Raw genomic sequence first — 72089 nt, forward strand, 5'->3', positions numbered from 1 at the left:
GACCCTGCAACACTTTTTTAAACTTTTTTTGAAATTCTAAATGCTTGCAGAGCGTAGTCACCCAACACACCCAGTACTTAGATGAGGGGATCGCAAAGAATTTCAGCCAAAAATTACTGCTCTATGCTCATCAGGTAACCTAAAAACTCGCTTAAAAGATTTTTCTCTTTCCCGGTCCTGACATTATTCGATGGCTCGAATTACGTCACTGAGGCCATGTAGCCGCTTTTGGCCGGTTTTCTTTCAGTTGCAGCAATGAACGGTTTTCGATAGCAATTTTAAAAATAAAGCCCCAAAAAGAAAGCAAAAACGGAAAGCGTATCAGGTGCGACGTGCAAATCACGCAGAGCCGCTCCGTGCTGGCGATAACTGTAGCTTTAGCAGTGCTTCGAGACGCGATTGAAAGAGTGAAAGCGTTTATCAAAAGTTTTGCAGCATACTGCAAGATGCGACGGAGTCTGAGACATGTGAATCCGCACAGCTGAAGCACCTGCTGCCCGCACTATTAACCCTTTCTATACGTATCCACGCACTCTCTTCCTTGACTTTGCGAGCAGCATTTCCGTCTTTTCCGCATAGAGGCGCCGAAGCCACAGAAGCACCGATGAAAAACGGGGCACTGGAAAGGCCCGGGCTCATCAAGCCCAGGGCCTCCGTGCCCAGGGCCCACCATGGTCGGCTCATGACCCGTTGCCCGAAGGGTGCGAATCGGGGATCAACAGGGTCAATCTGAGACCCCAGCTGGACGCTCATTCGAAAGGCTACACAGCGGGGACGGAATTCAGCCGCTAGGGGTTTTCTCGCCGTGCGCTTTTTTTCTCTGTGTGCACAACCATTTCGGGAGGGAGTCGGTCTGCTTCCTTCCATCTTTCCCTATGTCTTCTCCGGTCTTCCTGTCCTTTTTCTTTGAACGCGCTCGGAAAGCGGTGCGCGCCCTACTTGAGTGTAGCCCCTGCAGAAAGTAGGCCACTCGCAAAGGACGGTAATAAACAACGATGCCGACCCAGAGGAAGCGGAAAGAATGCAGAAAGTGGACGGTTTTCAAGGATAAATGGGGATGGCACGAGCGCGGGGGGAGACTGGAGCAGAAAATGGGAAGGGCGCGAGGATGCACGCGAAGGATTTCAGAGATAAGACGTAAAGACACAAAATGGCGCGAAAACAAATTCATTGGCTGGACGATATGCCACTCAGGGACGGCCAGCTCGCGGCGGGGCCGTCCCTCAGAAGGTGAAGAGGGTGATGGAAGGCGGAGTAGGGCGGGAGGCCAAAAGTAGCCGGGTTTCGACAGCGCAGAAGCGAGCCAGGGCAGCTACAAGGAAGAGGAAGAACGAACGACCAGATTCTTATGCGACTCTCAAATTCGGACTGTCGCGGTGTAATGGTGAGCCCTTCATGTAACGAAAGTCGTGTAGTCGAGCCATTATCTGGCCTGACACCGACGGCCGCGAGCGAAAGAAGAGGAACGGAGAAGGGCGGTCGAGTTCTGAAGCGAAGATCCGCACGACCGCGGAGTATGCACGACAGCGGGGGCAAGGAGATTTCACCGCGAACAAAAAAAAAATATATCTGAGCGGAAACAAACAGAGGTCGAGAGAGGAAGAGGTAAGAAACGTGCCAAGGAGGCCGAAATGGGGAACAAAACGGAGGCCGGAGAATAATAGCGGGGCTTGGTTGGCAGAGTCGATAACTACTCTTCTCAGTTATGGGGCCGATGAGATGAGGCGCTGTAGTGCCACTTAGGTTACGGCATATAAATCGACTCAATTCTGGTAGCGTGCTCTCGCATCTCATTATGCAACGAATGTTAATTAAAAGCAATATACTCGTCCCCGCTGGTTAAATTACGCCTGCGGTTCCAGTTTGACGACCTTCTAAAGTCTTTGTGTGTTGATTCCAACTGGCTGGAGAGAAGAAAGCTTTAGATTTCTATGCTGGTGAACGCCATGGGTCTATTCCACTACGCTCATGTGTCCTTAAGAACCAGCAGATGTGAAGGTCCTTGCAACATTGATCAGGTGTGCTTTATAAGAAGTCTGGAAGTAGTCAAGACGGTAGTAGAACAGCTCCCTCGCCGAATACGAGACATGAATCAATAAAACGAGGGCTCAGCGGACACACGCTCAGTGAAATGCAGTTCACTGGACACGAACTCTGAAGGACACGCTTCTCCGTGCAACCAGTGGTTCGGTAAACTCTGATTTACACCAGGACTGGTCACCTGCGCCGTACGGAACCTGTATATGTAAGTTATTTGAGCACACCATCACCACCACCACCATTACGACAACCACCGCCACTACGACCACCCCAACCACCACCTCCACCATCATCATCTTCATCATCATCATCATCGTCGTCGTCGTCGTCGTCGTCGTCATCGTCGTCATCGTCTTTTGTGGATTTTTTCTATTTCAATCCAAACTTTCGCGTTCATCAGGCGACCAAGCTAGGCGTATTTGCTCACCTAACACCGCTAGCCTTGCCAAAAATCATTCTCTCATCTGTATAACTGATCGAATCATTTGCCAGCTAGGCTTTCATTAAAAACCCAGAAACCTAGCTTCCGTGGAGCACCCGTGCATGCCTTCAGTTGAATAAAGCACACAGCCGTCCAATGCGTGATCAGGTTGCGGAACCACCTAAGACCCAATTACTCTTACACATCACACCTACCGGTTTTCGGGAGTCCCTTTGCGAGGAAGAATTCCAACCCAGTTTTCTGTTATCTCAGAATGGTATCTATGCCGTTACATGTCAAGCGCACGCTGGCCCACCGGCTTCTGCGCAGGCGGCATGCTGGTAAACGCGCTTGGGAAACAGGGATCCCCGTGTTTGCAGTTGTCTCTAAAACCAGCCTGCTTCATATCTGCGTTGAGTGATACACCTAGCTGGTGGGCGCGCAGAATGCAGCCCAGCGCTTGTACGCCCTTCTCACATAGGAATTATGCCTCTGCAAAAAATGCACCTCTTCTCGACCCACACAATGTGCGAGTTTATTCATGAAAAAAAAAACACACGTAAAAACACGTACACGATGGTTTACAAACAGCTCCAAAAGGATTCGAGGTGCGGCAGTTAGAGACGAAAAAAATGCTGAGATGGAGCACATGCGCCGTAAATGTGTCCGCACCCTCCTCCCCCTTTTTTTTCTTTTTAACTACCAAGGGTCGGCTGAGAACATTCACAGCGAAATTCGAAAAGAAATACCCTTTGACCGCCACACACACAGCTCTCCTCGTGAATTCCGATCAAAAAGGCACAATGTACATTTCGATATTTCTGAAACATTCACAGCATATCCACGGGGTGAATGATGATGAGTGGGCGAAGTTCCTGAGGGGAAATCATCGGTAAAACCGTGACTCTTCAGTGAAAGTTCGCCCACTACATCTGTGTCCAAACGTAACGTCTAGAAAGTCTCGCTTAAACCGCGCGTCGGCACCTTGGGGCTGAGCTCGCCTGATGCGTTTTGCAGACGCCTCATGAGCTCTCACTGCATCGGGGTCTGCCTGCCGATACGCGCGCTTTCTCGCCGCTTCCCGTTCTCTGACGTTTTGGAGATCCTCTTCGCGCCGCAGCCGTGCCGCTTCGCGTACGGCAGGGTCCTCGCGCCGTTGCCGTGACGCTTGGGCCTCTCGTTCTCGAACGCTGGGATCTTGGCGGCGTCGTCGCGCAGCCAGACGACACGCTTCGGCCTCCCGCTCTCGTACGGCAGGATCTTGGCGGCGGCGTCGCGCAGCTTCACGGAGCGCTTCTGCCTCGCGGGCTCGCACATCTGCAGCCTTATCCATCGGGCGACTCCGAGCGCGCGCCAACAGCGAACGGATTTTATTACAACGCTCCCCGCCATCTAGTAAACAATCCAAGAACTAAACTAGAGGTAGCCACGCCATGTAGTAAACAATCCAAGCGCATCTTTTCATCATATACAAGTACCGCCATCTAGTAAACAATCCAAGAACTAAACTAGAGGTAGCCACGCCATCTAGTAAACAATCCAAGAACTAAACTAGAGGCGGCTACAAACATACGTCGAGGATGGACAGACCCACGCCCTAAGGAGCTTCGCCCCTAAAACGAGGCCAGCCAAGTCAAGTGAGAAAAAAGGTCCTGCATTGACATCCTTCAATTAGTGGACACGAAGTTGACTAAGTGGAGACGTTTTTCACAATAGCAACGCGCTGGTAGTCATGGCACGCCGCCATTATCGCTTTTTACAAAAACAGGGAGGAGACACGGGCTTTTTTGTGTTCCGCGGCAGACACCGGCTTCAGTGGTCGAACTATCTATCCGATTCGGTGGCCATGCTTTTGAGATAGGGCATCCAGTGTTCGTTAGCCATTAAAGTAGGCTCTCTCGTTACGCGAACTTTCCGTATTTTGAGTTACGGCACCTGTTTCAAAATAATGTAAAATAGAGAACGTGCGCCTTAAGGGGTATTCACATGACGGAGCGTTTCAGCGGAGAAATCCGAGGGAGGTCGTGACGTCACCGCAGGCGGAGTTCCGCTCGGCCAGCTCCTTCGCTCACACGGAGGATGCGACTTTCGGACGGACATCACTGTTTGCAGTCGCCTATCTCAAAAGCAGAGCTGCCGTAGCACCGCCGATTCCGCGACGGCGGCAATATCTGTTAAGCTCATACGTACTGATCTTGTCAACCGACCAAAAATTGGTCGTCGACGCGATGCAGGTGCTGCCGCGCGCAGAGAACGGCGCGCGACGTGGTAGCAGCCGGCCGGCCCACCTACAGGCCCGCATACTGATGTTAGGCTTAACACTGCGGCGAATATTCGATCGCCGCTCTGGCAAGCGGCTCAGGTGACGATTTTTAAAGCAACTTTCCATCACATCATTACCCCATTTCTCGTATACGCAGCTTTGTTTGCGCCTTGGGGAGCAATAACAAGCTGTCGCTCGAGCTACCGGCGCCGGCCTGCGCCACTTCGCGGCCGCGGCCGCGGCCGCCGCTCGCCAAGCGCCCGTGCTGGTAGTATACGCGGCTCCCTCAGTGCGCCTGTCATGTGCGCCACGCATTTTCGCGTCCAATGTATTAAGAAGCGATAAAAATAGAGTGCCTGCAACCGCTCTAGAACTTCAGTCGCGGCCAGCTGCCCGACGAGCAGACGAAGTCCCGCCGCCTCCGCCGCCGAGCGTCGGAGGGTTTGTAGCTCGCGAGCAGAAGCTCCGATCTCCCATCGGAGGCGGTGCGCCGGAGAGAAACCGTGACGTAGGGGTCACGTGATGCGCACTCCTAGGAGCGAAACGGCGGATTTCTCTCTCGTGTGAATACCCCTTTAGCAGCCGCAGCTCTTATTTTCTGTTTTTCAACGAGCTTAAAATAATGGGGTGGTAGCTAGGCTTCGCCATTCTCTTCTGACTTGCAAAAAAATTGATTCCCATATATTGCGCCATTCAGACTCACCATACCTTTTTATAGAGTACGAATGAAGTTCGTGGGTCTTTGTCAAGATAATGACTTCTTCCGCTAGAGACGGACGCTTCGCCTTTCTGCCGAGCGTCGTCCATCACCGTCAGAGTATTCGGGTTTACTTTATTGCGTTTCCGGCCGTTTAAGTCTCCTAGATTTGCCATCTCTACAATCACAATAAACAAAATTAAAAATACCGCGGGTATTGAGTCAGGTTTAAACTAGGCGCAGTATTATTGCGGATGAGATATAAACGTTTCTCTTCCATTCCTTTGTAGGAGGGAGCCGTGGACTCGTGAGCCGTGAGGGTGCGTAAGGTCCGGCCGCAACTGGGGAGAGCGGCGTAGACAAGCGACAGGCCAGGCACCCGGCGGTGTCTGATCGCTCGCCTGGCACTCCTGACGCGCCAGTGCACGACCGCTGATGATGATGGTAGGATGCCGGTCATGATGATAGTGGCGCTGATGGCAGATGCGTTTGCCGTCACTACAGCTCCCCCCCCCCCCCCCCCCTCCTAACCCATGACGCGCTAAAATAGAAAAATAACATGTGCAATGCAGAATGGGCGGAAGAACTGTGTATGGGTGTGTACAACACAGATATGTGGCAAGGTTTGTCCGCGTTCCATGTCCTTAGGCTGTCCTGGTCAGTCAGTAGGAGCATCCGGTTTGTTGCGCCTCCCTGGGGGCCGAGGACGAGTGCTTGGCGAGGGACGATGCGTGGTGGCTGCGTCGGGTCCCAGGTAAGGTCAACAAAGGCTTTTTCATGCCGCAGAAACAGCGACAGCGTAGCCGTAAAGCACACTTATGTCGGTGCTGGGACTGAAATCACTACAGTTCGATGCGATGACGCCGTAGGTGAGCCTGACGGTGGGGCGAAAACGTAAGGCAAGTCAAGCGTTCGCGTGGATCGTTATGCCAAGGTCGGCGCTCACGGATGGATGCTCGACGTCGTTGGAGTGCTGATTTGGCAAGACGACCGGCCGAAGATTGATTGATTGTAGGGTTTAACGCGCCGACGCAACGCAGGCGATGAGGCGCGCCGTAGTGGAGGGCTCCGGATTAATTTTGACCACCTGGGGATCTTTATCGTGCGCCGAAATCTCGTACACACGGGCGTTTTTGCTTTTCGCCTCCATCAGAAAAGCGGCCGCCGCGGCCGGGAATCGAACCCGCGACCTCGTGCTCAGCAGCGCAACGCCTTAGCCACTGAGCCACCGCGGCGGGTACCGGCCGAAGAGCGCTTGCGACATCGCCTACGAAGTCGCCCGTGACGTCGACGCTGGAGAGCAGGGATGTGCGTCAAGTTAAAGCTAGTTGTCAGAAATTATGTCTTGTGCACATGGGTTAATATGCTGAGATGGCTCGGCGTGGCAACGCCCGCTGCTTGCGTCACGCCATACTGCAGTCGATTCAGCTGGAATGGCCGTCCCCACGGTTCACCCGAGTGGGCTGAGGATGGGAGTGGACGTAGGGACTAAAGGGGTGCCGATGACGTCGTCTTGATGAAAGCGTCAGGGCCACCGCCAGCGGGGCCACGTGGCGTGCGCCTGTCGCAACATGTTCGAGAAAGGCAGGCTTTTCCGTAGCACACAATAACTTCCCCGCACTACATTAAATTTGCAGCCCGCGCGCACAGCGCCGGTGCGCGGAATCGTAACGAAGACTTAAGGCACGAAACTCCAGGGAAGCATTGCTTCATAGGGGAGCTCTGTTTTGAGTGGAAAGCGTCTTGAGAAATACTACCTGAAAATTTGAAGCAATGGCGCAAGCACTGACAGACGGAAAGAAAAGAAAAGAAACGAATAGAGTGTAATAAATTGAACGTGAATTCCGGAGTTCGAAAGCAAACGAAAAACTCATCTATACGTTTCGCTTTCACTAAATACGTTTTCACTAAATTTCGCTCATTTAGAGCAGTGAGATTAGCGGAGACAGTCGTCATTTGTGAAGACGTACCGACGAGCGCAATACGAGAGGGGAAGTGCAAGCAGGGTCTTCGTCTAAATAAATGAACTCCGAGAGATTGAGTGGGTTGAGACTTATTTAAGCAGAACGAAGCAAAAGAAAAGAATTCCTAGTGCAGGGAAACTCACAGCATTTGGCGCGCGAAGAAAGAATTGGGCGCCCTATATTGGAACCGTGACGAGGGGAAAGCCAATAAGCGGCGGCCCGATCTGGTTTTAAATAACCCTGTTTTGCCGCATTCGGACTAACTACAAGTTTGTTATTTGAGAAAAGCTCTATCGATGAATCATGGCCATTAATTTCTTCCATGCCTCGGATCAGGATGACCAGCCGAGGTGATATACAATTTCGGTCCACAGCAATCGCAGGGTCATCCTCTCATTTATATATAAAACGCGCTAGCTGTCGCGAAAAATTTTGGAGGAAGAATGCCTCGCACTGGGTGGAGTGCTTAAGCACATCCTATTTATGTCGAAGCTTTTAAATCATTTCCGTCCCTCTGAGAGAGAGAGAGAGAGAGAGAGAGAGAGAGAGAGAGAGAGAGAGAGAGAGAGAGAGAGAGAAAGGAAGAGAGAGAGGAAGAGAAAAGCGTTGGAGAGAGAGCGGAAGAGAGATCTTTGTCGCGTCGCATGAGCTAACGTGGCTAAATATTTAGCTGTTCTTACGGAGGCCTCTATGTTAATTTCAACATATTTACCCGCATGTCGCTGCTTGCTGATGAGTAGTTCGATTGTGCTGCTCCACCCACTTCCTATGTTAGCTTTGCGCCACAGTGCCTGCTTTCAAAAGAGATCCGGGTGGGTGATTCTCGTCTAAAAGGATTGTCTAAGCCACTTCACCAGATAATCAGGGATTCTGCGTGGTGCATGGACCCCTTCGGGAAGCGTGAAGCATATTTTTTAAGAAGTGGAGTGAATGGGCTACTACTACCGCCAATGTTGCGTTGCATTTAAGACTCAGCCTCAGCCAGTTTGGTAATACTACAAAACAGTGCGAAACATGTCGTCATCGCGAAACGCAAGTGGATAAATATCCGGGAAAACACTGGATGAGAGGCGTCCGTCGCTCGCCCTGGGTTCTTCCAGGTATTCGTCCAGGTGTGTTTTGCCATTCCAACATGCTTCATATTGAGTTTGAATAGAAGAGACATGAAAAAGAAAAATGGAGTGAGACAGCAAATTCTCAGTCGTGTTGCCTTGAAACCAGCGTTCCTTTCACCACGCATTTGTCCAGGGGTGGCCGCTCTAAAGAGACGACCCAAATGCGGAAAAAAATGCAGGTATGGCGCAAAAGGAAAGTCTGATTGATTGATTGATTGATTGATTGATTGATTGATTGATTGATTGATTGATTGATTGATTGATTGATTGATTGATTGATTGATTGATTGATTGATTGATTGATTGATTGATTGATTGATTGATTGATTGATTGATTGATTGATTGTGGTGTTTAACGCGCCGACTTGCCTGTTTTATTCCACTTAATTGTCCTACTCTTAGCTAGCGTAATATATTTGCCTCCCCCGAGCTCCCTCTCTCTTTTAAACTCCCATCGCTCCCTCCCTCTTTTTCCTCCCACCGCTGTTCTAAATTCTCATCCCTATGATTACTCCCATGCATACCCATCTCTTCCCTACTTTTGCTCCACCACCATTCCAACCGCCTCTCCGTCACCTATACGGCCCTGAAGTTGAGGCTCAATTCATTCCAAACAAAGCCTCGGGCAACGTCGTTTCCCCATCGCCCCGCGGTGGTCGTATCTCTGTGCAGTCCCTAACAATATGTTTATGGTTACTCGATCTCTGCTACAGCATACACATACATGTTTCATCCTGCTGTCTTTAGATACCCGTGTATGCCAAGGTTCTCAGAGACCTTGCCCGTGCTTCAAAGAGCAATGCACTGCTTCTCGTATTGCCGTAGAAACATTCTTTCCTGATTTCTAATTTATCCGCCTTATAAGTCTCCAGGGCTTTTTTCGCTTCATTCACTGGGCCCAATTCGTCGTCTCTGCTGCTTTGACCAGCTTTTTAACGGTTGTGTATATTCCCCTACGACTTTGCCATGCCACTTGGTCCGCTGTCTGGTCCTCCGTCTCCAGAGCGTGTCCATGTTCCTCATATACAGGTACTTAAACACCCTCGCGGCCCATTTTTCGTCTCCACGTCACGAAGTCGCTCCTCAAAGTTTATCTTGCTTTGGGCTCGAAGGACGACCAGCCCGTATCCCCCTGTACCGCTTCGTTCCTAGTTTTCTTGGGGGCCCCCAAGGCCTGTCTGCCTACCGCCCTCTGATTTAACTTCAGGCCCGCTTTAGTCTCTCGTTTCATGCAGAGAATCAAATTTCCGAAAGTCAATCCTGGTAGCAAGACCCCTTTCCAGACTCCCTCGTACTTGTTGTAGCCCCACAGTGCTCCGCGGCTTCATTATAGCCGAGTTCCGTCTTCCTTTCGTCTTAACGGGGGCCTCATGCGCATGCGTTGAGTCTCCGCCGTCGTTCCTTCGCCAAGACAAACTATCTCAGCGATAACTAAACCTAAATAACGCCTTCCGCCTAAGGAAGTGAGCCTTTGTGTCTGAAATAAACTTATGTTCAAATAATCGTAATGGGCTCACGGAGAGACAGACTGGAAGGCGCCTACGTATCTCAAGTGCGATAATTCGAAGCATGCCTTCCCGTCCGAATCGTGTAATTGTTTCCCCAAGCATCACAAGCTCGTCGGAGACATCCTACATTCGCGAAACCTGAGAGTGCTCAGCAGGGTGGGCTTATTGCAGGAGTAAGTAACATCGGTGTTACACCACAAGGAAAGACAAACAAAAAAAGAAACAGAAAAAAGCCGCTAAAAAATAAGAAGACCTGACGTGTACATTTCAGTGAAGTCCAGTACGGCCAAGTCAAGGAGAACTGAAAGCCTCGGAGTTCATTATCAGCACCCTCAAGCCTGGTGCGTGAGGGCGGCTGTGGTTCTTCGCTCGTGAACGAAGTGAGCGTCCCTGTCGAATACCGTTGAGCGCCGGAGAAACGAAGTGTTCCGAAGAAACCCCACCTAGCGGAGAGAGTTTGCGAATAATATTATTGTCGGGAATGCCAATAACCGTATGCCGTTGTGTTCTGACCTCTACTCCACTGTACTGGAAACATTATGCACTAGGTTTTCTTCGAGTAACGCCATTGCTATTTTTAAAAATCTTGGTTCATGATAGCTGGGGCACCCTGTATATCGCCCTTGATCGGGTTCCAAAATGGGATGTTGCTTTCGCTTGTGAAAACGGCCATTACGCCCTGACATACACAATCAGAAAGATCATTTGCAAGAAAATTCCGGGACGGCTAAGACTAAGTGGCGACTTCTGGGCTGTGCAAGTCATCAGAAAACATGAAGTAAAAGCGCATAACTAGAAGCTGATTTCAGCCTTATAGTGAAGCATGCACACCGGTACGCTTATGTTGTGTACCGAAAAAAATTATTCGCTACATTCTTGCACCCATCAAATTGCTAACAAGTAGCCGTCAATTTTACCACGTAGAAACGTTGATGAAGGTTTGTCCTCTATATACCACGGCGTATCACAGACCACTGTGCAAGCACGTCACATGTAGAGATACTTTTTCAGAATGCGTATGTGATGTTATAAGGTTTCGAGGGCTCGAGACGAGGTACTCGGAGGTACAGATTAGAGACTGCAGCACGGGGTTTCGTAACTATGCGAGGAAGAACATTTATGACTGACAATAAAGATGCCGGGAGGCGCAACACAAACGGATACAGAGTACGGTTGAAATGTTCAGGTGGCGGAAATGATGCGGACAACGGAACAGTCCAATTCGTAACCGATAAACAAAGTGGAATGGGTGCAGTCTCACGATTCAACAAGTCTCGCTGTGGTTGCAGAGGCGAAGTGTCGACATCTGTGTTGTCAGGTGAAGCAGCGGATGCAGAGAGCTGCGGCACGATGCTTCCTCGGCCTCTTGTGGAGGGTGCGGACGTGGTGCCTGACTGTCCGGTCGACAGACGCAGGACACCGTGGTTCTGGCCGTCCGGTCGACAGGCCGCAGAACCTTACGACTTCATCACTAACAGCGAGTGCGCTGCGCTGCCCTCCGATTCTCAACGTCTTCTTTCTCCTCCTCTGCTTTCCTCTTCGTCATCTCGATACCATTCAACCATCATTGTCTTTGTTGCGCCGCACACCTCTAGTGGATTGTCCATAGTCTTTTGATTTTTACACCCTATCACATCACAGCGTACACTACAATACACCTACGAGCATAACGCAGTGCGCGAATTCTGGACTGGATGCCCAACTATATAGACAAAGGTTTTCTACTGATTAATTTACCCGTACCAGTGGTACAGCAGCATCAGCTTTCGGCGGGGGCAATTTTTTTCTTCCACCTCTTTGATTACGGGCTGAATATTTTCCCCGACCCACTGTCTAGGCCATCGAACTCACGACTTTTCGATTGATGGTCGAGCTGGATATTGAGCTCTCTAGAGTAGCCGACATAAGTGTCAATACTTCTCAGCAAGAACGTTAGCAATGGCTTTGTAAATTCGAATCTTGCTCCGGTCCTCTCCCCGTAATTGGTGCAGGAGCATGACCGAAGTTATGAATCCCGACGAAGGCTGGCCTGGCTTTGAGAACCGCGTACTGGAGCTGCAACTTAACTCCACGCTTCGAAGAGGCTGCTCTCAGTATTGAGAAGTCTGAATTAATTCTTGCCCCCTGAACGTATGCGACAAAATGGGATTACTTAGATTCTAATCCCAAGTTCCGCAATGTCTTCATTCTGTAGCAAAGGTCACACTTTCTAACACAGATTGTTGCATGATATCCCTCTTCTTAGCAAAGATCCCCACTGATGCCGGTAACTTCACTTTGCGGTGCTTTGGTGCTCGTTATATTTGGCCGCACTAGAAAGCAGGTATTCTCAAATTTACCTCTCGCTTAAGTTTGATCGGGTTCATTGTAGTTTCTCTCTCCGATTACACTCCACCACCGTTTATAACAAAGAGAGATTTCAAAATATATTTCCGGCATCCTGGGCTGTACACAACTACGCCCGTTCCGCATTTTGCAACTTCGTGATCTTTCATGATACACATATGCGTCCTAAACCTTGACGCAGCTGCTTTATTTATTTATTTTTTGTTTATTTAGTTTTTATTTATTTATTTATTTATTTATTTATTTATTTATTTATTTATTTATTTATTTATTTATTTATTTATTTATTTATTTCACATACCCTCAAGCGCTTACGCATTGTAAAGGGGAGTGGGGTACATAAAAAAACAGAAAATGTAGGTTAACATAACTGCGGCAAAAAAAAAAAAAAACCCTCACACACAAATCACGTGGACTGACATGTTGCACTCGTAATACAAAAATTGGCAAAATAGCAGCACTGCAATAACAACGCAACAATAATAGCATAAGCAACGCGAAACCGCACACGTACTATAACAATATGAAAATTAGTCATGCCGCATCGTCGCGCTAGAAAAAGGCACACAAAGTCTGACGACAAAGCGAAAAGTCCGCTATCTGCGCAATTTCGCCGGGTAGACCATTCCAGTCATTGGCCGTATTTGGAAGAAATAAATAAAAGAAGGTATTCGGGCGACATTGTGTTATCGCGACTTTATGTTGATGATCTATACGAGCAGAGCGGTGCGCAGGCAGCGAAATTGGATTGTTTTTAAGTGAGGCATGACTATATATCTTGAAAAAGAGACTAAGGATAAAAACTTTCCGACAAAGCGATAGACAACGTGAAGACAGTGTAGATTTCATGGATATGACACTGGCCGTGCGGTTACAATTTGATAGGGTAAAATGACCTGCGTTGTTTTGTACAAGTTCAATGGCTTGATCAAGATTAGCGTGACAGGGGTCCCATACGGTAGCAGCATACTCAAGTTTGGGTCGAACTAAAGTTTTATACAAAAGTAGTTTTAATGAAATAGGGGCTGTGCTGAAATTCCTGCTGCATAGGTCTGCGGAACTTCAAGAGGGGTCGACGCTCGTCTCTGCCAGGCAGGGGAACGATAGCGCGATGGACGGATTGACGCTTAAGACCTCCATTTGAAAGGATTCAGAGACGTGTTCCACTGTTAAACCCGAAAAAAAGAAAATCGGATAATAAACAAATACGAGCAAGGAACACCGAAAAAATTGGCCGCGTATCTGCTCCTCTCGTTGCAAATGTCGTCAAAAGACATAGTCTTTATCGGCTACTGCGAAGTAAATGCCTCCCTTCGCTTTGCCGCTCACCTCTCATGTTGTTCCTCTTGCGTCGCGCTACTCCCAAGGTAAAGACGCCAAAGGTTTGCTTAAATCATTTCAAATTTCCCGCGTTCCACTGTTCCAAACCGGGTGTCTCGATGCGAACGCTGCCGTACGGCGAAGACGCGCGTTAATTGAGGCGCCCTACTTCAACGTTTATAGAACCGCGTTTCCCTACTCCACGTGCGTTGCAAGCAGAACGTGGAACCTATCTAGTGGAACCTTGCATAACTGTTGCGGGTTGATATCTTAAAATGGCCCCAGAAGCTATAGTGGCGCGGGCGACAGCAGGCGACGGTGGAGTGAATTCTTTTCTGCAGTTGATGAAGTATTTAATTTCGCAAAAGCAAGTATGTTTGATTTTTTTATAAAGGAACACTGCAAATATCACTTCTGTATTGATTTGCTGTCTCATATTTGCGTAATGTATTGTTCTTCTTCAACAATATTGACAAGTATGAACCTTACACCGGACATAGACGGGTAGATTTAGCTGTGACTATATAAGACTAATGGGCAGGCATTGTTTTGCTTTGGCCGGGTGGCTGAATCGAGTCACAGACAGACAGACGGACAGACATACAGACATACAGACAGACCAAAATTTCTGCGTTTAAAGAGCCCAAGAAAGACTATCGTCTTTAAAAAAGAAATGCGGCTTACCAATGGCATACCAAACTGCGACCAAGGTACGCACGTGGAGCACGCCATCTTCCGTTTGCCACGTTCCGTTCGTCCCCCACGGGGGGAGATGAAGGGCGTGAAAGACGGGGTCTAAGGTGCGTGAGAGAAAAAAGGGCGGAGCTCTCTCGGAACAGGAGCATCAGCCAACGTCTTTATCTTCCGGTTGCTTTCCTCCTATTTTGATGTTCCTCTTAAAGCTTCCCTTACTTCAACAGAGTGCGAAGTGCAGAAACATAACTAAAGCAGCGTATTTCGCCCGCACTTGTAACCGTTGAGGTTTATGCTTTAAAACATAAGCGCGTTTCTTACATTTTAAAGCATAAATTGGTAGTACCCCGTGCGCTCCAGATAAGTCCCGTATTACCCTTAAGGGACATTCAAAAAATACGTATGCATGGGAGCTAAGGCGCAGAACTATCATTGCGGAACCATGAGGGCGTCACATCTGCGTGCTAAACATGGCAGATACAACATTTAACAACCCCCACGATTACGTCGAGTCCCGCCAGTGTTTTCAAATGACGGAGACTTGACACAAAGGCCGGTGTCCCAAAAGCGTCGATGTAGGCCACGTGTAGGGAGTTGAGAACGAAGGGGTGAGGACATCGATGACCGGAAGAGGTGGACGGGGAAGAGGAGGGGGAAATGCGGGGGCGATCTGTAGAGGGCTCCGACGCTTTACTTTCCCTAAAAGCATTTCTGTGTCGGGTATTGATTGCGACGGCAAGCAGACGCTGCAAGCCACGCTTAGCCTGCAGCGATTCCCATCCCCGCCTATAACCGTTTGGAAAGGCTTCTAAAAAATCAGAGCCGGCCGCTCGTGTGGCGCCTGGCCTACCGCGGCTGCCTTATCGACACTCTACCCGGAAGCATTAGGCGGTTCTCAGGATTTGTCTAAACAAACAACGAACCGAATCACGAATGTTTCTTCGTACACGTCGCCGCTAAGCCGTGCGGCAGGAGCTGCGTTTACTGTCTACGCGCACGCTAGCACCATTTGCCCGCAATCGAATTTTAAATACTGGCTGCATTATGCGCTCGGGCAGCAAGTCTGTAATCAAATAGAATGGTATTTTTTTGCAAAAACGGCCCCTGTGGCTACGATGCACGTCTAAGTGGAAGGCTGTGTTTAAGAGAAAAGCCTGAATTAGGCTTCACCACAGGGTTATCTTGAAAGGGACAATGAAGTGAATTTGCCAAGCGTCTGATCTCGTTTTTATAGCATAGACGGGCTCGAAGAAACATACTTTTCGTATTTTACCCGGCCTCTTACGCAGTATTTAATTTAAGAAAATAAGAAAGAGAAAATATCATGCGACCATTGCGACGTCTCTCGCTCGGGAATGTACCGCGGAATGTTTGTGGCATAAATTCAGGCACAGCGGCTGCATGACTCCTTAACACTGTTTCGAAAACAGAATGATGTTACACGAGGCACTCTCTGCCTTGCACCAATAACTTGAAACCAAAGATGCACACAGAGGCTCAATGGCTATTTTTTTACCGAACGATCACACTAGTCAAAGCCGCTTCCGCAGTTGCTCGACGACAAGCAATGGCTTCTATTTTTATGTATAAATAGTTAAGGCCGTCATTTTTTCCTTCTTTTGTCTGTTTCTATATCTGCGTGACGCAAATGATCACGCCACACATGGTAAGTAAAAGGAGGAGGAAAACTCTTATTGCGACAACATAAGAGCGCTGGGAGTGGAGTTATCAGTCTAGGCCCTCAGACGAGCTTGCTGCCGATCAGGGTCACACCTGGCCGCCAGCTCTCGCTCCCACTACTTTGAAGTGGAATTTAGTATGGTTTCGATGTGCTTATTCCTTTGGCAAGCCCAGGCCTTAAACATAAAGTCGAGGGCGCTCGACACTGTGTGCAAGCGGGTGTATACATTGTGGGGAATCTAGCGTAAATTCTTGTAAAGTGAGGAAAAGTATTGATCTGTTGCTGCTTAAGTGTTATTTCTTGTTTTTTTGGGAGTGACTTATGCCATGCGAGTACATCTGTCGGGAAAGCCTGTAGCACTGAGTGATGCATATGCACGTGACCTACGGCTGGTTAACCCTCTGTGGTTTTCCTGAGGAGTCGTCACCGCCTACAGTCATTCAAGGCATTTCCAACAAAGGATGGGCTGCCGCCTACTAGAAGCAGCAGAAACTATTTGCGTGATTTCCCACACGGCGGCTGCCGGACATGTCGTTTAGCCGAGTTAAGCTTGTAGGTTTGCCGCTGATTGTCATATATAAACACAGACAGTGAACAGGGGCAATATAACTATCGAGTTCAGTCTCATAAGCCCTCTGACGGTACCTTGGAATTTGCGAATTATTGGACTGAAATCGATGTTGAAACAAATATTACCAGTAGTTGTAGTAAAAGACCCTTCTTAATAAGTTTAAGAGCTAAAGCTCGTGCCTTCTTAAAAGTAGAGGGGGTAAGCAAAACTTACCGCATATGTTTATTTCACGTTTGCATGAACCCGTTTTTCTGTTTGCTTCATGCAACTGTTTGTGGAAGCTGCCGGAATTCTCTTTTACTCATTCGCGATTTGTAATGTCATGAATAGTATTGCGGGAAAGTGTATAGGGTGTAGATACCTGTTTTACCATTTTTGACAATAATCTTCGTGTTGTGTATATTATAAAACAACAGGAGGTGACCACTGGGAGACGCCTCGTACTATCATCATTAGCATTTTCATATAGCGGTTTCACCTCAACGTTAAGGAAGAACGCACGCCGCGTGACCAATACTTCGGTTTTTTCGCTGCGTCAGTATCGAACTACCCTGGTTTAGGTTGCTATATTTAAACACGCACGATTGCAGAGCCTTTAGTTTCAATGCAGTGCTCAGTCGTAGAAATCTCAGAGAGAGAAAGGGAGAGCACAAATCGAAAGAAGCGTGGTACCTCGAAAGTAAGGCTAAAAAAGATTTTATTTCTTGTGGAGCAAGGTCGGGGCTGATAGCTGCAGCAAGGGAGGTGGGGGGGGGGGGGGGGGGGGGGGGGGTTCAGGAGTCGGAAGCCGAATGTTCAGAATGTTACAAAAGAACCAATCGTGCAGCCTTGGTGGAGTAGAATTGGCTGGGCGTTGCATTCTGCGCTGTGATGAGTGCAAAGCGCACAATGCTCGCAGCGATTGAAATACCCCGCAAGAGCAGACGAGCAAAAGGCGCAATGAAGACATCTCCCTCTGTAATGGCTTCAGCGAAAATGGACAGAACGTGCTCGTGACAGGGAAGCATAAGACAGTCAAGAGCGGCTATACGGTGATGGAGACGGGCGTCGTCACTCTCGAGAGTCGCCGACAACGGTTGGTTGGAGAGTCGCAGACAACGGTGAGGTGGCAAGTGGCTGATAGGGGGCGTAAAGGATCCAGTGTGACAGCCATAACCAGGACGAATGTCATCCCGCTCGTAGGTGTCGTAGCCACGTCTTTCATCTCGCTGGCGCCGCCTGCAGTTACAGTTGATGTCGTCATGAATTTCCGAGTAATAGCATGCAGGTCTACCTGTGCGAAGATCTTGCCTGGGATGTCGCCACATTGGAGTGTACGACTGCGTGCTGAGAGTCGGAGGAACAGCTGCCACAAAGCAAGAGTAAGGCAGAGTCGTACCCGGGGCCAACTACAAGGGTGGGCGGCCTGCTACCTCAGAATAGGACGGGGATGGCATAGGTGTTGGCGGTTCCGGCGGCGAAACACCGGACATAGAGGCCAACTCCTACTTCCTGAACCATTTCGCGAAGCCCAGGTGCAGGGCTTGGCGACTAACACTGGCACTGCATAGTGAGGGCTGGTTGCCGAGCTGTTCTCGAATTATGGCCCGTCTCATCATACGGAGCTCTTCATTGCCGAGATACGGAGGGACGAGCGTGTCATTCTGGAGGGGGATGGATTGAAGCTCGTCCAGACGTTGACACGTCGCGACGACATCGGCGACTGTAGCTGGGTTCTGCACAGCAAGGGCTGAAAATGCAAACTGGCCGATCCCTTTCATAATGTAGCGCACCCAATCTCCCTCCTGCATGTCCTTGTTGACACGACGGCACAGCGCAAGAACATCCTCTATATACGACGTATACGTCTCCTGGGCATGTTTCATGCGACCGTCGAGCTTTTTCTTCGCGCCGTCAGAACGAGCAGCGGATGAGCCAAATATCTGGCGTATCTGCGTGGTGAAATCGGACCAGTCAGTGATGCGGTGCTCGTTGTTGAGAAACCACGTCTTGGCTACTTCGTTTAGGGAGCACGAGACGTTTTGAACCTTAGCGTGGTCGTCTCACCTGTTAAAGGCGCTGACGCCTGTGTAGGTATCAAGTCATTCCTCAACGTCCTCACCTCAAAGGCCAGCGAACGACGGCGGATGTCGCTGGCGGGTCGTAACGATACACTGTGGCCGTACCTGGGTGGCCGCAGCGTTAGCCGGTTCTTGCGTCATGGGCATGCTTTCGCCAGGCAGCTCGGTCCAGAAAGCAGCTCCAGGAGTGGGACCGAAGAGGCACGAAGCGGGACCAAGACGCACCCTCCACCGCTACCAATAGCGTCAACTTGATTGGAGTGCTTTTATCTGTCTCATTGAGCAAGAAACGGCCGCTGTCTCCCAATAATGACCCCGCCGTCCCCTATGTAAGACTTAGGTTTCCATTGGCTGCAGCGCGTTTCACAGCGCGACTGAAAAAAAAAAAGGGGGGGGGGGGAGGGACAGAGCGTATCTTGGCAACGCTTGGACGCTATTGAGGGCGTGCACAGCCCAATGGCGCTTACCCTAGAAATAAAACAATGTGCGCATGCGTGGTGGCTGCGTAGCATGTGCCTCAGAAATAAAACACAATCCGCTGCCTCAACCAGCGGCGCTGTAGTTACGGCGATCCAGGGTGCTCTGCGCGGATAGCTCCCGCACGCCTGCTATCGCTGCAGCCGATTCTGCTTTGTAGGTGGTAATAATTGAAGCGCTTCGCGGGCGATTTCTTCACTTGGCACACTGAAAACCCCCATGTCCGTGGCCACCATTCCAGCGCACGCGCTTTGCGGCCGCATTTCGCAGAAAGAAAAAAAAAAACACACCAGCGTCCATCGTCTGCTGCGTTTCAACCCGATTATCGGTGGTGGCGTCAACAGATGTATTATTAATCGAACTCGCATTATGTGGTGGCGCTCTACCTGCCCTCGAGGACTTCGCATGACCGGATGATGAAACCGCGGCTGCGAACGGCGGTCATAAGTCCGACGCTGCAGCTGGGTGCCGCCACCGATGTCGACGCAAGTGCACCTGCACCGAATCCCCGACTTTATGTCTTGTAAGTACCCTCTAATACGTGGTTGTGTACAAAAACCGAATAATTTATTTGGAGAAATGTTTCACGCGTACGCCGATTTAGCCAGGGCTTTCTCGTTCGTTAAATGTTTCACGCTACTAAACAACTCACCTTTGACATTAGAGCGCGGCGGCTGGCAATAAGCTGATCTGCTTCGGCGACTTCATACGCGTCTGGCGATAGGTAAATCGTACTCCGCTGCACTCAGCAGCACTTGGCGTCAAGGTATTACTTTGTGTTCAGTCGGCAACGGTTAGGAAATGATGCAATTCCTGCTGTCAAATGGACCACTCCGCTCACGTTGCAACCTTTGTGCCCCGAACCACTCTCACTCGCTTGTAGGTGTGTGCAGAGACTGCGGTTTAATTGCAGGTAAGGTTGTCACACTCGTGAGCGGAACCATGACTTTTCGAGCAACCAACGCTATCGCGGTACAACTCACTATCCAATCACTCGTACATGCCTTGCCCTGAAACACAAGGTCACGTCGCGGCGCGCGGCCTTCCTGGCCGCCATGAAGGCATGGAGGAGTAGAGGGGTGCCTCATTTTAGGGCCGTGCGCACAACGTCGCCTTAGCAACCGACGCTTGGCGACGGATATGGCGGAGCACACACCTGGTTGCCTGCATGCATTCCACGCCAATGAAAACCTCCTATAGGCGCAGAACGCGCAGGCGCACACTGTTACACTGCAGTGCTGTCGCGTTCACTGCGCTATAAAAATTCGTGAGCCACATTTGTCCTTTTATCGTTGCAATTTACAGCTGTTAGCGCAATTTCTTACGATGTCTGTAATTAAAACGTCTTCGTTTCAACTCCAGTATGGTAGTCTTGGTGCTTTTTCATCAGCTTGCTTGACATTTCACGTAGCAGTAATTTTGAACGTTGACCAAAGCGGCGGTTTTAACCTGGGTGCGATTTACTTTTTGTTGGTCGCTGACCAGAGTGTACATGATGTAGCTGTAGCTCCGGGCTTTTAATCTAAATTAGCACATACGATTCAAGATAAAGTTCAGTCAACTAACACTCAATCAACGTCAGGATAAGAAAAAAAGATGGGAGTGCTTACGCAACTCGGCTTCAAAAAAATGTGTTTTAGCAAGCACACATCTGGTTTTCGTTCTGTTGTGCAGCCCTTAAGTGGAAGCATTGTCTTTGCTAGCACAGTCATCATGTTGTAAAAGTCCGCCCCCTCCGAAGAAAAGCCCTCGGTAAAGATTGTTGAACAAACATTTCTATGCCGACTCGAAGGCACGCAATTTTTGTTTTTCAAACAAGGAATTCCGAAGAAGCGTCTCTAGAGGCGAATGCAAAATGTTTATTCTCAGCCGAAAAAAAGAAAAGAAAGAAGAAAGCGTTCGCATTTCGTTCATGTCTTTCTTTTTACTCCAGTGGAGCGTAAGAATGCTTCTAACGGAGCAATATAAACACGTCCTCACAAGGCAGAAAGAATTTCCGCACAATGCCCGTAGTCATCGATTTTTCGCGGGGGGAATATCCTGTCACGTGCTTACGCTGGCCACGTAAATGCCGTCAATGTTGACTTGCCGTAAACGGCAGCGCTGCGCAACAAAACCGAACAAAAAGATACAACAAAGATTACAGAACAAGCATGGCAACAAAAGCGCGAGGTACTTGGAGATATGTAAACAACCCGCCGACTAGCATAAAAAAAGAAAGATTACAATAGTGATACTAATATATATACCATATTAGCAAACACACCAAATGTATTAATAAGATAATAGTAAGCACTCGTTGCCATAAGAAGCGCGACGCATGACCGGAATGGTTGTAAGCACGGGCAGGGCCGGTCGGTCGTACTCTTTCTCGGTGCACCGATCGAAGAAACCTGTTTCAAAACATTCAAATATAAAACATGACATGAAACGGAATTATGAGACAATAACAATGTTTTCCACTGAATAGAAACTACAACTGCAACTCCTGAACAGAGATGCGAAAACGACACGCAACGATTCAGAAGCAACGACTCAAGAAGAAAATATGGCTTCAGGTGGATTATAAAAGCCAACGTTAGTTTGCAATAAAAGCTTCATGTCAAAGGAATGAAGAAAGAGCTTAGGTGACGGAGCGGGATAAAAAAGAAGAACGTTGGAGCGGAGACAGCCGGCAAAAAGAAATGAAAAGGCATTTATGTATCCCTGCCAATAGTCAAACGGTATATAAGCGAGTAGAAATAGTTTCAAAGATACGGAAGTGGCTCTGGAACCGCTAGAGGGCGTATACATGACAAGGATGTGTCAATTCTAATCACAAATCATGTAGATATTGTCACCGAACCTTTCACAGCGGTTTCGTACCCTTGTTAGGTGAAGTCTATAAACGCCCCACCCCTAAAGTTCCACGTTATAGCTCATTAAACCGCGTGGCCTGTTAGTCGGTAGCCGTGTATGCGCGATTGTGCACAATGCTTCTCGCGCTTCCTGCTACAATTTAGACAACTCAATTAGTTTTGCTTGCTTTGCAGGAGGCACAAGCCCCGTGCAATACAAACACACAATTTGTCCTTTCTCTGTGCTATAAAACAAAAGAATAAATGGGGGCAAGGAGCTGTCGCCGCACACTTTAGGCACTGCGGCCAACTTACGCTTTCGATACTTCAACCTGTCGCCAGAGGCTGGGCCTCTCATCCAGTGGTCGGAACAGCTATACGCAGTTGACAGGCGGCGCCGACAACCCGGATCACCTGCGCGCCTAGACGCGCCTGCCTCTCATCCTCTCCTCCCTGCTCCGCTTTTTTATGTCCTTGGGGACACGTAGGATCGCTCGGGTTTTCTTTTGACGCAACTGCACCGCACAACCCCGCAGCCTTTGCGGAATAGCCGCGCCCAAATGTAAACACACACAGCCATCAACGAGCCATTCGACACCAAAGGGAGCTTTAGATGTCGTCCCCACGGCTAGGCTGTCAAGGAAGATGTGGTAACATAAAAAAAAGAACGTTATGCGGCAATACTACGGTTGCTCCCTGGAACATTGGGTGACAGTCGGCGACAGTTATTTCCCTCTAACACTCTCTCCAACTTTCGGCACCCGGACGCTTTGCCGGTCGACCTCCCTCTGCCCTCCCCGCGCTATTTTTTCCTCCGTCCTTCCTCCTTCATCTCACTTCAGCGACGAATTTTATGCACAGCCCTTTCTTTTTTATGCTTCTACACGAGTATTTCACTGCGTACTCCCCAGATTAACCGCATCTGCGGCAATTCCTGACTTTTGGCATCTGTGGCTTCGTACGGATTTTACTTTCTGCCAACCCGCTTTTTGGGTGTTATTTGATGATGTACTCCCGCTTTTTGAGACTTAATTCGTCAACTCATTTACACGCCTGTGAACTCGTAATTACGAATCTTATCGGGACACGCAACTAGTGCTATCGCGAAAAAGAAAGAACTATTATAATAAAAATTAACACCGCACTTAGGATTCACTGCTAATCATGTAAAAATCGAAATCCATTGGTTGGCCAATGGGACGTAACTTTATACTAATAAATTCATTAATTTTTACTCCGAAGCTATCGCAAAATAAGAAAGACAACTGCACAAACTACATTTTAACAAGACCGACACTATCGTGAATTAGATGTGAGATATCACTTAATGAACTTTGCTGCAATCCCGCGCCAAACATCCGGATTAGATATATGCGAAGGTCCTTTTTATTTTAATGTGTGGCATGACCGTGTCGTGAGCTATTCACACTTGCCTTGTCCTCTACAAACGCTGTGGAAGAAGTTGATGTATTTTAATTGGTTAGAAATTGTGAGTAAATGGCTTAGAAAAATCCAGAGAGTTCTTGGAGGAGAAGGGAACGACCGCCATCTTATCCCTTTACCCCGCCTCGAATTCTGAGGATCGTCTTTGGTGGGTGGAACATAGGACCCATGGAACGAACTTCTACGACACGCATGCCCACTACGTCTAAATTTCTGAACATGCAAAAACATTTATTTCTCGTTCAAGCGAGAGGATACTGGGACCAAAGGCACTGACGGCCTAACAGAGCTCCTGGGCCCCCTCTACGGCGCGCTGTGCCAACAGGATTGTATCCTCAGTACATGGTTTCATCGAAAATAAATCACATTACGTCTGTCAATGTATACAATCTAAACAAAGCAATCGCTATAACAATTGGCGGAACAGGAGAGAGAGAGAGAGAGAGAGAGAGAGAGAGAGAGAGAGAGAGAGAGAGAGAGAGAGAGAGAGAGAGAGAGAGAGAGAGAGAGAGAGAGAGAGAGAGAGAGAGAGAGAGAGAGAGAGAGAAAGAAACATAAACGTTTCTTTTCTGAAAAGACTAGCTAGGGCTCTGTCCTTGCCCGACCGAGGTCGTAGGTCTCCTCATTCCAGGAAACCTCTGGCGGTGGCTGCCGTCTTCTCCCAGTTCACGAGATTCTTCTGGTTCTCCGGATCCTCGGCGGAGATGAGTGCCTCCCACCTTTCAGAAATGTCGTGTTAACCAGTTGTAATAGCGCTTGCATTATCTTGTGGTGGGATAGTCAATGTTGTTGAGGAGGCTTGGCTATGCATATGTGGGTCTGGGTGGTCGCCCTCGCAAGGGCACTTCAGGATCATGTGTAGCAAGGTGTCGGGGATACCGCAGTAATGGCAGAAAGCAAAGGTTGCAGCAAAAATATTTACGAAGTACTTGGACTCATCGATATAAACATTATTAAAAATAAATATTAGTCTGCATACACATATACTTATACATATACGCAAACTAATACACGGATGATTTGGCACAAGAAAAAAAATTACACTATCTTCCCGTGGGGAACCATGAGGAGGATGCGAAGCATCATGGGGTTCCGTGTAGGTTCCATTGTGTTGCAGTTAGGTTGTTTCATTTATCGGAGCATGAATGGGAACGTAGTGTGAACCCCCATGTAGAGACAGAGAAATGTCGAGAAATGTAGAGACAGCGAAGAGACCCACACCCGCGTTACCTGATCGAAGACCTCCTGGTTCTAGTTTTTCTTTATTGCGGGCTCACGCTCCTACCCCGCTGCCCGCCCTCTTCGTCCTCTTCTCTGGTTGAGCTGCAAGGCGCGTGTCGCTTCCCGCCACAGCTTTCCCACGGGAAATTCAACATCCTCCTCTAAAGTTTTCAGTTCGTCGTTTCCGTTGACGTTCAGCTTCGCGCGCCTTCATTGTATCAGTAGCTTCTTGACGTTGTTTGAATGAGTGAAGGACATAAGGCGTGCTCGTATCACAAGCTCCCATCACGGTTTGTAGCGCAGTGGGAAGAGCGCCACGTACCTCCTGTTGCGGCCAGAGAGTCGTGGAATCGAAACCAGGCGCCGCCTAACTATTTCTTTTTATAGTGTACTGCACTGATGTCAGGCCAAACGCTAACGGGGCTGAAGAGACGCGCATGCGCAGTAGAGTGCGGACGGCGGACAACAACGACAACAAGGGAGGGAGGGACACAGCCCCGAGCATGAGATGCTTCGCATCGAGAAAAGATGGTTGCCATCCCGCTCCGCGAAAGGGGATGTCCTGCGAAGCTGTTGTAAACCACTGCAACTGTTGATAGGTGAGGGTATGAAATGTTTCTCGTCGTCTTAGCGGGCTTGTCGCCTGCGCTAGGCTTCCCGGTGTCTCACCAATAGAGTATCTCTCTCTCTCTCTCCCTCTCTCTCTCTGGCAGCAAATGCTGGATCCTGCCTAGCCTGATTGCACGCGCTCAGAGTCTAGGGCAAGAAGTGCTCTATGTAGTGACACTAGTCCTGCCTAGCCTTCAAACATAATCTGCAAACATATTAGCTTTACCAGGAACACATTGTGCGGGGGGGGGGGGGGGGGGGTAATTTTTCACAAGCGCTTTATCCATAATGCAATTCTGATAGTTGTTTTGTGGTTTCCTTAAACGATTTCTGAGCTCTATGCTGTCAGCCTGATTAGCCTTACGCATGCGGGCAGCGTCTTAGGCGAGAACTGCTGGGTCCTGGCGGGGTTTTTTGCTTGCGACACTAAATTTTCCGACCAACTATAGGCTAATATCTTAGCTGTAAAAACGCTCTCAAGTATTAGCATAAAACGGAGAACGGAAGTATGAAAAATTTACAGCCATCTCGAACATAACCACCTTACTATTAGAAACAAGAAGCAACATATCTCCCACTTGGAAATGTACTGTACTAAAAAAAAGCCTCGGAATAGCCCCATCAATCGGTCCACGGAAATATACAATAAAATCATGCACACAGAAAAAAGTATGATCTATTCGAAAAACCACACATTGTCAATTGTAGTATTTGCTTAACTTGGGTCATAATTATTCGCAGACACGTTTACACTTAAACTTCCCCAATTTGGTTTATTGTTTCTGCCGACTGAATTAATTTTTTTTCGAAATTTTTCGTTCGTTTTGGTGTGTGTCACATGTTATGTCTAGAGAATAGTAGAAAATATTGCTGACTGTTGTATCACTGCTGTCTGCATAAAAATTCGCTTGTGAGGCAGCACAGCAGCGCTACGAAGTGAATAATAGCGGAACGAGAAGCATAACGTTGTCCGTGATTGCGGTTTTCTGATGCCTGTCCTTATGAACCCATTCTGCCGATCACACACGCGATGTGTCAAGGCCGCCGCTGACGCGTCTTGGGCGCTGCATAGAGGCGCTTTGCGGCCGACATGCCATGACGCAAGTTCCGTGCACATATCAAGTGGTACAGCGGCCATCGTAACAGTCTGCAGGGCAATCCCCAGCTGAATCCGCAATCAATTTGGCATCGGATCAGTCAATCGTACCCCCCACCCTTCCCCCTTGCTGGGGTCCAGCGGATCCGGGACTCGGGATCGCGGTCGGGGATCGAAATAATAGCGAAGCACAGCGGCAGTGTAGAAGACGAGGGCCAAAAGCGAATAGGAATTTTCTGCGGCACAGCGATCCGGAGGAGGCTGCCTGGCACAGCCCAAAGGATTCAGCTGCGACGGGGTTTCGGACCGAAGCACGGAATCGCTGCCGGGAGCGCGCTTGCGCACAGGCGCACAGTGGAGGAGGCTGGCTGGAGGAACCTATCCGTGGTTTGCGCAGGCTTCGCATCGTCCATATACGTTTGCGACAAAAGGGGCTGGGCGCACCGCGAGCGAGGAGAAAAAACGATTTGTCCGCCCTGGAAATTGCCTCTTTTATGAGGGATGCCGTTCCCCTTCGAGATGCAGCTCTCCGATACGAGCAGCCCCGTCGTGGCACCGGCGTTGAGTTCCGCGTCTTTTTCCTGCAACGGGCTTCTCTACGCCTTTCTAACCGTTCTAAACGGCGACCGGGCAAGAACGGGCTTCCCCAGGCGAAGACGGCGGCCACCTCTCCGAAACTCGCTGTGTCGTCCGGGCTGTTCCGAGCGACTACATCGCTCCGCCTGAAGCTGAGTTAGAGGGTGGCATAGCAGAGAGGTAAAAAATGGTACGAGAGGTGTGACACTGCGCGGAAGGCTGGGTGGAGCACTTGTAAACTAAGGGTAAACGCGGACACTTATGTAGGGGTTGGCTCATAGGACGAGTTTGTTGTTGTCCACGCGCATAATTTTGCGGGAGTCCTGTTTGCGACAAATTAGCGCGAGGGAGCTGCAGGAATTCATGGTCAAACGCTCGTGCCCGTTAGAATTCATGCGCTGAAGGAGTCAACGAACTCTGCAAGAATTAGCGCTCCAGTGAGCCAACCCGAGGCCATGTGCCCCTTGCCCCTTCCCCCTGAACCACCCTCATTCTCTCACATCTTTTCATAGGTAACTTGGCTAGCAACCCTCAGCACCCCCCCCCCCCTTCCCCCCCACTCCTCCTCATCTAACTTTCAGTTCACCCAGAAGGTTCTGTGCCTTCATTTCTTCAACATTTCCGAGGATATCTTGATTTATAATACAGACAGCCTCCACGTTTTTCCTGACCGAGGAACTGGTCCATTCATTTTTTTCTCTATATATATCTCTCCCGTGCCTTCGTACTCACTAATTAAAGGGGGATGGAGACAAAGTAGAGGTTTACTTCTCAAAAAAGGCTGCTATGTTTCCATAACAATCCATGTGTACATCATTGGGGGTGCGCTCTTTGTGGGCATGTAGGACTTTGCTACACTAACAGCAGCAACTATCGGATGTGAACCGCAATTTACGAGCACGTTTTAAGGTAGTACGCCGTCTGCTAGCGCCTGCAGCTTGAAGCACAATGAGTACTATGAGTTCTTTTCCCAATGAGCGAATACGATTGCCTGTGCGGTGCGGGTGCAGCCCGAACTGATTTTGCGGTCGCTCCGCCTTTTTTCAAAGGCCTCCTGACACAACTGCGGCTGAACTGCCTCGAAATACTCAACCCCACCCCACTCTTAGCAGTGAGCAAGCTGTTCTGCTCCGCCAGGCGCAGACAAATCCTTTGCTCACCGTGGCGGCCGCTTTTCTGATGGATGCAAAAAGCAAAAACGCCTGTGTGTACGGGATTCCGGCGCACGTTAAAGCTCCCCAGGTGGTCAAAATTAATCCGGAGCCCTCCACCACGGCGCGCCTCATCGCCAGCGTTGCTTCGGTGCGTTAAACTCTACAATCAATGAAATACATTGCTCAAAGGAGTCGAGAACTGGGCCGGTTGGTGAAACAGCGCGAAATACCAGAACACAGGATAAGAAGACAACAACGCGAGCGCTTACTATCAACTGAAATGTTTATTACACAGTGAAAAATGTATAAGAGCGCGTGCGACCATAAAACATATGACATATACATCACGTGTGCACAGAAGAGCCACAGACTCAGGACTTGTCCAGATAAGCCACTTCGCAGACCAGTAAAGATATGGACGGGCAGCTAATACAGCCTTCTCAATTCTCTTCGATAAAGATGCCTTCAGCTATCTTCCTTGTCCTCCTGTCTTTGTGGGCCATGAGACGATAAATGTGACGTGGAAGTGCCCAGCGTATTTCGATGCTCGCGCAGGCGATCATTGACACATATTCCGCTTGCCCGATGTTACATTATTTCACATTGCAAAGCAAGGCAGTAGACGACGTTGCATCGGAAATAGACAAAATGAGTCTGGTTCTCACACCAACTACAACCCTTTCTTTGAGAAACACCATTTCTGGACAACTCATTATCAATTCTGGGTATGAGCCTCTCTAATTTATGGTTCGCCGAGAATACCACATCAACATCAAACTTGCCTGCTATCTTTTCATTCTGTGCGAAATGGCACGAAGATATGGAATAACAGCACACTGTTTGCGCGATTCCTTCACATTTCCAGACCTTTCCTGATACTTCAACTTCGTTAGAACGTTTTTGGCAGCAAGAACAAGGGAATGAGCAGAAAAACTAGCTTCTTTCAATCTATCTATCTGGCGCACAAAGCTAGTACCCATGGTGTGGACGCAACACTTTGTAAGAGACGAGTTCAGTCTATGGGCAAAAATACCTGTTTTTACGTCTTTGGAGTGGAAAGACGAATAACTCAACAGGGGCTTGTATGACGTAGGGGCGCACATCCAGCAGAATTGCCCGATAGATATATTGAAACAAGTTGGTTTTTATGATCATATCCTTGTGTTTGCTGCCAAAAGAGTTTTAGCAGCAGAAGTGTTTCCAAAGATGCGGCAAATGTTGGGTATTGCCTAGTCTGACCCATGCACACGGCGTCTCGGGCAAGAAAAGCTCTGTTTAAAGAAATTAGTTCTGCCTAGCCTTCAAAGATAATTCGCAAACAATCTTTGCAAAGAACACATGGTGGGCGGTCCCATTGTTTACAGGCGTCTTATCATCCATAATGCGGTTCCGATGCTTGTTAGTGATTTCCGCAAACGAATTCTGAGCTCTATGCCGTATGCCTAGTTGGCCGGACACATGCGCGCGGCGTCTGAAGCCTTGGCGCCTTGGCGGTTTTCCCACGGAGATTGTGTTTTCCACGACGACGAAGCCGTTTGTGGGCGGGAGGAGAAGTATACACTTGTGCTGTAAAAATTGACACATTTATTTTTACTTTTCATGACACAATAGCTTTTACGTCATGATGGGCTTCCATTCCAATAGTATACTAAATCTGTTCACTTTTTGAAAAGTGAGTTTCTCCTCGCCCTTTTGAATTGTTGCGAATCTCTTCACCGAACCGGGTCATTGAGATTTATGAAAGCAGGATCATATTCCACACCTTGATTATTTAAATCTTGATGGAGTATCATTCAATAGTTTCCGAGAATTTTCTAGGATATAAAAGTGTCAGTACAAAAAAAAACGTGATTGAATGAAAATAAACCAAGGAGAATTAATAGCGAAAAATGAAATGAACAAGCACAAGAAACTCTGGAAGCCGGGTGCCAACGCGGCAGGTGGTGGCACTACCGATTCGTCAATTAACTTGAACAGTTATAACGAGCTATAAGAATTTTACAATAACAGTAAATTACTTAAACGGGAGGTAAAATGTACTGTTTTAGAAGGGATATACCAGTGCGAATTTCATGCCCGACAGACGGAATCGTTACTTTTGGGTACTCAAGCGGGGTGTTTCTTAACAGCTTTGGATGAAAGGCCAGCGGGTTGGCGCCATGCATGTTGAAGCTGAAAAGAGCGAAGCAGCCTCCAACTCGGGGAACTTGTGCCAAACGAAGCTCAGAGCATATTCTGACGCCAAAGGGAAATGGTGCAAGTGTTGGGGACACAATGAAACGTAAGGTGTGACATAAATTGCGTCCCACCTCGGCGAAATCTGCCACTTTAGCCCTATAAATGGGTTTTGAAGCTACGTATAGGGTCCTTCATTCAACAAGCGTTAGCGGGGCCTATCCTTAATGTAGGATAAACAACACTGTCCCCTGTGGACGAGATTGCTCCACACGACAAAAAAAAAAAAAAACCCTTAAGGCGTAAATAAATTCTCAGAAATCCACTATGGTGTGCCGGGCACAGGACCGGTTTCTTGGATGCGTTAGGCGCGAAATTCAAATCAATACGAGCCCCAATTTGAATTGACAAGACAGTTAGCCCGAGCAGTAAGGGCTAACACATGTTCGCGTAAAAACAGCGCGGTAGAGACACCCGTGATTACATTTCTGTCCCCGGCTATGTATGTTGCACACATCTAAGTATCGCAGGACAAGAAAAGGATGAAAAGAAAAGAAAAGACAGAAGCGAAACTGGTTCAATTTTGCTATCGAAGAACCCGGCAACATAGACTGCGTACTTCGAAAACAACGATTTGTTCATTATTTATGTATTCTTTTTTCTTGGCGCGCGTCTTTGCTTTTCGCGTCATCAATGCCTCCTCATTTGATTTTTCTCAGAACTGCGACGTGATGATGGGTGATGATGGCTGCTGAACGGGCTGTCATGAAGGGGGAAACAAGAAAGGGATGGCATGTAAGCCGACTTCGTTGCCATCCCGAATCGAAGCCGATAGACGCGTTTGGACGATAGCTGAGAGACTCGGGTGGGTTCTTCAGATCACCGAAATTCCCGGCCCTGTCGCCTCCTCGTGCCACGCACCCTTGTGAAGCCGAGCCGGCTCAGTGAATCCTTGGATCGAAGGCCGGGATTTCCCAGGCGAGGCCACCTTTTTCAAATATCACCCGGCTGTATAGAAGAACAGAACCGTCATGAAAGAATACAAACCGATCGAAACTGACGCCGCATAGCCGGTAAAAGCTTTGCTCGCTTCCCAATATTTATGGATGCATGGTTTCAGCACAACAGCTAGAACAGCGCACGGCATCTGTGTAGTGCATAGGGCAAACAACATTGATGCTTGTGAGGATATGAAAAATAGCGTTATAAAATACGAAAAAAAAGGATAAAATATAATTTCTAATGGAAAAAACAAAATACGAAGTTTCTGAAACTGATGTAGGCCCGCGCAAATCTGATAGCATATCTGAAGGACACATAGAACTTCATTACACTTTTCTGTTTCCCTTTTTTTTATAACCTTCTCACCGTCGGCCTCATCGACTCAAAGCACAAATCTACTCTCGCGGACTGCGGCCGGTTGTTGTTGGTTTTGATGCGTATGCATTCTTCAGCGAATAGATCTGCAAAATCTGTCTATAACTAGAAAATGTGTGACCCCCTATTTGCAAAATGAAGTCATAGGTGGACAAGCTAACACACGTAATCGTTATAATAGCCTAAATGTAGAGGATGAGCTAGTAGCTTCAAATTCAAACAGGAATGATATAAACAATAAAAATCAACTACCCATCTTCCTAAACGACAACAATGCAACAACGCGAAGTTTTCCAAAATGAAGTCGAACACCAAACGAACCAACCAAGGAGCGAAAAACTGTTCCTTGACGTTACAGTTTACTGCACTGCGATTGTGCTCTCAGTGCTTTACTAATACGAACATTCCAGCATTAGTGGACAATTCTTATAATTTCCGTACCATTCTGGTTTCCGAGCACAATTGAGCTCTCATCCTTTCCCCTGCTGTTGTAACTATCGCGGCTGCTGTTTCAAGATTCGTTCAGCACTGCGCCGGATACTGGTCAGGTGGGTGCGGGATGTTCCTACATCACTACATGCTCTCTTTTCAATAGTTTGAGGAGTTCCTGACGATCTAATGCAGCCTCGATTGATTATAGGGTTTAACGCTCCCACGCAACGCAGGCGATGAGGTGCGCCCTAGTGGAGGGCTCCGGATTAATTTTGACCACCTGGGGATCTTTAACGTGCGCCGAAATATCGTACACACGGGCGTTTTTGCTTTTCGCCTCCATCAGAAAAGCGGCCGCTTTGGCCGGGAATCGAACCCACGACCTCGTGCTCAGCAGCGCAGCGCCCTAGCCACTGAGCCACCGCGGCAGGTCTAATGCGGCCTCCAGGAGGAGCGGTGTTTACACTAGCTCGTCTATCCGCTCGTCACCCTAGCGTCAACAAAGTGGTGCGACCAAACGGAAGGACTTCTACGGCGGGAAAACCCTTGACTAAAGGGTCTGAGGTCCACGCCAATGAGTACGGTTGGCATCTGGTACTACCAAATGGTACTTACCTTTACTGGGAGAAAAAAAGAGCCACTTGCAAAAACATTCTGCAGAAATCCAGAGAATTATCTACTAATGCGTTAGCATTCTTATGCCGCTTGTTTTGAGTGTGAGTTTTTTAAAGCCAATTTTAGGGGTTTTCTTTTCTAAATCATGTCCGACCGATTATCTCCATTAACGCTATTTTAACGATTAGAAGTGGAACATTCGCGAAATTTGCCTTATTTATACATGCGGGACGTCATACGATTTGCCATTTTCCTTATTTTTCTTTTTCAAGTGCGTTCGACTATTTATTTCCATTTACTCTATTTCAATGACTACAGGTGGAACATTCCCGTAATCTGCATTATTGTGGAAATGCAGGGTGTTACACGGTTCGCCATTTCCGGTAATTATTTTATATTTTTCTTATTTTTTAGTATTTCAAAATTTCGTTCAACCAATTATCTTCATTTACGCTATTATAACGATTACAAGCGAGGCTTTCGCGGAATCTGCCTTGTTGTGCAAATGCCGTGCGTTATACGTTTTGCCATTTTCCGTAATTTGTTAATCTTTTTCGCATCTTTTAATTTTTGATAACTTCATCCGACCAAGTATCTCCATGTACGTTATTATAGCGATTGCACTTTGAACTTTCCCGAAATCTTCATTATTCTGGAAGTGCAAGGCGTTGCACTGTTAGCCATTTCCCGTAATATTTCATATTTTTCTTATATTTTAGTATTTCAAAATTTTGTTGGACCAGTTATATCCATTTACGCTATTATAACAATTACCGGTGCAACATTCGCGAAATCTGCCTCATTGTGGAAATTCACTGTGTTACACTTTTCGCCCATTTCCGTAATTTTTTGTATTTTTCTTATTTTTTGTTTTTCAAAATTTCGTGCGACCAGTTATCTCCATTTACGCTATATAGCGATACTTGCAATTGCGATATTCTGCGACATTTCTGCGCATTTATCGCAACTTCTGCGATATTTGCATTTTTGTGCAAATGCAGGGCGTTACACGTTCCTGGCTGTGGGGGTACTCGGCAAAGAATGTTACGCATTAATAGAGCTGAGAAAGGAGGGCGAGGCACAAATACTTGCTGTACTGGCTGCGGAGAAGTCTGATAGCGTCCACGGACATTGCGGATTTTCCCCTAACTACCAAGAAAGATCTGGGTCGAGGCTAAATGTTTTCCAGCTGCTTCGAAAGTTAAGGGGAGGAGGGGAGTGCGACAAGCATTAGGCCTAAGCGAGGCGAATTGCGTTGGACGGAAAGGAGACTCAGATTTCCCTTCTGTAATCTCACACACGTTTGCTCTGTGGTAAGGCCAGTGAAACAAGGTTCGGGCCTCGATAGGCATGGAGTTACAGACAGGCTTATGGGCGGACACATAACTGAGCGCCGGCTGTATAATATCGCACAAAATACATGAGGGGCTCGAAGGAAACAAATTCGCGAATAATTTACCCGCAATGTACGAGGACGTGCGATGGAGAACGCTTTCAGGTTCGCGAAATGCAAAGGCGACATTGCAATCGTGGTTGCTCCCAAAATTTGGTGAGAAAGGAAAGTGCGATTGTTTTCAGGTTGCGGCTCATCATATCTTCGAGTTCATTACCGTAACAAAACTTTCCAGGAATATGCATTCACAGTAGCGGACAAACATGCTGTATTCGTTGGTTAGTATTACAATTCAATCTCAATTTCAGTCACTTTCACTGCATACAGCTAACATGGACTGAGCAATGCGCACAAAAAGACGCAAAGGGCATTACAGATGTGAGAACAACTGAATGCTGTTCGGAATCGTATGTAGCAGAGCAAGTAGTTTTTTTGTTAATATATAAATATACAGATATTCCTCTACACACTCACCGACAACTTAGGACCACATTTTATTGCTTAGCATTTTTTGGCTAGTCCCCCCACAGGCAGGACCGTGTAACGCCCTACATATCCACAAAAACGATAACATCGCGTAAGTTACACGAGTAATCGTTACAACAGCGTAAATGGAGATAACTGGTCATACGAAATTTTGAAAAACTAAACAATAAGAAAAATATTAAAAACAAAATAATGGGGAACCATTTCCCCAATAATGCAGATTTCGCGATAGTTCCACCTGTAATTGTTGTAATAGGGTAAATGGAGATACTTGGTCGAAATTTTTTTAGAAACTAAAAAATAGAAAAAATGTAAAAAAATTACGAAAAATTGCGAGCCGTGAGACACCCGGCATTTCTACAATATGCAGATTCCTCGGCGATTCCCCCTGTACACATTATAACAGCGTAAATGGAGATAGTTGGTCGACCGAAATTCTGAAAAAATAAAACAAAAACATAAAAATGACCAAAAAGAAAAGAACTGTGTTACGCCCTGAATTTCCGCAATAATGCCGATTTCACGAACGTTCCACCTGTAATCGTTATATCAGCGTAAATTGTTATAATTGGTCCAACAAAATTTTGAAAAACTAAAAATAGAAAAAATTAAAAAAAAATTACGGAAAAACGCGAACAGTGTAACACCCTGAATTCCCACAATAATGCAGATTTCGCCAACGTTTCATCTGTAACGGTCATAGTAGCATAATCGAAGATAATTTCTCGAACAGAACTTTGATAAAATAAAAAAATAAGAAAGAAACAAAAATTACGGAAAACAGCGAACCATGTAACTCCCTGCATTTACACAAAAATTGAGATATCGCGAAAGTTCCATCTGTAATCGTTATAACAGCGGAAATGGAGAGAATTGGTGGAACGAAATTTTGAAAAACTAAAAGAAACAGAAAATAGTGAACCCTGCATTTTCACAATAATGCATATTTCCTGAAAATTCTACCTGTAATGGTTATATTTGCGTAAATGGACACAATTGGTCGAAGAAATTTTTTGAAAAACTAAACAATAGCAAAATATAAAATAATTACGGAAAATGGCGTACAGTGTAGGTCCTGCATTTCCACAATAATGCAGATTTCCCGAACGTTCCATCTCTAATCGCTGTATTATCGTAAATTGTTTTAATTGTCTGAACGAAAGTTAAAAAAAAATACAAAATAGAAAAAAATAAAAAAAACGGAAGAAGCTGAACCGTGTAACGTCACGCATTTCCACAATAATGCAGATTTCGCAGAAGTTCCACCTGTAATCGTTATGATAGCGCAAACGGAAAGAATTAATAGAACATAATTTCAAAAAACTAAAAAATAAGAAGAATGTAAAATTATTACAGGAAGTGGTGAACCGTACAACGCTGTGCAATTCCACGAAACTGCCGATATCACTGCCGATATCACTGCCAATATCACTTGTAATCATTATAGTAGCGTAAATAAAGGTAATTGGTCAAACAGAATTTAAAAATCCAAAAACGCAAGAAAAATATTTAGAAGATACTGAAAATGGCAAACCGTGTAACGCCATTCATTTACAAGAAATGCAGATTTGGATCAAGTAAAACCTGTAATCATTATAGTAACGTACATGGAGATAATTAGTCGGACAGGATTTAGAATAACAAAATAATTTGGCTGCAAGAACTTACACTCAGTACAAGCGGCATAAGGATTCACGCATTAGTAGACAATTTTCTCAGTTTCAGCGCTATATTTTTTTAATGGCCTCCTTTTATCTCCACGTGCTGATACAACCCGGAAGGGCTAGCAGAATAGTAAATTTGCTTCAGATTGCTCTATCCAAGTAAGATGCAGGTAAGAGAAGTAACAAACCTTACGGAAATAAAAATAGCGGCCGTGCATAGGGCGTTGAATGGTGATTTTTATATCATTAGGGCAGAAATACCGAGAGAAATGGAGCGAATAAAGAGACGTCGGAAACGAAGTGGTTGTTAGTGTGTCCTATTCAGGGTGGGCTGACGACTGGGCGGCTCTAAATTATTCCCGATTTCCCATTTCCGGCCTTTTACTGCCCACGAGACGGGAAACAGTGCTCAACATACTAGGAAAAGCAACGTGCCTGCGCAGCGCGGAAGCGGAGCTACCATGCGAAATTATGGATGGGAAGGACGGTATAGAGTAATGTAAACACCACACGTGAACCAAAGTGAACGACGAGTGAGTAAAATTGAGTAGAACACTTAATATTGATAGCGTGAGTCTCCTTTGTCGAGTTAACTGGCTGTGGCTGCTTCCGCGCAACCCACCTCCCTTTTGAAAAAGAAGAATGTTGTCGTTTTTTGGAAACTGAAAACAGAAGGAATGGAACGATCCTCTCGCAGTAAGCCTGCCATAGCCGATCGCCAGAAACGACGTTTCAGCTGCAGACTGTCTGCGGCTCGCTCACGGGTTGTCGCGGCAAACACCGGCTTTGTAACAAGAAAAGTGAGAAACGTTTTAAATTAACAAAATGCTCATCGTGTGCTTGGGCATCAGCAAGAATACATTGTTCACGTAGCCTTATTTTGTGCAGTTCGTATGGTTCATTCTGCGCGTATTTTGTATGTTTTATAGATTGACAGCGTCCTGTACACAAACGAAATCTCACAGTGCCAGGGCTATTGTTAGAGTATAAATGTTCAAGATACACAGCAATCGTACCATGCGTGCAAACCATCATGAGATACAAAAAATGCTCTGCAGTCCCCACTGGGGTGTTGGTTAACCGCGAAGTTGTATATGCTACCCGAACCATCAACCAATGTAAGATGCGCTTGTGATTGACTATGAATGTTTAAATGAACTATACCAAAACGTTAAATCAGAAGAAAATTGATAGCGGCCTCATGATATATTTGGCACACTATGAAAGGTTTCGTAGTTAAGTTAGTAAAATTTCTGGCTGATGTTAAAAGTACGCACGACCACGGAGGCTTAACAGTAAGCCGCGGAGCGAGTCCGAAGCCTAGCAGACTTACTCTCTTCTTTCAGCAGCGACATCTCGCAGATTGACTTTGTCTCTACTATTCAACAAGAAAGGCCCTGTAACAATATAAAAAATTGCCCACCTAGGACTAATTTCATTTTTGTTGAAACACCGCAATGGATAAATTAGTCATATTTGCGTTCAGTGTGAATGGAATATTGGCCGAGGGAACCGGAAAGGGAATACGACCAACTGCGGCGTGCTACGAAAGCGGATTAATATCGTGCCGAGAAGACCAGCGAACACGGACAGACAAACAACTAATGGGTCATCATCACCTTGTGGTGACAAAAGATGGCAATTCCCGTTTCCCTGGTCAATAGATATACACTGATAAGCATTGAAAAAAAAAACAATCCGATCCTTCAGCCATCGCATAACGTGTGAGTCGCTGCGTAACGATTCGTATAATTGTTAGTGATGCAGTTAATCATGTTCACGCAGGAGAGACGCTGCATTTCAAGTTGTATAGTTCAGGATGCCATTTTCTTTACTTTCTTCACCCTGTGCGAGCATTCTAAGATAACGCTAATTTCTATGTCCATGAGTATTCGAAACGCTGACAATGCGCAATGACCAAGAGTGACAGCAGTAGGGCACGTGAAAAGAGCCAATAACAAACTGGATGGGTAACTGATCTAAACCCCCGCAATCAAAAAATTCAGTTTCGTCATGATTAGTAAAAGCTCCACTAGAAAATGAGAGAGACAAATAATGACGAAAAAAACCAATTGTCTCATCCCCACCGTTTCAGCACTTCCAAATTTTCCCCTTACTGCATCTGCACCGAAGGTGGTTAACGGCGACCCGTCTTGGTATCGGCAAGTCCTTTTGGCGCGTTTTTATGGGCGCCGGGGTATACGGGTGTGTGCATAGGCGGCCGGGATGCTGGGCTGAGCGGGATATATTTTAACAAGGTCGAGAACTGGGCTAGTTGGTATACATTCATGATTTACCAGCGCAAATTAAATGGGATGAGAGAGGAGTACACAACACGAGCGCTACTAACAACTGAAGGTTTATTGAAAAGAAGGAAAACATATAAAGAGTTGAGCCTGCGCACTAACCACAGCCGTGACGTAGACCACGCGCGATACACACTCTCCACAGCCCAGATAGCTGAAGCTCAAGTACTGTTGAGATAAGCAACTTCACTATCCAGCAATTGCGAGTCTGCGCTTGTGCCGTCTTCATGTGTTCTTGTCCCCGTTAATTTGCGCACAGTTTGTTTTTCGAGATGCATCATTACCAACTCGCCCAACTCTCAACCCTTTTACAGCGAATTCGATCCCTCATCGCGGAGACACCTACGGCCCTTTCCCGCCCTTAAAAAAAGTCCTGACAGCATGATAAAAGCTGACATGGCCGCATGCACAGTCGCCAAAATAAATCCACGAATTTCAACAGCTATTCGCGCTCGGTGGCGGACAAGGGGCACAAGACGACGCAGAGACTCGCGCACGCACGGAATACCGAGATGCCTCCCTCCGTCGTCGAGGCCCACGCGGCAGAAGGAAGGATCCCGTGCGTGCCATTTGTAATGTCAATCGATTATTAACCTTGTTAGGTATTTTCTCCGCAAGGGTTCCGCGTCTTTTCGCCGCCGCCATTGGCTCGCCGTAGTAACCTTGGAAAATATGGAAAAGAAAACGGAAACGAAAACGCGCTCCGACTTCGGTTTGGCTTCCGCCGGTTTTCCTGCCGCGTGACTCACACTTTCCAACCTCGATTGCCGTTATGCATGCATAAATACAGAATCTGATCATTTTCCTGTATTTAAGTCATTACTTCTTTTTCCTCTTACGCGCCGAGTCTGGGGTGTTTACGCCACGTCACATGAATGAGCCAATGCTCTTTAAAAGCACAAAAGAGTGCAGTACTCAAAAGCTCTAGCGTTCGAATGAGATACGACTGAGCTGAGGAGGCTTAAGTTGTTTTGACGTCCGCACAATGAGCATTTAGGAACCACTCAAAAGCTTGCTCCCATTTTTTCAGTGTGTTTTGGTAAGGTGCTCTTTGAGCCGTGTATCTTCTTATTGTGCGCGTGCTTCTCTGTCGATTTATCTGGCAGCTGGCGATAACGGTATGGTGTTTATTCGCGATTACGATGTAACACATATATTTGACAAATGGTATTTCGTGGCTACTTGGAAAGAGCCAGTACAAGTGAGGTTATCATCCGGGATTCCGACGTCATCAGTACGTAGCGTAACCCCCGTGACGCATTACATATATCTACCTTTGCTTTCTTCTGCCTCTAGGCCTCCGTGCCAGTACTAAACTTCTTTTGTGGGCAAAAACTGCATTTAGAGCTTACTAGGACGTCGGAATTTCCTCCGCACTTCATCGAGCCCGCGATGGTGATAAGTTTGTAATTCATATCGTTTGTAGTTATGTCGGACGATGTGTTCTTTACTCGAGCGCACTCGCCGAGTTTTATGAAAGAATTGCTCTCAAACCCTTTATTTATGTAACCTTCTCATGCTCTTTCTCGTGTTCTTTCTGACGAAACAGAAGTGCTCGCTTCTACTTCAGTTAGGTTGGAAAAAATCAGAATGTAATAGGCCTTTTCTTGTTGCAGTCATATGCGGCATGCAGGAGATTTTGGTTCAAGATAATACGAAAGAACATCTTGAATTTTATTCAGTGCGCAATAGGGCCGTTTGCTGACGCGGGAAAACTTTTAATATATGATGGTTCGATAAGCGTAGATTGGTGAAATGCACTTCGGGGCACAGACGGCCACTGAGGACGCTATTTTCGAATATATTGTTTGTACAACATTCACGCCAATTGGAGCGGCGGACATGCAACATATACGTGCCAGGGGACATCGATCACTCCGTAAAGCATACACCGCCACGCAACCGTAATGTCTGCCGCAAAGCCAACTTTCAACAACATCGGAAAGAAAAAAAGAAAATGAAGGAAGCTCACGCTGACGCGTGAGAGTTGAAGGTAGCGAAGCTGTACTCAACCTTTGCGACCATCAAGCAGGTTTATGTCCACGATTGCAGTCGATTTGCTTAGTCTTCGCTGCAGCAACGACCTATACGCCATCGTTGTCGCTATAAGTGTAAGCTTCTTTCATTTATTTGGAAGTGATAATCATTCGACATCAGTCACCTTGGAGGGGGTACGCTATGACGTGTCTTGGTCGTTACGAGTAAGTGTTGCCATGATTACGGCAAACACTGGAGTCTTTCTCGTTCCGAGCCAGTGTTTCTACGATTGCGGCGAACGCTGTAGTTTTTTTGCCAATATTGGCCAATTTCCCTAAGTGGGTACGCCTGGCTTGACGAACGGGCGCAGGGGACGCTGGACGGTCATCGCGGGGCACGTACACACGAGCTCTAGGCATTTTCTTGATTTTTTTAACTGCCGGTGGTCGCCGCAATCTTGGCAAATATCCCTAAGTGGGTATGCTTGGTTTGACGACTGTGCGCATGGGGTGGTGGATAGTCGTGGCGAAGCACGCACACTCGAGCTCTAGCCATTTTCTTGGTTTTGTTAGCTGCCAGGCGATCGCTGCGAGGCCCGCGGTCACGGGTGCACGCTCGGCAATTTCATTTCGAGCGCTTAAACCTTGAATCCGCCCTGACCCCTCTGGACCCCGTTGTGTTTAACACAAAAGGCCAGGGGGACCACTAAGCATTAACCCAATAAATGCATCAGGGGGCTGAGATGTATCCTTATGGACATGAAAAGCGAACATGAAATTGTGAACCAGAACGCATAGGTAGCGCGACTTCTTTCCATGCAAGTCCGAATGACGCGTGGCTTAGTAACAAAAACAAAGTTGGAAAGTGTGAATTTCCAAATATATCAATAGCACGCCGTTATTGGACCTCATTGAGGAGTATTTTTTTTAAATTTGTGTTTTCAGGTTCATACGTTAGTGATCACATTTCATTTGTACATGACTGTATAAGTCTGTTTATGGGAACCACCAAGCTTATTGGATAGGCGGAGGATGGCATGTATGCAAAGAACAGGACAATTTTTCGCTGAACAATTTTCGCTGGGCTTCGTGAAGCTGCTATTGCAGCTTTTAGCTCAGCAACCAGACACAAATTACTGATGAATAAAAGAAAGCTACTTGTCCCCAAAATAAAGTCTGCGCTCAGTCAGCCTGCCCTCCGGTCGTCATCTCCAAATGGACAACGCCCAGGCACCCTACTCGTCCTCGGTACCCTTACTGTGGCAATAACAACACACGAAACCTTTTATACTTAATCTGGTGATGTTCAGCTTACTCAATCGACCGCGACCAGTTCCTCACAACGCAACTGCTCCAAGCGACTGCTGCAGAACACGTACAGTGTGTCAGAGACAACCCCCAGATATAACAGCAAATCACAGAATTTGGTTTAAACATGGCTCTTTAAACAGTAGTATGATGACGGATCGCCCTCCCATCTATGGATGACCCCTGAAGCGCACCATTTGTGGCGCCCGAAGGGTTCCTTGTGGATACCCGGGTGATTGTCGCCGCTTAGTGTCTTCGTGCCACTAATGTATAGAAGCATGCGTATCGTACTCCTATGGGCGTAAGCAGATATAACGTGCTTAAAGGGGCATGAAGACCAAATACGTTTGTTTTATTGAAAAGGTTTCGTGTTTTATAGTAACCTCAGCACTTGTCCTGATGCAAACGATGTTTTCTGACTGAGAAATTAATGAATATATGTTAAAATTTTGATTTTCCCGCTAAAACGTGTGTTTTCGTGGTCTGGAATGACATTACAGGAATCGACCGGACTCCAGCCGATTGCGAAGCCTGGTTTACCGTTAGTGAACATAGATGGCGCCACCATACCGCAGTAAGCCGTTTCCTGCCTTTGGTTTGTTTTGACCGTATTTAAACATAGATTGTTTTCAGGGAGAAAATACTCGTTTTGTTAAACATACTGCCCGCTCGACAAATATGGTCGCGTAAGGCACCATTGCTTGCGTCAGTCGGCAATGTCGTCCTAGACAACCCCAAAGCCCCGCACAGGACTGGGCACCTAAACCAAGTATAGTGCGGGCAGTACCAAGAGCAGTACGCATCGGTACTTCTATGTTTACGTGTGCTTTCGTAACTTCCACTGTTTGTCCCACCATTCTTGTTACTTTAAAAAGAATGTGCCCTAAATTTAAGGGCAAATAGCTCGTTCAGCAAGCTTATAGGCTCAGGCCTAATTTGCTTTCGCGTTTGCCGGCCTCGGCCAATCACAGAGCTGGCTGGTCAGACATAATAGGTTCTGTTGCGGGAAATGAGCTAGTGGGTCGCATGGCCGTTCCCTTTTTTCCTAGTTATATGGCCTATTTGAGCGAAGTTTATGTTAAAATTGGTGTCATTATGATTCTAACGAGGCAATCATTTGATTAACCAAACTTGTGTTTTGTCTTCATGGCCCCCTCATGGGTACAGTCGAAGTGCCGTGAAAAAGGTTTCTTTCCCTTTTCTTTTCCCTTTCCTTTTCCCTACCTTTCCCTATCTTTCCCTACCTTTATTTCCATATCCCACAAAAGGATTCTTCACCTCCTTCCTCCAATAAATTCATTCAGTATATGCTAGTACACAAACCGACGCGCTCATTTTGACATCATTGATTTGGAAAATGAGAGAATGTGCCGAATTCACGGGGTGTTTAATTCCCCTCTCGGAAAGAGCTCTCTTTGAAGCCGTCACAGAAGAAAGTAGGTCATCTGAGACGGGAAACAGTCACAGTCGATCAATAGACTTTTCATTGAAATGTGCATCGTTTGAGCTATGCACGTGTGAAATACAGAAGTGAATTTTTAAAGACGATAGCATTTCGTGGGCTACGTAAACACGAAAATGCCCGCCTGCCTGCCTGCCTGCCCGCCGGCCCACCTTCCCGCCTGCCCACCCACCCACCTTCCCGCCCGCCTGTCTGTCTGTCTGTCTGTCTGTCTGTCTGTCTGTCTGTCTGTCTGTCTGTCTGTCTGTCTGTCTGTCTGTCTGCTCTCTACTGCCGGCTGCTTTACAGCGCCGCCATCGGGGATGCTCCTGAGCCTAGAACAAAAGAAAGAGAAGAGACCTGCACTTCGCGATCGGACAATCATCCATCATTGACCGAACGTGTGGGGCCCGCGGTGACAGCCAGAAAAAAATAATAATAAGGAGAACGAAAAAACCTTGAGTGAGCCTGCAGACAACTTCCCCACATCGCTCACCCCAAACCGGCCTGAACTCTCTCGCGCGTAGCCGAAGCTCCCTTTTTCCTCCACTCCACGCCTTTCGCGCTTTCTGACGCGTATTATTTCTTTCTTGGCGCTTCCGCTCACCGCTTCGTCTCACCGAGAAGGCGCTCTCATAAATTTCATTTCCCGTCTCTAGTTTCGATCGCTACGGAGCTTCGGAAAGAGAAAGAGAGCATCCTGCCAAGGATGGTGCTGTACTCAGCTGTGGTGGAATACACATACACACGGACATACCCTTCTATAGAAGTGACTTTTTTTTTTCCTTTCATTGCAAGCATTTTCTTTATCTTGAATTTGCTTCTCGACCTCCGCACGACGTTCAGGTGCCAATATATGGTCTCTGCAGTCTCCCTCCCCCTTTCTCCTTCTCTCCTCCCACCTCGCTCTTTTCTTTCATTGGCTCACTTCAATGTTATTGTTCTCTCCTACTGTCCGGTAGCTCAACCTCTATATTCCGCCCACGTTCCTCTCTTGTACACAATCGTTGTTGACTGCCTCATATATCCTGTCCAATCCTTCCATGTCCTGTCCGCGGCAGCAGTGGTAGCGCCTGTCATTGGGGCAAAGAAAAATTACGGGTCTTGGCTGTCTATTTGCTTTAGCCATTGCCTCCTTCCAGCGAAGCCTATCGACCACCTCAGAATCCTATTCAATTTAGTTTCACCTTTCTCAAATTGGGCCAGTCCCAGAAATGGTCAATTTATACCGTGGTTCGATTCCCGGTCGCGACGGCGCCATTTTTGATGGAGCCGAGAAGTGAAAATGCCCGTGTGTTCGAGATTACGGCGCACGTTAATGATACCCAGGTGGTCGGAATTAATCCGGAGCCTTCCACTACGGAGCGTCTCATAACCTGTACAGTTTCGGCGCGTTAAACCCCATAATCGATCAGTCAATTTATATAGAAACGAAAAGGCTTCATTTCGCCCTTTCCATTCGGCAGCCAGATTTCAACGCTTTAGTGGCCTGTCTCAGTTATTGCCTACAGTAAGCCAACGCCCATGTGTGTTACCACTGGCTTATTTAAGCATCGCTGTTTACTTTGAAGGTGTGATTCAAGTTCCCGAAGCCGTCCATCAAATTCAACCGACCACTCACAGGTCTGACACCGACGTGGTACGTTCACGGCTTTCCTCCCATTATCCTGCTCTCATCGTCTTGCATTTTGCGTCAATTATCTTCATACAAGCTCTTGCGTTCAATAAAATACAGATAACCACGAAAAATGCACCAGTGTTATTCCCAGCAAATTTGGCAGAGGGTCGCGCATAAATTTAATTTTCACTCCTCACATCTGTAAAAATGTGAGCATGCACCTACTCGCACTTCTCTACCGTGCACTCTCCCTAGCTACGTATCCCGTCTTGTCTCGCGCTTGCCCTCCGCATCTTTAAACTTCCGTCTTTCCGCGCGGAATTTCTGTGCAGTTCCGGTTTAGAACATAGCAGGCACAGGGGCTGCAAAGTCTGTCACGTTGTTTACACTGCGCCGCCCTGGCGCTTCACAGGCTTCTGAAAGGCTGGAGCAACCGTATGGCCGCTGCGCTTCTCCACAGGAAGGCTGGCTCTTTTCAGCCCAGCGCCCTTCGTTTAGACTTCCTACGGTAGATTAAACCGTAAAATCTGTGCGAAGAGGAGGGCGGCTGTGCAGAACACAAATCTCAGCGCCCGGGGCATGGAATTCGCGCGTGGTTCAGGCCCAATCTAGCGTAATAAGGGAGAACGGGCGCGCGCAAGGGAAGCTTTTTTTAAATTTGCCGCGCATTTTGCAGGTGGCAGCTGGAAGCGTGCATTCGCCGCGCTGTGGACACAGCAGCCGCTCGACTGCTTTCCACGAGAGCACGCCTCGAGGACCACGAATTGGATGCGCTACTCGGCGGAGAAAAGACAGCCGTTCGAGAAACCAGGCGCTCGTGGTGCAGACGTAAATTGGCGCATGCCAAAATACTGGGCAGCTGGGCTGGCAAACTGCCCCGTGAAAGCAAGCGGAAGTGGGAGGCCGCTTTTAACCAATTTCGGTTGCGAAACTAGTAGTGTAAAAGATAGTTGTGAACTCGGGGATGGGAGGTAAAGTGCAGACGTGTATTCTGCAGACGTGTATTCTGCATATTTATCCTTCCGTCGGCTAGCTATCGCTCACCGCAACTTAAGCGGCGTTTCTCTGTCGTTATTTTTTTTTGCCGTAGCACAAATGCTTTAAACAACAAGAAGCTTACATCGAAATTCCTCATCACGCACAAGTGAAACAGCGCAAAGGCTAATTAAACAGGCTTTGCCTGTTTTAGCGCTTGTGTATTCCGGGCCATAACAGAGAGTACGGCTTTCTACAAAATAAGCATTCACAGTTGAAGGAACCTCATTGAAGTTGGTGGTCAGTGTCGTGAGAGCGAATGAATCAGCTATAACAGGAGAAGCGCCGTTAGAACACCATGTTTGACACAAACATGCCCAGAAACACCCACTTATCCCATTGTTCCCCCATTCAAGGCCTCTCCTTGGAATCATTGACAACCATTGATGCATAAGACGCATTGATCTTTGATCCGTCGCGCCGCAGATGACAAATCACTTCCGTTTCACAGATGCATATAATACCCAGCAATAAAGAATTCAATAAACGCAATACGGGGCGGCGCGATAGACGCACAGCTAGCATCACAGATGCGTGGGCGTCGTATCTGATGCATGGAGCTTATTTATCTTGTTTCGTGCCGCTTTGTGCTAGACACGGCACACCTCTCGCAGAGACTGAACTCTCAAAGTCCAGGGGCAAGATTTGGGTGTAATTTTATTCAGGCATATCCGCTTGGTTTCTGACATAATAAAAGAAAGTATGCCCATGGTCATATCGAAGGCTCACACACATCATGTGGGAAATAGCACCAATCAAAAGAGGCTGCAGGCACATTGCCCACAGCGCAAGAAATCTCGGTGCTATTTTGACTGTTTTGTGGAAAACCTCCCCCTGTTTGTTTGTTTTATTTCAGCGTGTTATCAGTAAACCTGCGCACAAGTCCGGGTGCCGAGTGTCAGAGAAATCTCTCCACACACCGGAAATAGAACGAGGTATGCGCGCCATGAGTTTCGTTTCCATTTTCCTCGATATTCCCTTACTTCAGACTAAATACGTGCAGCTACGCGCTAGTGCTCAAAGTATCATTGCGGAATTGCAGAAAAATGGAGCCAACCCGTCGAAAGGATCACCTAGTGATCGCGCCTCAGAAGGCGGACAGTGTAGCCTAGAACTGCAACATCCCGCGGCTGTAGGCAAAAATGATTCCTGAGCCAGAAACGAGAGTGCAGAGAAAGGTAAAAAAAAACCGCGAGCGGTACGTAAAGACAAACGTAGCGGACACTCCTTGCCTGAGGGACAGGAATTTTATTAGCGGTCTGGCCTTTGTCCGCCTAAAAAGGTAACCCCTACATGCCGACATTACCGTTCCGATTTGGCCGCCCAGTGAGAAGGTAATTATCATCCGCCTTAAGCTCGGAGTGGGCTTAAAGCATTAGACATCAGTGTAGGGCAGCAAAAATGCAGAGGCTGAGTCAAACTGCTGCGATCTTTCAGCACAGGCGCCCCCCTCTGTTTTTTTTTTCGTGCCCTGTTGGAGGCGCTGGCTCAGGAAAAAAAGAACGAAATGAAGAGCGATTAACGGTTTTCTGCCCAGAGCTGAAAATGAACGAAAGAAGCCTAGAAAATTGATGACACACTGGCGCTGTGGGTCGCAAATGCGGTACATTGAAATATATCTGCAAAGTTTCAGAGCGAAGGCTGTCATACAAAATAAATGACAGCGCAGAGCGGGCTCCTTCTTCTATTCCTGAAGCTAATCAAGGGGAAAGCAGCCACTCATTTTCTTCGGACACGGTTTTACTCCAGAGCGACGATTGCGCGTTAATTCTAGCCCGTGCCTTGCCCTGAAAAACCACTCGTACCTGGTTGGGGGGGTGTCGAAGGGGGACATTCTTTTTCGTGGGAGCAGCGACACATGCCGCAAAGTTCATGCAACTAGAGCATTCTTGCGGCTTTTTTTACAAAACAAACAGCCTATTTTGGGTGGATTTTAAGAGTTGTTGTTTCGCGTCACTCCTTTCTCGACCATGTCCGGAATCCTCGCGAAGTTCCTCCTCGGGCTTCTAAAAATTTCTCTCTCGCTCTCTCTCTCTCTTTCTCGCAACAACTGATTACCCAATGCGCACTTCTCATAATCTTCCTGAAATGGTTCAGATGCCGGTACATCCTAGATCCCATAGCACCACGTACTCGCCGAACAACACGCCGCTCTACGTCAGTACATTTTCTCCCTCGCTCAAGGCGATCCCGATGCCGATAGACTCCCTGATGGAGATAGGCATGGTAATTTTCCCAGCCGCTGGATGTTCCTGGAGTCCACTGATACCATTAATCTCACATCCAGAAAGCACGAACACGGATCGAACGAATCACCCACGTACGGGCGCCTAAATAACTATCCAAGAGCAGGAGTGACATCTGTGTGCCCTTTACAAGATAACGTTCCCCCGTCCCACTAAATGGCTTATATTTCCCCGGACCCTTCATTCTGCGCCATGACGCTACTGCAGAGGCCATGGGACCCTGTTTAATGTTATACGGGGCTACGACCAGAGCACTTTACAGGCGCCCAATACTTTATATTCTTAGCACGCCCTTTGCGAGAGACCACTGACCAGCTCCGACCTCGACAAGCACCTGCCGGCAGTGAGCGGTGTAGAATGAAGCAAGGAAGGGTCACAACGTCCCTACTGAAGACTCTTCCTCGTCGCTTTTTGCAAGAAAGACGTATATTCTCCCGTTCCATACTTCTTTTTTTTTCAGACAGACAGACAGAAGGACGGACGGACGGACGGACGGACGGACGGACGGACGGACGGACGGACGGACGGACGGACGGACAGACAGACAGACAGACAGACAGACAGACAGACAGACAGACAGACAGACAGACAGACAGACAGACAGACAGACAGACAGACAGACAGACAGACAGACAGACAGACAGACAGACAGACAGACAGACAGAAATCCCCAAACTACGGGTTATTATTACAGCTTGAGCAAGCAATTCCTAGTTTTCGGTACGTACAAATAATCAAAAGGCTCCACCAGATGGCCTCAGTTGATTCCCGGAAGACGACGGCACGAAAGGACGAAGTCTAACTGAAAACATACTGAGAGTCTTGTTTTTGCGATTACTTCACATGTTGAACATTTACCGCTCAGCGCTCCTTCTGTCCGTTCCCTTCATCCACGTCTTATTTCGCGCTGTTGTCCAGAATTACACCATACCTCCTTCCGCAGCTCACCACTCTGAACATTTACCAACTGGACCAGCTTTCCGTTTGACGGAAAATATATCGAGGCTTTTTTGAAGTGACCGAGGACCGGAAGCACCGAAGAAGGAAGTTGAAAAATCGGGTGATCAACCGGAACAAAAGTCCCATGCACCGAAATGGCGTGGAAAAAAATTTCACCTTCTTTCCGTAAGGGAACCCTGAGTAGTATGCGAAGCATACGTGGGGTCGACTCAAGTTCCCATAAGTTTTCAATTCGATCGCGGCGTTGCGGGAGGAGAATGAGGGGAGCGGAGAGCGCGCGCGCATCATTTATACCGCGGAGCTACAGTGACGCCCCCAATGGAGTATGCAGCGGCTACCGTCGTGTCTCTAACCCTAAGCTTCTTCGCATTATCGCGCGCGAAGCCGCAGGTGTTGCCATTCCTTGCGCTATCCCCGATAGGAGAGGAGCTTTGGAGAGGAGAGGAGAAATGCCTGGGAGAAGAGGAGCGTTGGAGAGGAGAGAAGGAATGCCTTGCATACTACTCAGGGTTCCCCTACGGGAAGATGACGACAGTGGTTGAACGCGAAGCTATATCGTGGTGGATTCTTTGGTTGGCCAATCCCTAGGGGCATCCTGCCACAATCATCATCAGCGGTGGCTGGCCAGGCATGGGCAGTGGGAGTGTGGACGCCGCACAACGGCGCCCACACAACGGCGGAGGGAACAGGCTCGACAATAAGCTGCTTCGCATCTAAAACGCGCGCTGGTGTCTGGGATGCGGGAGCCCATTCATAGCGTCCTGCGGCAACAAGCAGAGCCACAACACAAGGCAGTTTGAAAACACGCCCACGTGCATGCATGCATACAAGTCGCGAGCTGTGTCGAGGATGCCAGCCCACCGTACGACCCGCGGTTCTTCTGTTCAGAGCGAATTCGTGGACAAGAAAAGAGATAGTGTGGCTGTAGGAAGAGGAAAGGGGTAAAGGGGTAACGTGTAGGTTGCCTGAATATATACGGGCCGGCATGCATATTGGAACTTTCTGCTTTTTAACTTCGAGAGGGAATGCGTTCACCGCCCGACCTTTCCGTTCTTCATGTTTTTCTGCGCTGCCAACTTTTTTAGCTCGCCGCAAAATTCGTTTTTTCCTTTCATGTAAGCCTGCGCGGCTCCTTACCAAGGAGGGCCGCCCGCCCCAACGCTGACTTTAAACGAGCGCGGAGACGCGGTATGTGGAAGCCTTTGAGGCTAGTTTCCCAGCGTGGGAGCGTCTGTCTGTCCTTTCGTTGACAGGGCTGAGTAAGGCGGCCGCGTTCGCCCTCATTTGGGTCTGTTTGGACTGAGGACGACGCAGCTCCCGCCCCCACTGCAGCCGTCCTCTTTGAAAAGTGTATTTGAAGTGCGGATTTGCGCACTCGGAAGGAGTATGGCGAGGATGGATTGTCGCAGAGAGTAGAGGGAGATGGCGACCGTGGAACAAAGCTTTTAAGCGGGGAGGGTAAGCATTACGCCTTACAAATAGGGAGGCAGTGCTGGAGAGGGACTCGGAGTAGGCGGCGGATGCGACAGGTGATCCGACTGAAGGAAAGAAATAAACTAGTTTCTCAAGCACCCGTCTTCCAGGGCGCCTTGTTTCTTGGGAACCAAGGCTGTGAAATGTCGTCGCGGTGAACGGTGGTGGGCTGTGGTCGTAGCCGGGAACGTTCACGTGCGTTCTTTTGATCGGTTAACACGTGGCGAATACCATAAATAAATAGCCTGCGCCCCGTATTTATTGCGTAGTGTTTCTGCGGTCACGAAACATCTATCAGTGCGCGCATACTTTGCCGAGTACCGCCGCAGCCAGTACCGTGTAGCGGCCTGCGTTTCCAAAGTAATGCAGATGCTTTCACCAGTAATTGTTAGAATAGCTAGCGCAAATGGAGATAAAGGGTCGAATGAAATTTCGAAAGAATAAGACATATATATATATCTATATATCTATATATATATATATATATATATATATATATATATCCGAACCCACGACCTCCAGAATACCGGTGTGGTGCGATGGGTCGTGGGTTCGTGGGCTCGGATCCCACCTGGCGGGCATTTTTTCTCCACTTTCTTTCTTTCTAAATTCTTTATCTGTTTCTATGACCTACCATATCCTCCCCTTTGCTTTCCGAGGTTTTCTTGACTGACAATCCTAATTTCTGTCTATATATATATATATATATATATATATATATATATATATATATATATATATATACGATAGAGAAGTCAAAACTGAAAAACATAACAACATTTATTCTAACGTTTCGACCGGGGGCCGGTCTTTTTTTGAAAGACCGGCCCTCGGTCGAAACGTTAGAATAAATGTTGTTATGTTTTTCAGTTTTGACTTCTCTATCGTACAGCTAACCTCATAGCCAGGAACCTTTTCTCTTAACTATATATATATATATATATATATATATATATATATATATATATATATATATATATATATTAATGTGCCCACCTTTGTTTGCAAACCGTTTACTCTATTTTTTTTTCTGGGAGCTCCACTCTGCTCTTTTACTTGGTATTCCGAGTAGACCAAAATCTTTTTCAAAAGATGTTTCCCGCCAATTTAAACCCACAGAAGACGGAAAGACTGCCTTTTAGATCACGCATCAAGTAGAGAAATTGGATAGAAAGCTCTGCCCTTTCACGGAATGGGGGCGTACGGAATCAATGCATGCTTAACCTACACAAATATCTCACCCGTGAAAACAGGCGGAACAGACGTTTTTCGCACGTAAACAAGAGAAATACAGTACTATAGGCAAATACCTTTGAGTCGCCACTACTGCTTTTCAATGCTGTTTCTTCCTGGTACTTCTTTTTTTTTAAGACTCGAACCGACGGAACAGGCCGAGATGCGAATAGCTCCGCTTCCCCACCTCCTGATCACGAACGAGAGATGAACGAGGGAGATTTCTTCGCGTTCCACCTCCATACCCTCCCTGTTCTTATTTCTCTCTTTGCACTTCCACTCTTTGTTTTTATTCCTACAGGAAAAAGCAATGCGCGGTGCTTCGGTGTCGGAAGTAAGAGGAGAAAAACTGCGCGTCAAAGACAAGACTAGTACAAAGGAGACAAGACGGGCGCGGACAGGATTGCGCCCGTCCAGTCCCCCTTGTACTAGTCTTGTATTTGATGCGTAGTTTTTCTACTTTTGAAATACAGTACCAAATAGCCTAGCAGCATGCTGTAGTGATAACTGCATAGCCCGTGAAGAAGAAACGATTCGTTTGCAGGGCCTTCCACAACATCAGGTGACGTTTGCGCTCGACGTCAGAATGAAGACCCGCTTCGCGCCTATTTTATAGTTTTGTGTGTTTGAAACGCGTGTAGGATTCTGTGGCTAGTGAAAGGTGGCTTCTTAAGAAACGTTTACGCTCTTTTTGCACTGAGTAGGTTTCCTCATTTATGGGCCACATAACAAAGAGATTGAAAACAAGGTATATTTGGAAAACCCTTTTCCAACTACAGTGAGAGCACATTTCTGTGTTGTTGACATTGCTTGGCCCAGTGGTAGCCTGGGCACATTGGAAGTGCCTAATGTTAATTTCGAATGTCAGCCTAAGAACAATTATCACGCACGCAATGAAGGGGATTGGTTCATGATGAGGACGGCTACAGTGAAAAGGTCACAGCGCATTCCCTAATTTCCATTTGATTGCGACGTCAACATACACGCACAATTTTCCCATGCGCACAGAGGGGGAATGCCAAGTCAAAGAGGCAGCTGCCATCAGGGAATCACAGCCGATTAACAGATGACCATTGCCATAATTCTTTTTTGCACTCAAAGTACCTGGAACTTAAGTGTCCAGAAGAATTTTATTGCCCCTACATGCGCTCACTGACGCGTGGGACTATGACGTCGTCCCTCTTACGACGCATGAATGACCGCCGCGCTGTCATAAAATCAGGAAGTGAACAACGGAGGGGTCACAACAACAGAACATTTGGGCGCATGAACATTGAATGGTAGCCCGCTTCTCAAGCGCGCGTGAGAAACGCAGCAGAGAAGTGGACTGACACAAATGTAATGCGAAATGAGAATAAACGAAGTCCTTCCAACGTTAAAAGGGGGAGAGTACAAGAGAGTGACAAGGCCTCGCACGGTCTCTCGGTTACAAGTATGGCTATTCAACATGGCTATTTGCAAAGCAGACGTTGCACCTACGTGCATTTTAACAGAAAAATTACTGTGCGCCTACGCTTCCTCTTATGATGTCGGAATGGGCGAGCACCACTTATTTTGAATTTTGTTACCTTTATTGTTGCCTGTGCTTTCATCAAAGTTTCATTCGTCGTAGCCTGATTGAACAGCCTGATAAGATCCCTGTTGTATCAAACTCGTTGCATTTTTCCCTTTATGTTCATTCTGTTCAGTCTGATATCACACGCCATGCTTGATAACTGGCTCAGCAATCTGCGTATATTTAAAAATTGTCATTGATGAACGCAAGTAAACCGAGTTTGTACAGTCAGTCTTCGGGTCGAGAACGCCCAGTGAACGCGCACACAATTGCACTGTCACACAAAACCCAAGCAATGCAGTCAACTTGGCTGCGGCCACTGCCACCTTGCATCATTTTCTGATGGCACGCGTCCACACTCTTTGCGTCTTTCTCCCTCTCCACGCCCCTCTTCTTGTAACGAAGGAGCCATTAGACGTTCTCACTCCGCGCCAGTGCACGAGGTGGTGGCTCGGCCTTGGGTGAGCGTGAAGGTTAGGTTGACGCTACGAGCCGTTTTCTGCGTTTGTACCTATACAGTAATAGAGCTTTCACTGCAAACGCCTTGCTTGGTTGCGAAAAAAAATAAATAAACGTGAAGAATGCGACAGTTTCCGCCCCAGGTCAGTTACCATTCTCTTCTTCGATGGTGCATCTTGCATTTATGCGAATATGCATACCACTGAACGCTAAACACATGGCTTGCCATTTCTCATGCGAGAAGTCTAAGCCTCTTGCGACCAAATGCATCTAATAATATTTTTGCGTATTTTATGCGAGGCTTGCTAGGCAAAGCTTTGTTTCCTCCAAGCTGTAGTGCAAAGAGCCGGCTGTGCAGCCCGGTAGCAGCCGCCTTTTAGGCGAGTCGAAGAGCGTAGAGATCGAGAAGAAAAAGACGGGGATAATGGAATCGAACCAACTGTATACATACATTTGCACGGCAGGGTGAGCGCACGAAATTAAGGTGGGTGCAACTCAAACCGGCATATCTTGCCTGAGCGCTTCCGGTAATGACACTGGCAGGCCTGACTCCCATAAAATGGCTTCGAGTCGCTGGCTAGTTACAACCTGCGGCGCCCTAGTCGTTTGATGAGTGCACTCCCGAAAGCGCCGGACTCCAAACGTTCGAATGGCTCACGAAGCAAATAAATGAATAGAAATATAAAGAATACATTGCACTGCTGAACAGCTCACATTTACAAACGAACTACACTCAATTCATATGAAATCAAGAAAACTATTTGACTGGCATTCAGCGACATTGCAGAAGGATAACTAGTTCTTGATACGAGAAAGGAAGAAACGAGATAGGAAACATTAGGTCGAAGGAACTTGTAACGAAGGAACGGCATTTTGTTTTCTGGAAATAAAGCTTGAACATATACAGCTTGGCCAAGCATAAAGTCGACTGTTTATTTAGCTCGCCCTGCAAACGAACAATAAGTACCGTAATTACCCGATTCTAACGCGCCCCCGATTCTAACGCACACCCGATTTTCCAGGCAAAAAACCGAAAAAACTTGCACCCCCGTTAGTAACGCGCAAGGAACTTTGTGAGCAAGAAAAACGAATGCGAGAGAAACGGGCGGTTTATTCCCCGAAGTAATCTCACTAATCTCACTCCTCGTCGCTCTCCGAGAGCTCCTTGTCGCCTTCCGCTGACCGCACCATCTCGTCCTCAGTGCCTTCAAGCGCGTTCGCGATGCCACACTTCTGAACGAACGTTCAACCATGTTCGATGGGATCGTGGCCCACGCCTCGCATGCCCATCCCGCGAGCTTCTCCAGAGACATACGCTTCAGCCAACCGCTCGCTGTGAACGCGTGGGAGCCGCTCGTAAGCCGCGGAAGCGGCGCACCTTCGTTGCCGCTGCTGCCATTGCTGTTATCGAGCACGCAAGTGGAATAATTTGAAGATTTGTGTGAACGCCGAAAGAAAAGCCTAGGCGCCTAGATCCGAAAAAATTGTTGCTAAAAGCTGCTTGACGCTATCTTGACGTGGCGATGGTGATGGGTGGAACGAAATTTCAGCTGTTTCGCCAGTTTCGGTTTCGCATCCGATTCTAACGCGCATGCGATTTTTCGGCCTATTTTTACAGAAAAAAGGTGCACGTTAGAATCGGGTAAGTACGGTATTCCAGGCCGATAACACACGATGTACCCACAAAGGCATAGTTGCGCCAGGTATAATAAACAGTATCAAAATGGGGGTTGCGACAGCAGAGGAGGGGGGAGGGAATCACTGATACAATCTAGACAGCACCAGACATCGCAAAAGAAACACAAGGGAGGAGGTTATAGATAGTACGCGATTGGGCCCTTTGCGACAGACTAAGCCTGATGGAATGAGTGCCTTCGCGCAGATCAAGTTCAGTTTCCTTAGGTTTTCCACGAAAGAAAAGTATGCCGCCAACGCAATTCTCGGAGAAACTTGGGAGCTTTTGTTCAGCCCATAAAAATATAGAAGTACTATACTTCGATCAAATGCATTCTAATGCTCGTCGTTCTTAGAGAAAATGAAAGCAAAGGAAAAGTGAAAGAGCCGAAAGCCGATCGCATCGCGCACGCATCGTGAAATTGGTAATTTGAAGCGCGGGTCCGAGCTCCCACGGTGCGGCGCTTCCAATAAATCCCACGTAAAGCTCGATATCTTCCACCTGAATAAATTACCGTATCCTGAATCAGTAGAAACAAGGCTGCAGGAGTACGAATGGTGGAAAACTGAAGAATGGCATCAAGATATATCAACCGTACATTTTTGGCCTTCGCGGATGTTGAATGCATAACAAAAGCTATTCTTCTGCAGCCATTATTAATGGCATTGCCGCCGACTGAACAGCGTTGAAGTTAATGCTTAGAAAAAGCATAAATATCTCTCATGTTTAAACTCGTAAAGCTTTTACGCACTTCACAATCTTAGTTTTGATCAACCCGGGAAAAGACCATGAAGTAAATTTACCAGTTGTATAAAGAAAAACCGGTCCTAATTAATTACGTCGCCGATGTATGTGAGCATCCACTTTACTCTTGCCCAAAACAAAACAGAGGGGCTGGAGCCACTCTCGAGTAGTTATCTATGCTTCACAATCAAGCAAAGATCGAAAGACCACTCCAGCGCTCCACCCACAAATATTTCTGAACTAAAACCCACCCAGTGCGGAAGCTGTTCATTCAACATCATTCGCCCGTTCACGTACTATACAAGGAAATGCTTTCTTTCCTTCCTGGCTTTTAATTTTTATTTTCCGCCAAAGTAGCTTTGATGAGCATGCAGTTACAAAGTTTTCCCGGGCCAACTCCACTAACGTGAAACCTTGGGAGGGGCGAAGCATGCAGTGCACAAGTGTATTCTTGGCGCCTTGACGTTTTTTCCCATGGAGATGAAACCATTTGGGGGTAGAGGCATGCAGCTTTGCTGCAAAAGTGTCGTATCTTTGAAGCACGAGGCGTTCTAGCACGAGGTGTTGCAAAACGAGTGTCCCGGTGTGTTTTTTAGTAGGCGTTTTTGACCACGTATATGAAACATTCAAGTGCGAGGTGTTGGATAACGAATGTCCTCGTGTGTTCTTTTAGTACGCGCAACGTTCTAGCGCGAGGCGTTAAAAAACGAGGGTCCCTGTGTTTTAGTGCCGGGACTACATGATACGAGATACTCCGACAGGAGGCGCCGACAGCCAGAGCCCCTAAGGACCTTCTCCCCTAAAAAAACACACCTCCGGATGTGTAATTGAGTTGCCATTTCTTCGAACATCCGTCCTAAAGATGGCTGAAGCATTACCCTCCATATTCACTGTCGTTCAATGTAAAAGAAACGGAGATGTTTAGATATGTTGAAATAAATGGCAACCTCATTCTCTCTGTGTTTGTAATTACAGTGTAGCCCAAACTACAGTGCTAGTTCAACGACGGCGTTCGTATGCCGTTGTTATCACCGTTGGGTGTTACATATTTGCTGCAGCATCGCAGCCTGCTCGGTAGTGGATCATCCCGACAGCCATTACACGTCAGCAGTGGACTAAGGTGTGATACGGTTTTTACTAACAGGAACGCCGCATTAACCTCGCATTAACGCCGCACTACACACGAATAACTTACAAACCAGTCAGAGCACGAAAACGCCCAGCACTGCATTAGCTTGGCTGTTAAAAACATTTGTTATTGCCGTCAAATTTTTGCGGGAGTTTTTGTGTAGAAACTAAATTATTTCTTTTGAAAATAGGATTTGGTACAGTTTAGTCATGGTGCGAATCAAACGCGGCGCTTTTGTGTGCAAGACCAACGCTCTATGCCTACGCCACGGCCTTTTTTAGTCGTGACATTTTTTCTCCCTATCGCTTGCTGCTCCAAAATGCAGCACCGCTTTACAGGCAAAGCACGCTTTACAGAGAAATGTTTATACAGTTTTGTTAAGTACTGCAAAAAAAAAAAAAAAAAAAAAAAAAGTGGCGAGCGATTACTATACACCCTAAGGCGAAATTTGTTGCGCAGCGCGAACTGCAGTCTTCTCTGTCACGGCGCATAGCTGCTGTGCCTCAGCAAGTGATCGCGTGATCAGCGAATGCACGGCGGTACCCGCTACTTTGGCGTTATCTCGAAGCGCGTGGCCGCCGCCGAGCATGTTGTTGTAAATCGTGTTTGAACCTTCCGCGCAAATGTCAGCGATGGTAAGCGTATGCGTCGGAGGCGCGAACTGCGTCTCAGGAAGGGATCGCAATCTGCGTCTCGGGAAGCGACCACGAACTGCGTCTCTTGAAGTCAATGCGTCATCGTCGAGTGCACGACGGCACGCGCTGCTAGGCGTCATCTCCCCCCTCGTCGCCACCGTCTAGCATGCCTCACTGCCTCGCCCTCACACTTTCGCCACACTTTCCGCCTACTTTTTCTTTCTGTCTTCGGTTCTTCATTCGTTCGCTAAGTAGCGAGGTCAATGCCGCCGTCAAACTACTGTGGCGGGCGCCAAAGTGTTGTGCACTAAAAACTTGCCTACGTATGACGCACTGACAATATCGAAGCAATACATGCCTCTTTCGCACAGAATTCAGCGTGAACGGCGGTGTGGCCACGTGAATGTGCCAAAAATGGCTCATAGCCCAAATAGTAAAATCACGCTCAAGAATATTCGAACTCAGGTGAAACTTCCAAGCAGATTACTGTAAGCAATGTAAATTCTCGGTTAAAAATTGTTACAGTTCGGTCTCGGTGGGAATCAAACGCGAAAATTGAAGCCTCCTGGGTGTGAGACTATCACTCTGCCGCTACCCATTGGCTGATTTTTTTGTAACAGTAACTTTATATTCAAATATATATTCAAGTGCGCAACAAGTGAATGCAGCGGTTTCAGTTGATTAAGAAGCACAGGTTTGCGCACAAAAACTAACAAGGCCTGTCATATCTTCATCTGACTGAAGGTGGACCTGGTGCGTGCATCATTGGGAACGTGAAAGCGTACACAATAAAAAGGTTAGGATGCGACAGCAGGTTAGGATAACAAGTGCACCCTAGCCACGGAGAATCTTTTTTCTGCGAAAATATTAGATCCCTGCGCACCGCGAAAAATTTTAAAAATACATCTGCGTGAATAAAGTACGAAAAACTAAAGCACTTCCTAACTACTAGCCATGATGGCACAACTCGTAATTGCCAATGTTATCCGCGCAAAAGAACCTTAGTAATGTTTGAGACAAAATGAAAAAAAAAATATGACGAGAACACCAGAAAATTAAAATTAAAAACAAGGACATGTAACATTCGTTTTAACCGAATGAAATCATAAAAACCGGGTATTCAAACAGCGACGATAAGAGGCGAGATATAATAATAACACCAAGAAAATGTAACACAACAGAAGGTGACTCTTACTGTTGGTTCGAGTGGCGTCGACAATGGCGTTCCGTTGGTTTCAATCGCGCAGATACGGTGTACACCACCCGGTTCATGTTTAGTTAGGCAACAAAAAAATATAAACTGTCCCTGCCTACCGCTTCCCGCATGAGCCGCAGTGCAGACGTGCTCCAGGCCACACAGCTGCTGTTACTGCCTACGTCACATTATCTGCTGGATTAGGAAGCTAGACTCCTTCCCCTTTTTGACTGTATTTCACATGCCAATGCTTCGTCATTCGCGTCATTGAACAATGTGTCTAAATGGGTTAGGGCTTATTAAAGCTAACACATATCAGCTTGTTTCACGAAATATCGCTAAAGGTCCCGATCGCTTGCAGCAGGTGTTTTACGCGATTGATTTATTATATGCTTTGCATTCCTTGAGCAATGCCCTGAGAGATCTGTTCTAATTTTTAATTATGTTTACTGTCTCGTTTTTGTAGTTCTTTCCTTTTACTTTATGTTCTTGATTGGTTTGGTTCTGTACTTTGTTTTTTTATTGTATTAAGGCGAAGCTTTCTATGCCTCAGTGATGGTGTTCGACTTAACAAAGGCCAATTTTACATAATCGGTTTCATGAAACGACGATGATGGTATTATGCGAAGGCACACCGAACCCCTCAAGGAAACGAAGCGCTTCCCGGGATCGGAATTGAACCTGGGTCCCTCAAATTATGAAGCCACACCTACGCAATTGCGGCATTCCGACAAGGTCGAAGCACTTGGAATTTTCGACTTTGACTTTGACTCAAGTTGCATGACAGAGAAGTTCCCGTCTTAACTATGTTTCTCTTCAGAAATGGTCCTTGATGGTTTTTTTTTTTTTTCACTTTATACTTGTTTTTGGTTTCGAATTGTGTGGATTTTGTTCATTCTTTTTTTATCAGTTCCCTTACGTTTTTACGGTTGCCTGGTTAATCGCTTGTGGTAAGTTTTGTTTCTCCAGAGAACTATTTTTATTGCGCCTTGCTCTACCCCAGGTTTCGGTCACGCTGCGTCTTTGAAAATGTTTTCTTTGTAGTTGTAGTTGTTGATGCTTATGATGCTTAAGTCCTCGCCTGTTAACTGTTGGCGCTTTGGCTCTATGATGACGACGTCCCTGTGCGCTTAGAGTAAAGCTGAAGCAGCATGTGTGACATCTAGAACTAAGATTGTGACATCTAGAACTCAGATTCTGCTGAGTAACAGCCAGGGATCGATTAGAGGCTACTCTGCCCTCTATGCCGGGCATAGTGTCACCTATTTTATGCTGCTTTCTATTTTATTCTCGCTTGAACCATTCAAACACGGAGCAAGCTGCTGCATCTTCAGTTAATTAGAAATACATGTTTTGTGCTTTTATTGCACCCTGCATCTTTATATCACCTTCACGGAACTTCAGTTTCCGTTGACATCGATTCGTATTTATACGCAACCAAAGCCACTTCCCCTGACAAGAGGACGTACAGATGTCAGAAGAAATATTCAGGCGAAGCTCGAAAGGGGTAAATGCATTGTTAATACGGGCAAAGGGGAGAAAAGCGATACTCTGCTCCACAGTAAATACAGGCCAGGCACTTCCGGTGCGATACCGAACGTCAATTAAACTTGTCGATGTGCCGCGCCCTTCCTCTAAACCGACCTAACCGATACCAAACCACCCTTATTAACGAAAAGAATGCGCGTTATTGAACGATGACAGTAGAAAAAAGAATCACGGGTGTTACGAAAACTTGCACCGCCGGGTTCGAGCAGAGGCCGTTCGCGCCAGAATCCGCGTTTCTATCTGCAAGCTGCTGATGCCAAACCGCCGAGCTCTTCTGGAGTTGCTCAAAACAATGCAAAAAGTTTTCGAAGAAGACCAGTAGATGGCGCTGGGTGCGTACAGGAAGTGGCGGGCTTCTACCCTAAAGGAAATGGAATCTCGCGCAAACAAATCAAATGGGCCTCCGAAGCGATATCGTAACAAAGGTTTTCAGCGGATCATCTGAATAGTAAACACAAAGAAATTAAATCAAGCCCCACCTTCCTTTTTATTGCTCTACCTTTTATAGTCCACAAATAAAAAAGACGCCATGGAATATTTATAGAAGGCAAGCGATACCGGTTTATTACGAACATGAAGGAAGAAACGCGAGAAGAAACAAGACAACGGAAGAAGAGATGACACCTTTTTGTTGCCGTGTTTTTGTTCGTTGTTGCGCTTCTTTGATCATGAACTACAAAGAACTGCCCTACCTGTAAACGTTAGTTTAATAAATACAGCATGTTCCCCTGAGGCTATCCTTCACTTCACAAAAAGTACGCGATACACGTCGTTGAAGTTAAAAGAACACCGAAGAGTCGTGCCCATATGACATATCCGAGTTGCAGCCTGCCGTTTAGCATTAGCACCCAAGACACGTTCGTGGCTTTTTTTACCTTAGCGTTTGATAAAATAAGCACGTACTTAATTTGCTACCGAAAAAAGTATCGGTATCAAGGTGTATAAACGAATGCTTCAGCTGTAAAACCACCTTACTAGATTGGCAACTGTGTCGATGACAAATGGCCGATTTCACGACATTCCTGAACGTTTTTTTCCGGTGCAACAAAACCGTGTCTCCTCGCCTTATGGCAACATAACTCGTGTGTGTCTCAATCAGCACCCTCATGGCAGACACATTGACTTGACGGTGATATTTCATACCTTGAGCAGCTGTTTAACGTTGACACCACAGACAGCTTACGCCGGAATCGGTATTCCGGGAATATCAACACAGTAATTTTTTGGAAAGCATAAAATTGGAGCTGGATCGCTTTCCTTTTCCAAACCTTTGTCATCGCCGTCTCTTCGTTTCTATAGCGCTTTCAGATCTTTAAATGACACTAGAGACATCAGAAATATGTCTTGTAGAGCTCATAATGCGAGTTTATACAATCGTGTCACATAAATGCGGGTTCTTAAAACACTGAATTCCTTTGTAAGAGAAAATACATCATAGATATGTAGAGGTGCATAGACGAGAACGCAGCGTTTAAGAGACAGAGAGCGACAGGTTAAAATGTATGTTGCAGAAGGTTATGTGTTCCTAAACATACCGATAAGCATAGCACACGCAAATTTTACTGATGGCGCGTAGCAAGGAAATATGCTGGATTAACATTGAGACATTGGCTGCGATGAGCAGGCAATTAGCATGTATTAGCGTTTACTTGTTTCAGATCAAAGGCCGTACATAACAGCAGGTGCGATGGAGCTAGCTGGAACATCCATCTGTCATTTTCTATGCACAGTAACCCGCCCCCCCCCTCCCCCCCGCCACCACTCATGCGTGTTTTTTTTTTCTTTTAGGACATCGTTGATTGATTGTAGGGTTTTAACGCGCCGACGCAACGCAGGCGATGAGGCGCGCCGTAGTGGAGGGCTCCGGATTAATTTTGACCACATGGGGATCTTTAACGTGCGCCGAAATCTCGTTTTAGGACATCGTACAAGATCAATCAGCGCGCTATCATGAGTGGTATTCGTCAGCGACAGCCGCATTATGGTGAGGGGCCGCGTTGGGAGCATTTCGCATGTTATGATGCTGGATACGTGATGCCGGTTTGACACCTCTTATTGATATTTATCGATCGCATAGAAAACATGCTACCACGAATTATGCTTCTCCTCGTTTCTCTTCCTTTTCAGTTTAGTCGCCTGCCTTTCACTATTGAGCTTAGTAGTTTACCAATCTGTGAGAGCTGCAAACTTGCTTTCTTGGCTAGTTTCTTCTTCAACGGCATACGATGCCTTGCAACGCTTTACAGAACGTTCAAGATCACTCATCGGGATTAGTTACACTTTATTTCATTGAGAATAGGGCAGTTTCTTTAGAACAAAAATATTTTGAGTGGACAGGTACAGTTCAGAAGTGTGTCCTACGTAATGAAAGAGAAAATTTTCTCTCCGGGCTAGCCTAAACACCCCTCCTTAGTTAATAAACAAAGCATTAAGCCTCTCTGCAACGGGAAACTTTAAATATTTTTTTAATCCACGAGGAAGCTTAAACAAGCGTGAGGGGTCTAGGGGCCATTATACCAAGGTGTGAGCTGGAGGACCAGCTCATTTTGGGTGACATTGGGATGGGAGATACGCATTTCAGTCAGATACGCATTAGGATGGCAGATACGCATTTTAGATGCGAAGCATCTCTTGCTCTCGGCTCCGTTGTCCGTCATCCGTCCGTCCGCACCTCTCTCCCCCTACACTATAAAAAGAAATAATAGTTGGCGGCGCCTGGTTTCGATCCCACGACTCTCTGGCCGCAACAGGAGGTACGTGACGCTCTTCCCACTGCGCTACAAAACCGAGACAGGAGCAAGTGCTACGAACGCGCCTTATGTCCTTGACTCATTCAAACTACATCAAGAAGCTACTGATACAACGAAGGCACGCGAAGCTAAACGTCAACGGAAACGACGAACTGAAAACTTTACAGGAGGATGTTGAATTTCCCGTGGTAAAGCTGTGGTGGGAAGCGCCACGCGCCTTGCAGCTCAACCAGAGAAGAGGACGAAGAGGGCGGGCAGCGGGGTGGGAGCGTGAGCACCTAATAAAGAAAGACGAGAAGCAGGAGGTGTTCGATCAGGTAACGTCGGTGTCGGTCTCTTAGCTGTCTCTACATTTCTCTACATTTCTCTGTCTCTACATGGGGGTTCACACTACATTCACATTCGTGCTCCGATAAATGAAACAACATAACGGCTACACAATGGAGCCTACACGGAACCCCTATGATGATTCGCATCCTCCTCATGGTTCCCCACGGGAAGATGCTGTAATTTTTTTTTTCAGTCAGCGCCAGTTTTTATACCATCTCGTGTTTCCGTGTGTTTACGTAACATGGCAAGTGCATATGCATGCGTATGTGCTTGAGAGGTATAGAAGGAGTGAGAGTAAGGGAGACGCAGCAAGCGTCTTACAAGTAGTCGAACTCTCGAAACTCTAAAGTAGTCGAAACTGTCAAAAAGGTGACTTGAGACTTCTATGAAATATCACTTTTTTTACGCGTTAGTGAAAGGTCACGCGGGACTCGCAAGAGTCCCGCATGTGTCAAAGGTTACGCGTGTGTCAAAGATTACGCGGGACTCGCCATCGCGCCGGTGAGGTTACGCAACGCGAACAGCTTTGACAAAAACTTTCTCAAACGCGTAGCCGCCGACAGCGAAAGAAATGAAAAAACAAAAATGTAAAAGAGAGCTAAGCTGGCCAGCCCCCACTCGCAGCGCAGGGTAACAGCAAATGCTTCCAAGTAAATAAATCACAGGTGCAACGATATGCATTCCCTTATCCCGCCTGGATAATACTTTAACCTTTATATCTACAGGTAGAGAATGGTATAGCCAAATCTTACCTTATCAATTAATTATTTGATCTCAGCAAACGGCTGAGAAGAGATTTTACCAGCTTCGGTGGTAAAATCTGTTCGAAATGTCCGTAACCACACCCTACGACAGAATGAGAATCATCAGTGAAGTCCTGAAATATAGTCAGGGCACACAAAATCGGTGAAACATACAAGCTCAAAACGCGCTTGGCTTAAATGGTGAGGATAAAAACATGGCTCAGTGGTTAAGGCGTTCTGCTACTAAGCACAAGGTCGCGGTATCGATTCCCTTCTGCGGCGGCCGCTTTTCTGATGGAGGCGAAAAGCAAAAACGTCCGTGTGTACGAGCTTTCGGCGCACGTTAAAGACCTCCAGGTGGTCAAAATTAATCCGGTGCCCTCCCCTACGACGCGCATCATCGCCTGCGTTGCGTCGGTGCGTTAAACCCTACAATCAATCAGGGTTAAAACATATTAAAACCCCCTGTCCCAGCAATGAAATCGAGAAAGACACATCACATGTATTGTAAACTAGAATAGAAAGCTCTACGTCTGTTCTACGATCTCGATGCTTGACGTCTGGGAGCTTCCAGGTTTTCAGGCCTGGTTAACGCCAAGTTCACTGCAGCATCTGTCCCTTCAATCTTGTTCCATTGAGGCCGATACGTTGAAGGAAAGTCAATACCATGGGATGGGTGGGAGGCATCTCTTAATGCTACCGATTTCCTGCCACCCCCTCTGCCCGACACGCACGCACACGCAGTGTTGCGGAACATTTGCGTCATTCCTGATGACACGCAGTTCGTTCCTCTGGCACCAGAACTGTTCGTAAAAGCAGCCGAGGAAGCAGCAGCGGTTGGCAGGCGAGCGGCCCGGCAATCTGTCGAGGCCACGGATACGCATCTTCTCGAACCCGCAACAGCGGTGGTCCATCAGCGGCTGTACCCCGTAGACGATGAACTGCTTTGGGGGCACCGCTACGGAAGCAGTGGCGACGTGATAAGGGCGCAACGCAGCATATCCGGTGGACGACTCCGGAGATCCGTTTGACCACGCACCTTCCCGCAAGGCTTGCGACTCCATCTTCCAACTTCCCATCGCTGGAACGTTCGAAGAGACAAGGAGTGTGCAGCCTCCTTTGTCAGGGCTGTCGTGCTCCTTGTCAGGGCTGTCGTGCTCGTAGAGAATTACACTCGGCCGAGGATTTCATTTTTTTTCTTCTTCTTGACATCTTGCATCCATGTGTCTCTTACCTTGTTCATATAGGCAGGGTAACAAATGATGCGCATTCTACAGAGGTATTTCGTATCAGCTGCTGTGTTGCATGTCTCCACGGGTTTACAAGTATAATGATCAAAGACATAGGGTGCCAAACAAGCAGTGACACCACACGGTGTTCTTACGGTAGGGTCAAATTTGAGAGATGGTGCGTTCAGAAGCACATTCCTATTTCTTGAAATGGTACTTGCTGCATTTGAGAATAGGAAAACTTACTCAAACCAACGCTCCAACAACCAAAGGCGAGAAAAGCAATCTAGCGCTTCGTTAAAAATACTTCGCGTTGAATGCCATAAAAGGGGAATTGATTAGAAATCTCAGACAGACGGATCGATGCATGGGTGAAAATAATAAGCAAACTTGTGGCCCGAAGTCCTCCGACTGCTTTGCTGTCTTTTGCTGAGTGGGCGGAAGGTTCCCGCAAAAAGAATACTACATTTGGATCAACACCCAACACTGCATTTTAAACACTTTGCCTCTAAGAAAAAAAAAGTGAACGAAAAGGCTACAGGATCAAGCATCTAGACGCGTATGCGGCGATAGAGTCAAGAAAATGAAAGCTTCTGTACGCTCACTCGCCATGAAAATAGAAACGATGTAGTTTCAAGCGACGACTCTACAATGCTATGTCGGTCGCAAATAAAACGAAATATAGCCTGCCACAGCAATACGGATACAGGCAGCTTTCAGCAGTGACATTACAAAAAAGTAACCAAATAAAGGTTTAAAGGGGCCATGAGGACAAAACATAAGTTTCTTTCATTCGAAAGATTACCTCGTTAGAACTGTACTGACACTTATTTAATGTACACTTCGCTCAAATAAGCTATACAATTAGGGAAAAAGCAATGACCATGGGACCCACTAGCTCATTTCCCGGAACAGAACCTATGATGTCATATGCGCAGCTGTGCGAGGGACTAAGGCTGTAAGAAGCAAACGCACATTAGGCAGGGCTTAAAAGCTTGCCAAACGAGCCATCTGCGCTTAGATGTTGTGCATATTCATTTTACAGCAGTAAGAATGATGCGGCAAAATATGAAATTTGTGAAAATACACGTAAACAGAGAAGTACCGATGCACACTGCTGTTAGTACTGGGCACATTGTGCTTGTTTTACCTGCGCAGTAGTCCGCTGCTTCGGAGTTGTCTTACAAGACACTGTCGATTGGTGTAAGTGACGTTGTCTTATGTGACCCTGTTTGTCGGGCGTACCCAACCTCCTTGGGCGTACCACATGTTTCCCGGAACGATTATTTTCTACCGGAACAAAAACAAGCCAGGTGCAAATACGGTCAAAAACAAAGGCGGGAAGATCAAACCTTTAATCTAAACTGATTGATTTCACACTGAATACGGCATCGCTTGCTTCCGGACAAGCGCTGGGGGCAATATAATACACGACATCTTTCGAATAAAACAAACTTTTATTCCGTCTGCATGGCCCCTTTAAAGAACAACACCGGAAGACGCACGCACAAACACCGCTTCGGAGCTATGCAAAGTTTTCAACGGCCGGCACAAACATACGCATATGAAAGCATGAGACAGCCGTCCGGTGGCATGCGCGTGGATTGACACGTAGTATATATTATATTTCGCCCATTGGAGAACGCGAGAACGTTCATGTACAGCTCCAGAGTGAGAACACATACAATACCAGAGCCGTCAAGTTTTTTTTCTTTCTCGCAGTCGGTAGCTCTTGTTTATCATTTATTTGACGAGGGGGGGGGGGGACAAAACAGGCATTTCATTGGGTAAAAAAATGCGCTTCAAGGAGGATGTCATATCCTTTCTGAATAGGCATCATGGAGGGGTCAACATGCGGGCCGCTTACTCCAGCTGGGGAAAAAAAAGAAAAAGAAAGGAGCAAGAAAAACAACAAGGATAAAAAAGACGCCCAAAAGAAGAAGGACACGAAGTAGTTCACGCACGTGCGCGGCGTGTCCGCCATGTGCAGCATACATTACACACCAGAGAGCAAGTTTTCAGGAGTGTGCCGAGTCTCGCTTCTGAGTGCACGCATGCGGCTGTACTTTACAATTTCGGCCTGATTGTTCCACTCTGTGTGGACGCTCAGCATTTCGGTGAGGAAACGCCATAACAAAAATCGTCCATCTTTCAATGCACGATACCGTGGCCAAGAGGACGATGTCACAAAATGTGTCGTGAGTACTCCGCATGATACGGGGGCTGCGGTTGAACAAATTGTTTAGCGGCCTTTTTGTTGTGAACTAAAAGCACACAGTGCACATACTCTAGACTTTTTGGGTGGGGTCGCAGATAAACATGCCTTGCCGGTGGGTGTAACGCTGCGGGAAGCCGCCGTTTTGACTGGATACCAGAACACGTCGATGCCTTCAACGGCAGCAAAGCCGACGTGCTTGGGAGCAGAAGACGACATCTGTTTTTTTTTTCGGCACACAGTGCGACCTCTCCGCACTCCGTGAACGGAAGTTATCTGTTCAGTATTGCGCAATCTCTTGTTTGCTCTTCCGCCTACAAAAGCTTAGAAGTTCAGAAACAAGCGTTTTATAAGAATTGTGTAGCTTACCTTGCTTTTTAGAAATAAAAGACGAGCACTACGTTATATATACTTTAAACATGAACACCGAAAGTCAGAAAGCTTATAGTAAAGCTTTAATGCCATTAGTGCACTCAAGCAAACTTTGTGGAACAATTTTGTTTTCGTCTGTTTACGTTGCATCGTTCCATTTAAAACCACCGGTGTGTGACAGAAAGCTCATACAGTGCTTAAAAAAGTGCCCCGAAAAACAATATCTGACGACTTTCTATATCAAGTTATCAAAAATTTCACTGTTGTGCGAATGATATACGTGTTGAATCTCATTCTCTGCCCCCTCCCCCTTCCCACTGCTCCCATTTCCTCTTTATTCAAACTGTTCGGCTTTAAGCTGAAATGGTCTCACCTCCCCCTCTCTCCAGTCCCCAGGTTCCAGGGTGTGGAGGGGTGGGGGGCGTGGCTAATGTGTTACACGCTCTGCGAGTGGCCCAGACAGGGTCATAAATGTCAAACACGACGAGGGGGCAAAAAAAAAAAAAAAAAACGAAACCCGTGGGCATATTACACACGCACTGTGATATCTCCTTTTCCTATATTTTACAACACCCCTCCGCATCTACCGCGCCGTGCTTCCAGCCCAAAGCGCGAAACCACAAATGGGCCTCTTTCGAACGAAACGCTCAGCCAGCTGTGCTTCGGCAACTGTACCGAGGTAGGGCACTACCACGAGAGCGGCAGAGACCACCGCACCGTTTCTGGGGTCTTATTCTATTCTGTCGGGAGGCTGTTCGGGGCAAGGTCATAATCGCGTTAAACGAGGCAATAAACAATGTTTTCGCCACATTGCCCCTCCACCTCGCTCATGCGTTTATTAGGACGTTACGCTTCCTCGTTATTGCTTTTGTTTTTTTTGTGTGTGTGCATGTATGGCTATAGAACGTTCGCTTTGCCTCCATTCCTCTAGGCCAATATAGGTCGGCGTCGCGGTCAACGAACGATTACGCCCGAGTGACATCCTTAAAAACTTCGGGAGAAAGCAACGAACAGGAGTGATGCTTGCGGTGGGCTGATTTCTATGGAAATGACCTGCCTCATAAACATTCCGAAGCGGCGCCGGCAATTTACATGGCCGCTAATGAGTTTTTATGACGGAGGTAGGTAACAGCTTTAGGAAATCTCTGCAATGGGCGTTTTTTTGCGCGCTTCCAGATTGAATAGTCTGTAACCGCTACGCCGGAAACAGTGTCAGAAAAGAGGGGAACGGAGAGAGAGAGAGAGAGAGAGAGAGAGAGAGAGAGAGAGAGAGAGAGAGAGAGAGAGAGAGAGAGAGAGAGAGAGAGAGAGAGAGAGTTTATTATACTGACGTGCCAGTTGCGTCTGTGTAACAATGGCCGTTTTAAGATGATGCTCTTGCGCTTTGACCAGGTGTACGATTGGTCAGTACAGGAATCAGTCTGTAACAAAACCGCGTTCCCTGCAACAGTAAGCGCGGCGGTATTAAAATATCATGCAGCCCTCCCTCTAACAAGGTCGTTGTTTGAACGCGAAGCTTTCCCGTGATGAATTCTTTCGTTGGCCAATCCCATACTGCGAGTGTGTGCCACTCTGGAGGTACGCACAACTTTTCTAGAATACCCACGGCCACTCTCGGGTGTGCGCTCCGTATGCCTAACGTCGGGGGGGGGGGGGGGGTTTGTGGTGTACGGCGCGAAACTATACCTCTTGCTTGGCGTTCGCTTCGACCATGTCGAAATGAAGCAATCGTATAGACGCCGGCTTCACAACGATAGCGACCTAGGTTCGATTCCGGCCACGGGACGCGTTTCTGTTTTTCACTTCTCCCGCGATCCTTCATCATCATTGTCAGAGAAATTTGGCTTTCCTGCAGGGTGTGTTGGCGTACAATGGCATAAGCAACGACACTACACTTTAAAACTCCGCCCGCCGGGCGTCCGGTCGTAAAAATTAAGGGAAACTTGCACTCATCCGCAGTACTTGAATGACGAAGCTGTTGTAGGTTAGCATTGCCAGACATTGTCTATTTGCATACTTTCGGCACTATAAATCGTCGTCATTTGCATAACAGAGGTCGTCGTCTTCTTCGCGGCGGGTTGAGGATGTAAAGTCGTCCTCCGCATTGTAGACTTCACCCAACTCAACTGACGAAGCTTGCACCAAGTCGCGCAATTCTTGAACCATAGCGAAGCTGCAGGATTTCTTTATACGTGGACACTGAGGGACACATCACCACGCACTTTGTGATGAACTCAGGGTTCGCTGGTGGGAACCACGAGACGTGTACGCAAGATCAATGACGACAGAGGCGACAGCATGAAGGAGAAGCGTAGATGCAATGTATTGCAGAGAGCGGGAAAGCTGGGATGCGCAGAACAGGACGGAAAGAGAAATAACAAAATAGAGAAATAAAAGAATGAAACACAATGGAAGGAGTCGAGGCCAATCGCTCGCTAATGGGTATGCGCCTCCAGAGAAGGAGGAAGAGCAGGGGGAACGCGACCGGGCTCTTGGGCGGACGAGCGTTCGGGGTGCGCCTGCATCAGCTACGAATACACCCATCGACGGCGCCCGTGCGACCGCACCGGGACATCGCCAGGTACTTCCTGCTCACCAGCCGGATCCGATACTGCACCGGGCAACAGCGCCGGGATCCCTCTCCTGACGTTTTCGCTGCGCCTGGTGGCTTCGCCTTCCATTCCGGTCAGCGTGGAGCCATTGAGCCACTCGCGACCGAGTCTCAATGGACTGCATAAGTGAAACTGTTTAGTTTTGCTTCCCGCTTGTGCTACGTCTCGCAAATCACCAAGAAACTGCGACAGGGAAGGACTTATTCACGCTTTCCTCTCCATTTGAGTTTCGTTCTTTTATTTCTCAATTTTGTTCTTTTTTTTTCCCATCCCGTTCTGATTATCCCCGTGCTCCCGCTCTCTGCAATATATTGCATCTACGCTTCACCTTCGTGCTGTGGCCTCTGTCGTCATTGATCTTGCGTGCACGTCTCGTGGTTCCCACCACCGAACCCTGAGACCATCACACACTTGTAGAAGTTTGAAGTTGTTTATTTACATGTACCGTCATTGCTTTGCACTGTGCTAGTAGTAGTCATCGTCATATGCATCGATATCGTCGTGTTCCTCATGCCAAGCATTACATGCGTGGTAGGGCTCGGCGACAGCACTGCAGTTTTCTTTTCATTTGCTAAAGCAACTGCGCATGCCGGGAAACACCCGGCGGTCGCCGCAACGCACGGGCTCACGAGAGCTCCCCATTTTCCTGGTATTTTTTTCCTGAAACACCGAATTTACGGCTTGTACACGGGCCAGCACGACTCGCATCTCGAAATGCCGGAAAGGTAGCCGCAAAGCTATATAAAAGCGAGAGCTTTCTCAGTTGTACCGATGGCGTCCTTCCAAAAAATTAATGCATTTCCCCATAGACCCGTTGGTCCAATCAAAAGCTCTGATAAGATCTCTGTGCGCACGGCGCGTGCGTGAAACCGGGCTGCCATTGTATAAGAACGGTTTATTGAAAATCTCGGTAAAGGAATGGTTCGAGATAAGACAATACACGTATCGATCATGAATAAGGAGTACAATATAGCTTTATCTCATAAACCACATATGGGTATACATTTAGATCTTTAGTAGATGCCCTTAGTGCGCGAAAAAAAAAAAAAAACATCGCTTCGGTTCGCT

At 47.2% G+C, this 72089-nt stretch overlaps 1 long non-coding RNA gene across 1 annotated transcript; it reads left to right on the forward strand.

Moving 5' to 3' along the window:
- Nucleotides 1–19377: 19377 nt before the first annotated feature.
- LOC144167717 (uncharacterized) lies at nt 19378–45841 on the forward strand. Its single transcript, XR_013322098.1, has 4 exons — nt 19378–19679; nt 42325–42398; nt 44837–44904; nt 45560–45841. It is a non-coding gene; the product is annotated as an uncharacterized LOC144167717 (long non-coding RNA).
- Nucleotides 45842–72089: the final 26248 nt, after the last annotated feature.

Source organism: Haemaphysalis longicornis, unplaced genomic scaffold (genome assembly GCF_048455015.1).
Source record: "Haemaphysalis longicornis isolate Haplotype H1 unplaced genomic scaffold, Haemaphysalis longicornis Haplotype H1 scaffold_2, whole genome shotgun sequence".
NCBI lineage: Eukaryota > Metazoa > Arthropoda > Arachnida > Ixodida > Ixodidae > Haemaphysalis > Haemaphysalis longicornis.